Consider the following 70,402-nt stretch of genomic DNA (forward strand, 5'->3'; position numbering starts at 1 on the left):
CAAGACCGTTTGGGTACCTAAGAACAAGGCCTAAACTTGTTTTGTAGGTTTATGCATCCGGGGGCTCAAGCTGGATAATTGATAACGGGTGCACAAACCACATGACAGGGGAGAAAAGAATGTTCTCCTCCTACGAGAAAAACGAAGATCCCCAAAGAGCTATCACATTCGGGGATGGAAATTAAGGTTTGGTCAAAGGACTTGGTAAAATTGCTATATCACCTGACCATTCTATTTCCAATGTTTTTCTTGTAGATTCTTTAGATTACAATTTGCTTTCTGTTTCTCAATTATGCAAAATGGGCTACAATTGTCTTTTTACGGATATAGGTGTTACTGACTTTAGAAAAAGTGATGATTCAATAGCATTTAAGGGAGTATTAGAGGGTTAGCTATACTTAGTTGATTTTAATAGAGTTGAACTCGATACTTGCTTAATTGCTAAGACTAATATGGGTTGGCTGTGGCATCGCCGACTAGCCCATGTTGGTATGAAGAATCTTCACAAGCTTCTAAAGGGAGAACACATTTTGGGACTAACCAATGTTCATTTTGAGAAAGACAGGGTTTGTAGCTCATGTCAAGCAGGAAAGCAAGTTGGTGCACACCATCCACACAAGAACATCATGACGACCGATAGGCCGCTTGAGCTACTCCATATGGATTTATTCGTCTCGATCGCTTACATAAGCATCAACGGGAGTAAGTATTGTCTTATAATTGTGGATGATTATTCTCACTTCAGTTGTGTATTCTTTTTACAGGAAAAATCTCAAACCCAAGAGACCTTAAAGGGATTCTTGAGACGAGCTCAAAATGAGTTCGGATAAAGGATCAAGAAAATAAGAAGCGACAACGGGACGGAGTTCAAGAACTCTCAAATAGAAGGATTTCTTGAGGATGAGGGCATCAAGCATGAGTTCTCTTCTCCCTACACACCTCAACAAAATGGTGTAGTGGAGAGGAAGAATAGAACTCTACTGGACATGGCAAGGACCATGCTCGATGAGTACAAGACTCCGAACCGGTTTTGGGCTGAGGCGATTAACACCGCTTGCTACTCCATCAACCGGCTCTATCTTCACCGAATCCTCAAGAAGACATCATATGAACTCCTCACAGGTAAAAAGCCCAATGTTTCATATTTTAGAGTCTTTGGTAGCAAATGCTTTATTCTTGTTAAAAGAGGTAGAAAATCTAAATTTGCCAGCGGAGCAACGGCTACAGCGCAACGGTCGACTCCAACGGAAACCTGAAAAGCGCTACAGTGCGCGGATAGTTCGCGCAGAGTCAGAGTAGGCGCCAGAAGGCGCACCGGACAGTGAACAGTGACTGTTCGGTGCACCACCGTACTGTCCGATGGCCCAGGTCTCTTGGATACTGTAGCCCAACCCCAACGGTTGGTTTGGTGGTTGGGGCTATAAATACCCCCAACCACCAGCACTTCAATGTATCCAAGTTTTCAGCCATTGCATTCAATACAAGAGCTGTAGACTTCACTCCAAGACACAAACAAGAGATCAAATCCTCTCCCAAGTCCGGAATCACTCCAAACTCTTAGTGACTAGTGAGAGAGAGATATTTGTGTTTATTTGAGTTCTTGTCGCTTGGATCGCTTTTCTTCTTCCCCATTCTTGTTCTCAACACCTTTGTAATCAAAGCAAGAGACACCAAGTTGTGGTGGTCCTTGTGGGGTCTAAGTGACCCAATTGATTGAGGAGAAAAGCTCACTCGGTCTAGGTGATCGTTTGAGAGAGGGAAATGGTTGAAAGAGACCTGGTCTTTGTGACCATCTCAACGGGGAGTAGGTTTGCAAGAAACGAACCTCGGTAAAACAAATCACCGTGTCATCCGCTCTATTTTTTGGTTGATTTGTTTCCACCGTCTCTTTTGGACTCGATTATATTTCTAACGCTAACCCAGATTGTAGTTGTGTTTAAAGTTTATAAATTTCAGATTTGCCTATTCACCCCCCCTCTAGGCGACTTTCAGGAGCACGGCCCCAGAAACCCGAAGGTGACGAGTTTGGACTTGTATGGTCCTGGTGCACCGGACAGTCCGGTGCGCCAGACTAGGGCACCCTTCGGTTTCTTGTGCTCCTTTCTTTTTGAACCCTAACTTGATCTTTTTATTGGTTTGTGTTGAACCTTTAGCACCTGTAGAATATATATTCTAGAGCAAACTAGTTAGTCCAATTATTTGTGTTGGGCATTCAACCACCAAAATTATTTATAGGAAAAGGTTAAACCATATTTCCCTTTCAGGACCCTTTCCACGAATGGTAGATTCTCGGTTAAATCGCACTACGCTGCTTTGATGCTCAGAAATATCCCTAATGTTAATAAAGAGCTTTGGAAGCTAAAGGCCCCCTGAAATTTAAAATCTTCCTATGGTATTTGCGTAAGGGTGTAATCCTCACAAAAGACAATTTGGCTAAACGAAACTGGCATGGTAGTTTGTCATGCGCCTCTTATCACAAGGAAGAGACCATTCAACACCTCTTCTTCGATTGCCGGCTAGCCCGATCAGTCTGGAGTGTGTTTCTGATGGCCACCGGAATCAACCAACCACAAAATGTAGACCATATGTTTGGGGATTGGCTTCAATGTTTTAATAGGGTGCTGAAACCATTGCTTCTACTTGGAGCGGCGGTGTTGTGCTGGGCGCTCTGGATCTGTAGAAATGACTTAGTTTTTGAGAAAAAAATCTTGTGTTGTCCTTTGTGGGTTATCCATTTGGCGTCACATAAGCTCTCAAGTTGGGCCATCCTTCAGCGAGAGGAGCTGTGACCGTTGGTTGTGGAGGGTTCGTGACTCTTGGTGCGAACGGCCACGATCTTTTTTCCCCGGGTGCATGGGTGGCGATCTAGCCTTCGGATTGACTGTCGCTAGCTTGGGGAAGCTCCTGCATTTATGTTTGTTTTTTTAGGTTGCCTATGTGCATTGGACAGAGACCGGAAGTTTGTGTACCAAGACTATGTATTCTCTTAATGTATCGCTCTGGGTAACTTTTAATATAAAGCTTTCTTTATCGAAAAAATATAATTATAGCGTGTATTCTAGTTTTTTAGAAAGACGAAGGGGCAAAGGCCCAGGTATTGGTGCATTGGGCCCTTCTTGGTTCGCGCATGGGCCGTAGTTACGTCGCTAGACGAAGAGGCTCATGCACCGACAGAGGTCCACTAGCAGTGGCACGTAGAGCTTGGAGCAGCGCTCCTTCCAGAAACAACATGCCGTGACCGAGCATGCTGCGAACATGGACGTGTCAAGGGTATTCGGCCACCCGGAGCCGACAAAAGTCCAAATCCAAAAAAAAGCGGACAAAGACACGATCATTCAACACAAAAAGGGCAACTATCGTTCTCGCCATCATCACTAGCACCACAGAATACCAGATACTAACCGAGAGCGAAAGCATCGTGTAATCCACGAGAACAATTAATGGTCGCAGGAAAACATCGCCCGCGGAAAAAGACGCTACATGCTCCAGTCCCACAACCTGTTCCAATCAACGCACACGATCGCCGACCACAGCATCACTCGCAACTAAAAAAACGATCTGATCCGGCGGCAAAAAAAAAAAACTATTCCCACGCCGAGCACATGTCTTGATCATGTGATCCGGAATCGCAGCAACACCACCAGAGTGAGTCCAGAGGCCCAGCACGTTGGACACAGCTCAGCGCGACTCGCGAACGACGCCAGTACTCTGTCCTATGTGCCGGCAAGTACGCGGGCGTGGGTCCACCCCGGCCGTCCAAACACGCCACGTCAGAACCCCAATCGACGGCAGCCGTCCGATGCGATCACCGCATCCCGTTCGCATAGGATTTTCCATCCCAGGCATGGGCGTTGGGCGAGCAGTCCCCCCCTTCCACCCGCGTTCGCTTCTTCCCCAGCATCCAGCAAGGAAGGAGGAAGAAGAAGAGGGAGGAGAGGGGACGGTCCGCGAATCCTGCCTAGCCTTCGCCGCCTTCCTCCGCTCGAGCGGCTCGCCGAGGTGAGCGCCGGGAGCTCGCCCTCAGCTCTCGCTCTATGCTGCTCTAACTTACTGGAGAGGGGGACTAGAAGTTCGAGCGCCTTTTTTTGTACTTGTACGGAAGATTGCTTGCTTGCTTGCTTGTTGTTGTTGCTCCTAGCGATTTGGTGACTGCGCGAGGGACCCCCGATCACGCGGTACGTAGAGGAGGTTTTGCTCCGCGTGATCGTTAGTTTGGAGCCTGGAGGAGCCAATCTCAGACTACGGGTCTCGCGGCTTGCTCTGTGTCCGTTGGAGTAGGTGGGATATCGGTTGCGTCTTGTGGTGGCATGCGGATTTCGTGGAGCTGGATTGCTTAGTTCAGGCAGCAGAGCAGAGCACCGTGACCGTAGCAGTGACGCAGAGGTGTTCCGTGCTTGACCTGGGATTTTGCTATTCTGGGCTCTGCTCGTTTACTCAAATGGAATTGGAAGGTACATGGTTCCCACTTCCCAGCGAATCTGGTGGTTTCTGATGGTTAGGGATGTGGACTCGTGCGATTATCTGAAGTTTTGTTTACCGGTTTGGCTGTTTCTTGGTTGCCCATTTCATTAGCTGGTTATGCAAAGCTGGGACTCTCGGGGTCGATATCCTGCCCTGTCCATTAAGGTGCGTTTGGTTGCAATGACAGGACGGGACGGGATGGGATGAGACGATCCATCAAATAAGATTGTTTGGTTCAGGGTCAAAGATTGGGACAAGACTATCCCAATATTGTCCCCAATTATCCCTCCGAATTGGAGGGACAAGAGAGGACGCCAGGGACGTCCCTGTCCATTGCTGTCCCGCAACCAAACACTCCCTAAGATTGCCATAGTTGTTAACGTTTTATTGTGCTACTGCTAGCAGTACTAGCTTTCACGTAGAAGACAGAAAAGGCGCTCTCTGTTGGTCTACTTATACACAGAATTTGGTTCTTTATACATGGGAGTAGGTATGTTTAAGCATACAAACATGATAATTCTCCATTATCCATATAGGTTTGTTCGCACACACTTTTTTTTAGCATGTCAACTATGAGTTTTTCTTTGTCTGTGCAATGCAAAAACTAGTACATCTAGCATGGGCTCTGTGAAGTTATTTTAGTTTGCCTCTAAATATGTTCTGGTACTGCATGTGTTCTGTGAGTTTTTTTTTAGTTTGCTTCTGAACATGATATGATACCTTTACTATCTATACACTCTGTATTTGCTTAACTGTGCTTGATTCCATGAGCTCAGTGTGGAGTTCACCAGATGCTAGCATGATTGTACAATCCTAAATTGTGAATAATTTTACCATCAGCACTTATTGCATGTCTTCTGGAATTCTGTTTTTACTTTGCCTGTCCTGCTGTCTTTTCTCCCTCGTAGCATGATGGAGTATATTGTTATTCTCCTTTATGTAACTTAGACTGAAGTTCTTACAAGGCCATTTAAATTTATTCTGGTAGGAAATAGCGAAAGGGCGCTATGAGTTCAGCGAATGGTACAACCAATGTCCATGGGAAAGAAGCAGCACCGTATGAGGAGCAGCTGTTCAAGGTGATTTAATGTCACCAGGATTCGGTATTTTCTTTGTTTGGCACTAAATGGTAGCGCTCTAGCTATAAAATGCAACTTAAACTTGTTTATCTCCGTTCCTTTATCTTTTCCAGTTAGGCACCCAAATGCCAATTGTTACCATTACCTTATATATAACTCATACAGTGTGCATACTTATTTTTCTTTTTCTTTTGTGTCAGATTGGTAAAGTTAGAACTGACCTAGGACAACTATCTGGAAAATCAGCTCTATATTGCTCAGATGCTTCAATTGCAAGGTACCTGATAGCAAGGAACTGGGACATAAGGAAGGCTACTAAAATGCTGAAGAAAACCTTAAAATGGCGTTCAGAATATAAGCCAGATGAAATCCGTTGGGTGAGATGCAACCTCTCTGTATTTGCGGGAAGAAGGTTTGCCTTGGTTTATTACTTTCCTAGATCCTACCCATGTGGGAACCTCCAGCACTTGGTTTATTACTTGCTTTGAAGGATGTGACAATGTTTTGATGAAGGATGTGACAAAGTTTTGATGAAGGATATGACAATGTGTGATTAGGTTTATGTCAGCACAAAGCTTTTCAGCATGCTTTGTGAAACATCTGGTGCATTATGACATCTGATTTGACGGGTTATAATCTGGTAGAAAATCTTATTTTGCATTTCTTCATGTAGGATGACATATCTGATGAAGCGGTAACTGGAAAAACTTACCGAACTGATTACTTTGACAAGATCGGGCGGAGTATCCTTGTCATGAGACCTGGATGCCAGGTTTGATAATGCTCTTCTGTCCCCTTTTTTCAGTGTTGAATGCACAAATTTATATCCATATAAATTCATGTCTAGTTCAATCATTCTGAGTTGCTATTTTTTTCAGAATACCAAGAATGCCAATGGGCAAGTCAAGTACTTGGTGTACTGTATGGAGAATGCAATTCTAAATCTGCCACATGGTCAGGATCAGATGGTTTGGCTCATTGATTTTGCTGGTTTCAATTTAGGCAACTTGTCAATTCAGGTGACAAAGATGACGGCAGATGTCCTACAAGGCCATTATCCTGAAAGGTTGGGTGTGGCAATTCTTTTTAACGCTCCAAAGTTTTTTGAGCCTTTCTGGAAGGTATGTCTTTACAATCTTTGAGCTTCTTATTTATTTCATCAGATATGTTCCATGAATACATCATGTCCTGACCAATGTCATTCACCTTCCTACATGTAGACTCCAATAAAAGATTCATGTAACATTTTGAATTTCCATCTCGATATTGGAGTAAAACATTTGACTGAGCTTGTTACTGCAGCTAGGATGCAAGCGGGATAGCCCACGAACCCGCATATAGGCTTACTTTTGTGGGTTGCTCATGGTATGCTTGCATCCAGCCAGCCATAATTAAACACTAGAGAGTAACTGAGCAGCCAGCCAGATGTTGCCTTGTAGTTTTGCTGTACATAAGTATCAGTTTCATATGTATCAGGGAAATTAAACACCTGATGTTATTTTCAGTTAATAATGAATTCATGATACATTTAAAGAACTTAAATCTAGATCTGAATGTAGATGGCAAGCCCCCTTCTTGAGAAGAAGACCAGAAACAAGGTCAAATTTGTATACTCAGATAGACCTGACACCATGAAGATCATGGAAGACCTTTTCAACATGGATGAGTTAGAATGTGCGTTTGGTGGCAAGAACCCAGCTACTTTCAATATAAATGATTATGCTGCGAGGATGAGAGAAGATGACAAGAAGATGCCATCATTTTGGAGCCCTGAGAATTCAGCTCTTGCTTCTGAGCCATATCAGATGAGCAGCCAAAAAGCCCTAGGAAGCGTTTCAGGTGCGAAGACTGAAGATGCTGGATCTGGAAAGATGGACGACATGGAGACTGCTCCTGAAAAGAGTGAAGAATCGGGTACTGAATCTGGAGAGGAGGTACAAACACGGACTGAATCAAGCACAGTTGAGCAGAAAAACTTGCCTGGAGAAGATAATGCCCCAGCAGATAAAAGTGGCCTTTAATCTGATCTCCGGGTATCACCATGAAACATAAATGTGAAACATTGATAGGAGCTCTACCACATTTCACTAAGGTTTGAACATGAAAGGCGACGAGAAACTCTTTTAACACGGCAAATCGGCATGCCTGACTTGTTTTGTAGTCGGCACCTATTTCTCTGTCCTCAAGATCTTATTTGGGGAACCTTTTCATGACAGAATGAGATCTACCAGATGGTAAAGAACTAATACCATACTGTTACCCTCAGTTTTCATGACAGAATATGGTCTGGTGTTCAGTTTCTGATATGCCCTTGTATTTTCGCTGGAAAAGAAAAATACTATTGTATCTGGAGCTGTTGGGTTAATAATATATCATTGTTCAGTTTGTATTCTGTTCAGTAACCACCATTGACTTTCAGTTAGTATAGCCCCACTTGGTACAAAGACAAGTGTTAGGCTTCAAAAACTTGGGCCTTTTCGCTACAAACGTTTATGATCTTTGTAACCTACTCTATCATCACGAGTCAAAACTTCAGAAGTCGTCATAGAAGCTGTGTCTCTTGGGTATCGCGGGGGAGTCGCAGTGGATCCTAGCGTCCAGAGTCGAGTAGCCCTTTCTGATCTTGCTCCCGTTATCCACATCGGCTTCGATCACGAACACGCTGCAGACGGGCCTGTGGTCGGAAAGCCTGAACTCGCCCCTGATGTACTGCAGCTGCTCGATGCCCTGGCCGTGCCACAGTATCCGGTCACACCTGCACCAACACGGAACATTCAGAAACATCAGTCTGCCTCAGGAAGCGTCAAAGCTTTTTGTCTGTACCATGCCGGCGTTCGTCGCTTCTTCTTCGATTTGGCGGTCTCCCACACGTATGAGTCGGAGTTCTGCCTGTACTTGTATGTAGGGGCGAAGTAGATCTTGCCCTCCTTCCACCCTTTGAACACTCTCCCGGCTTGTCTCTCCATTGCGAGCTGTTAAGGCACGATACTGTCAGCATCAGGTTCCTCGATCTGCAGTAGCACTGTAGCATGCCTGAAAACTCTTGTTTCATACTAGCACTCTAGCAGTTGGTACCTGATCTTTCTCCAACAAGACGTCCCATTTGTTCTCCTCCAGCAGCGCCTTAGTTTCCTCGTAGCTCAACGAGACTCGGTAGTTCAAATCCCCAAGCCAGATGATCCGGCTGCATTGGACGCATGGGCATTGATTCAGAGGCGTAATAAAAAGTAAGCGGCAGAGGTGTAGAAGAATGATCTGCCCTGCCAATTGCCACGTTCTATTTCCAGTGGACGCTTAGCCTGCTTACTCGTGGTCGATGATCTTCTCGGGAACGCGCTGGCCGGGCACCTTGCAGATGCGCGCGAACTGCGCGTTCTTGAGGATCTCGGCGACGTCGGAGTTCCTCCGCACCTCGTCGCCCTCCTTCTCGCCGGACGCCAGGTGGCAGCACACGAAGCAGATGCTGGTGTGGTGCAGCGTCATGCTCATGGCGATGCATCCCTGGTGATTTCAGGGTCCGTCAGACGCTCGCTCGCTCGATCGTAAGGTTCGGCATGCACGAAGCACGAGAGAAGAAACGCGCGCTCGGAGACCTTGTTCCCGAGGCGGCCCATGATGCCCCGGCCGACGCAGTCGACCCGGAGGTGGCCGACGTACTGCACGAGCTCCCGCCGCACCCACACCGACAGGAAGATCCCGACCATCTGCTTCCTCGCGATGAGGCAGTAGTTCATGCCGCCGCCTTCGATGGAGGCCAGCGTTTCTTCGTCGGCGCCGCGGCCCGGCGAGGCGGCGGCGGCCTCGACGCGGTAGAGGAACTCGCGCATCTCCCGCGCCCGGCGCTGCATGCCGGGCGGGTCGGACATGCAGGTGCACGTCTTGGCCAGCGCGTTGTCGACGCGGTAGCTCTTGTTGACCATCCTGAGGGGCGGGGGCGGGGGCCTCTGCGCGAAGAGCACGCCGCCGCTGGAGGACTTGGGGATGGCGGCGTTGTTGCTGGGGTCGCGGCCGACTTGCCGGCCCTGGGACGGCTGGGGGTAGCGGGAGGAGGAGGTGGACGCCGGCGGCGAGAGCTCGTCGCCCGAGGACTCCCCGTCCTGGTGGGCCGGCGGCCTGTTCAGGGCCTGGTAGATGAGCTCCATCCACTTGCCCGCCGGCTCGTTGTCCTCCACGACCAGCACGTTGCCCGCGTTCAGAGGCACGATCTCCTGAAACCTTTGCGAACGTCCAAATGCATTAGAGTTGTATATGCAATATGCATACCAAGTTGGCAACGAACGAAATTTGAGAAAATCTGTACCCCAAGACGTATATATCGGGCAATCCTTCAATCTGCAGAAACTCTTCGAGGTTAACGCTGCTGTCAGGAGGCTTCCCTCCCACATTCCATGTGCCTACAAACACCCTGCAAGATCATCAGACGCGGTCCAACTTCATGTGCACCAGATATGCTCAAAAAAAAAACCATCAGCATTGTACTAGCTGAGATAGGAGGATGGAGGAAACAGTCATCAAGCAATGAGCTTGAGCTTGTCAGAACCAGGATGGGAGAAATTAGCATCGAACTAACTCCCGTCCAAACCAAACGGCAAGCTACTGTTACCGGTATTCCCGGGTATCGACGTTGGGTCTCCCGGGAGAATCCAGGCAGCTGAGGGTCAGGTTCTCGATCCGCGCCGTGCAGTGCCGATCTGAAAAACGAAGGCCAGAGTCATCAACATCATCAGGCGCTCTCTCTCTCTCTCTCTCTCTCAGCTCGGCAGCTGATCATAGCCAGCGTGGCGCATTGTCACTGTGTATCCTCTCGCGTGATCGGGTGGCTGGCGTTACCTGAGAAGCTCTTGCGGACAGCGGCGGACGTCTCCAGGAGGTCCATCCTGTCGCCGCCTTTACCCTCCAAATCTGCAGAAAACGACGTGAAAGTGAAACCACGCATAATCCAAACCGGCGGCCGGCGCGGCGAGCGCTGGGACCTGCCGCGCGCGAGAATCCGCCGGCACGCACGCACTCACCGAAGATGATGTCGCGCCGCGAGAGCAGCTTCCTGTCCACGCCCCTCCCTTTCTTGCGGAACAGGCCCGACATGAAGGACTGGGAGGAGAGCGAGCGAGCGAGCGAACCCAAGGCAGGCGAGGCAAGACCGTCAGCCACGTTGCACGCGCGAGGGGGGAAAAAATGGCCGGAACGCATGGATGGACGGCGGGGGGCTACCTTCTTCTTCTTGCCATTCCTGGCGAGGAACTCGTCGACGGACGCCGGCTTGGGGATGTCACAGGGCGTGTTGTGGTTTGAGTTTGACATCCAGCTGACGGTAAAAGGCGCGGCAGGACCCTCATCCGGGAGGCCGTCGTGGTCTGGTCGTAAGGGGGTGGTAGGGGCGGGGGTCGCGCGCGCCGCGGTTGTTTTCTTTTTCCCCCGGCCGGCAAGGCGAGAGCGAAACGTGGAGTGGTGGTGGTGGGGGGTCAAAACGGGTGGCGGCGAGGGAATTGTGTTGTGTCGCCTTCAAATGGAAATGGGCTTGCTTGCCTGTTGCCTCCAGGCTCCAGCTCCGATCCAGGGGGTGCTTGCTTGCTCATGCTGCTGCTTCCTCCTGGAGCCGTCCCTTTGATGCTTGCTGTCATTGATGTCTACGAGAACACTTGTTTCCGCTGTTCGGATTTAGCAAACTGGCTGTACGTGTCACGACGCTGGGTCATTCTTTCACAGCGTCTGCCTGCCGTCTAGGATGCCCTCTCACTCGCTCTGCCACTGTCTGGAATAAGATGCATTACATGGAGTGATGGAAGAAGATGCATGCTGTGATATGACACTTGGCAGTCACTGAATGATAAATGGCTCTGCTTTCAAGTCAAACTAACAGGCTTGTATGATCTCCAGCTGCAGGAATCCAGTTTGGCAGGGTTCAACGGTAGACAGTAACCACGGGGTTGGTTACTTGAGCTGCACGATTTGTGCACGGCTGAATCTGGAATTCTGGATCTTTCTTTCGTGCCTGTCGACACACCCCATGGACAATGCCACAGCCCTCAGGGCCACAGAGCAGCTACAACAGGATGCTCGCTGAGTCGCTGGCCATGACAAAGTGCTTGTTTGGTTCAGCTTTTTTCTGACCAGCTTTTCTGAAAATCTAGCTGTGCGAGAATCTGAGTATCATTACGATTACGTGTAGAGGAAGATAAAGTTGTCCATAGGGCTCAGGATCTAGAAAGTGACGGATTCTTACTATTACAACGACTCAACCGATTATGTGTTTATGTTGATTTTGGATGATTTTTGCCCCAACAAATTTTATAGAAGTTGTCTGAAAAGCTGAGCGTTTGACAGTCCGCAGCAGCTTTTGGTGGTCAGAAGCTGCCAGAAGCCGAAACAAACAGGGCCAAAAGGATCCGAAAAGGAATGTCTGCCAAGCTAGGGCATAACATTCCGATCACACACCGGGGCACACAAAGAATTGATGAGACGGGGAACAAGCATTCGATAACAGCGTCTCGTTCCATGCAGTTCGCTACAAGTGTTTATTACTGCACCATTACAAACATCTGAGATCTAAGTGACTGGGGAAAGCGGAAAGATAACACAACTGCCATCCAGTATATCTCCATTTGTATCTACAGCTCACCACCTAAAATTGGCATCTACTCCGTATATTTTACTACCACGTGGTGGGAGGTTTCTGAAGAGATAAATGAGCCGCTACAAACTTGTGACAGGAATGGACTACTTGGCAGTTGAATGTCGATGAGATGGTAGGAGCTTGGCCCCTTGTTTTCCGGGACCAAATGCATGTTCGACGGATGAGTAGCAAAGGAAAAGCCTACAGACCCCCAAGAGCAAATGATTAGTTTTACTAATGTATCCCTTTGGAGAAATCGGTTTCTCACATGGAAATGACAGAGATTTACCTGCAGATGGCTACTGAACTATGCCATCAAGCTTCTGTCTGTACTGAGCCAAATTCTGCACCAAAAAAAAAGTTGGGGATATAAACTTTCAAGACATTTAATAAGTTTGCACCACAAACCATTCGCAATAAGACAATAGAACACTACTGCTGCTTTGTAATTATGATTAAAATCAAACGGATTGAGTTGTCCGAACTTTAAAACTACTGATGCTCCTAGACATATCGATTTGTTTGGAAGAATACAAATCAAATCAGAATGTTGTTTCTCCACAACTGGAAAGCAGGAAGATCCTTACCTTGGTATAAGCATAGACACCTGCTTCAGAAGGTCCAGCGGGGCTTCCTCGCCTGATGAATTTCCCTTCCTTAAATATATACAGCATAGGAATGCCAGTAGACAACTCAAGGCTGATAACCTGGGAAATCAATGGCCTGTCAACAATCTCGACCCCAAGAACAGATACTGTGAAAATTAACTGGAGTACGAAACACACACAAAATACCTCTTGAGAAGTCAGCTTGTCCAAATGCATTATGATTGAACGAAGTGAATTCCCATGGGCAGCGATCATTACATGCTTTCCATCCACAAGTTTAGGTATAATCTAAGATAGTAGAGACAAGAAACATACCAAGGTTATACTACAAAGTTCAGAGCAAAAAAATACTGAGGTGCAATGCATGGTTGTGTTTGATATTGTACTTGGGCGATATCGATAGAAACAGATTTTGAATTAGTTGGTAGAGATAATTGCCGACTACCATAGTTTCGAGACCAGATCTTGCAACATCTGACTTTTGTATGATGCAAAGAAACGTGTAAAAATGATAATTCAGCTAAAACAACAGTGTCTGATAGTATCCTTACTTGGTCTTTGAAATAAGCAACTGCTCTCTCTGCACACATCTCAAGGCTCTCGCCATTTGGGGGAGGAATATCATAACTGCGACGCCATTCATGAACTTGTTCTTTACCAAATCGATCGGCAGTTTCTTGTTTGTTAAGGCCTTGAAGCTCACCATACCTTAGAGGTAAAATTACATGTTAGGTTCAACAAGAAATACTACGATGCACCAGATAACTATTCTAGAGTGAAGGAAACTCTTACATCCGTTCATTCAATTGCCAAGCTGTTATGACAGGAATGGACTGCTTCTTTGTCTCTTCACTGTATATCTGACTCCACATGTGAGCTTGTTCACTCTCGTTGTGCAAAATGATTGGAACCTAAAATGGTCAGTGGCAGATGCCACAACCTCTCAAGTTTATTAATTGCCAACATGAATACAACTCAATGTGAATACTGGAAATATATAAAAGGGAAAGATTTAAAAACCTTCTTTCGGCGATGCTGCATCATGGCAAGCATAGCGGTCATCTGAGCCCGAATCAGCGACGAAGTGTATATTACATCGACTGGGATATTGCATATCCTTTTCCCCGCCTCAATTGCCTCGTCAACGCCCTTAGGGGTCAGGGGAACATCGACACATCCAGTGAACAGGTTCTTCTCGTTCCACAACGATTCTCCATGCCGTATCAGAATGAGTGCACTTTCACCTACAGGCGCGTGAATAACAATCTTATGACGCTGGTGATTCAGTGTTTTTTGTACAACAATTTTGTGACTACTGTACCATTCAGTGGAGCTGAACTTAAGAACGCACCTGATTTCTTTGGAGCTACGCCACTTTTAGGGCTCCTCGGTAGCTGGACCGGCTCAATCACTGAAGATTGAGAGTTTGAAGCACAAAGTAGACCCAAATTGCGGGCACTGGGGCAGCGACGCCCTACTGAAACAGAAAGCACGCGGCAATTTCTCTTATCGGGATGCAAGCAGCCTGTGGACAGCAATTTGATGGATGAAAGCGCATGCTGAGATGTGGAAGTGGCCATCTGTTCCAATACACACAACAAAATTAGCTGAATTCTTATATAGGCAGCTAAGGGCTTAAAGCCCCAATTGAATGCGGTGATTTTGCAAGAGAGAGTGTAATCATTAAAACTTTCTTATCCTAACATTGAGCAGCCTAGAGATAAAACCAAATGGGAAAAAAAGATCATTAGGACGACCACCTCATGCTAGCAGCACCGGAATCTAGTTAACCCATCAACAATTAGCACTAACACCCCAGAACCTAAGCAAAGCACGAAGATCACATACGTGGGCAACAAAGGATGCCGAATCCTGGCAGAACAGCGCCTCGGGAACTCCACAGCCACAGGTAGCGCAGGCCCTCGTTTTACAGGTCCAGTTGATCTGGCGGCGGCACCGATACCTGTCTTCTCGGCGAGATCTGCGGCGGCGGCACCGGGTCGCTGTCGCGGAGATCGCCGGGTAGCGGCGACGAAACCGAGGGGCAACGGGCAAGAGGCGAAAAGGGACTCGTTGTTGTTTGCTGGCTCCAGTGGGTCGTGCTCCCGACTTCTGGTGCGGCGCTGCTCGGTCGGGTTTTTTTTTTATAAACGGTGGCTGCGACCGGGAGAGCGACCGGAGTTGTTGGTTTGGTTGGTGCATTGCGCTTGCGCATGGGTTGGTGCCGCTGTGGGAACAGGGAGGGTGTCTGCCGCCGTTTCATGAAACCGGGCTATCCCTCTGAAATTTTCAGGAAAATTAGAGGCGACAAAGGGTTTCCTGCTGTTGCTTCAAGTATAGTTTTGCCAATCTCAACAAAATTTATAAAAAAAAATAAACACCCACAGTGAAAAAGGTAAATGTGCTATACATATTTTAAGGTAATTCGAGTGAAACTAATTCAATGTTAACAATTGGCAGGTTGTTCAAACCATGCGCAGGTGCAGCCTGCAGCTGGCTTCTCTGCAGCTAGCAATAGACGCACCTTCTGTTATTGTTCAACCTCTCTGCCCTTCCCATTGTCGCCAAAGCGATTTCTTAGCTGGACGAAACAGCTCTTGGCGCTCCCAAGAACCGCCAATGACACATAGCCTGTCTCTATCACCCTACTAATCACTCCGAAAGAAGAGGTGAGGTCAAATCACTCTGAATTTTTTTAGTACAATGCGGCTTGATCCGACTAGACGCTTTCGCTTCTGCGGATTTACGTCTTCACCGCACGAGTTCCGCATGACGGCATGAGTTGTTGAAGAATGAAAAACTGACGAGATGCTTATCAGATTGACAACCATGGAAATGGTGGCCAGTGGTTAGCTTTGCTTCACCAACCTCACCAATTCAGGCAAGCAGAGCAGAGGTGGGCACCGTCTGAACCGGTCGTGCCCACGCGTTGACGCCCCTCAACTGTCACAGATGGGGGGATATTCTCTTGACATCATCTTTATTCCATTTCGATGCCCTAGGCTAGCTCTAACAGGAGCCAGGCAAATACGACAGCCGTTTGACCATTTAGCTGTCTTTTTTGTTTTGGCTGTCAAGCTATGTCATCCAGGTATCCAACAGAAAAGATATTTTCCCTTATACTGTCGTCGTGAATAGTTATAGAGTTGAACTGGTTGATTGTGGGGGACATACTTATCAGAGACAGAGCAGCGTGATAGCTGCCTACCACAGTACCAGCGAAATTGGCTGGCTCTCTCTCCTACCGTCATTTTAGTTGGCTCAAATGGCTGCTCTATTGGAGGCTAGTTTCTCATGCTACAGTACCGCGTTGACAGGCAAAATGATTTTAGCTATCTATTTGACTGGTATGTTGGAGTAAGTCTTAAACAGTGGCACATGAGAATTTGCTCCAAACTGGTGCATTTCTCAATGAGCATACATGGAGAATTTCTAGGTCAGGCAGGCACGAGGTCACGAGGACGAGATCTCTCTGCACTATTCTTAAACGTGAGTGTCTCACCAACCACGTCAAACCATACACGGCTACGCGGCATGGTTGGATGCTGTGAAGGGTTTTATGCCATTTGCCAGTCATGGCTGGTCGCTGACTGACACAGACAGTTTGCAGTTCCATATCGGTTGTCCACTTCGTCGGCCCTGCATTGGGCCTGGCCCGGCCCGCTCGTGCAAACCTAACCCGGATAGTCGTGCCAGGTCTGTGCACAGCTCGGTCCGTATAGGCGTGCTGGTTTTGACGACTGTGGCTGGTCGTGCCCTAATCGAATTGTGCTTTGCCGGGTCCGGGCGGGACCTGCCAGGTAACCCGTTTGCACATCTATATATCCAACCTGTGGCTGCATGGCGGTGCATAGGCTTGGGTAGTCGGGTCGTTAGCGACGCACTAGAAATTCGGTGCGCGGAGGCAACATAGGCTGTGGGAGTCTGGGTGTTGAGATTTTGCCGGGCCGAACCATAAGTTTTGGGACAGACCACACAGGGCATACGACACACGCTCCGAACGCCCTGGACGATGGCGCATGCCATGCGATTATACCTGTTCAAACGTCGAGTCGGGTCGTATGCCATTTAGCATGGCCTATACCCGACCCGTGGCTAGTGTCGAGTCGGGTCGGGTTGGCTCGTGCCTCCCTGTTGACGTGTAAGGTCAGGGTTTTTTTTGGTTGGGTCGGATTGTTTTACTTTGGGTCGGATTTTTAGGTCAAAATTACATCCATACCCACCTGTTGTATTGGTCGAGTCAGATTAGACAAGTTTTTTTGGAACGAATCGTGTCGGTTTAGTCGGCCTAGATCTACATGCGAATATGCGATGCGACACATGCAGTCCCTCTGGAACCCAACGTTTGCCACGACCTGGTGGGGTGCGTGTGGACTGTAGACAGTGGCGGAGGACCCGGTATGGCTAGGTATAGCCCACGTCATACCTTAGGCCAGCCTAGAACTAGAAGAGTACCGCACCGCTTTGCCTTCGCTGCCTTCCACCTGGTCACCTGGACGTCTGTTCGCTTCCCCGCCGCTGCTTGTATGCTCTGCTTCACGTGACCACGCCTACAACCTTTCTCCGCTCTGGCTAGGCGCCATTACCGTTGAGCCATTGGCTTGTCCCATCAACTATCGTTCATCGAGCGCTGCAGTATCCTGCACACAAGCACCATCCTACTGTCGGGCTACACGCACGCTGGGCGAGTGCTTGATGCTCGAAGGGTGTTTGATGAAATGGCGCATGGAACACTGGCGTCGAATGCATGGTTACCTTTTACCTGCTTATGTCCAGTCTCCAGAGCGGGGACATCACCCTAGCTCGTGAGCTACTTGATGCAATGTGACCAGGAATTCATGTCATGGAACACAGTGCGATGTGGATGCAATGGATGTGTTTCAACGAACGCTAGAATACAGCCTAGTTCTTGGACAGACTTCACGCCTAAGAGAATGCAGCAATGATGAATTCATCTTCCTAATTTTATTAAAGTATCCCTCAATGTCTTTATTTATATCTGTTTGCTACAAAATTCTTTGAATTGTTGCTTTATTTTAAATTATTTATTGTAAACTAGAAAGTATATATACATATACGGATTTATATATGTAATCTTACAGAATCCGCTACACCTCAAATTTCGTGCGTCCTCCGCCACTGACTGTGGATGCTGTTATAACTCAATGGCTAACCCAGTGGAGAGAGACAGAGAGAAACGACAAATGACCGGACTGTCCTTTATTGTAGCAGGGGTTATGTTTATATAAATATGAAGGGTTGAGTTCCCAAGGGGTGTGTCCCTTGGGAATTATCTGTCGCACCCTTTGGATTGATCACAAATACAATAATTTGTAACACTCCCCCTTGATCAATCCAATTCCATTTGATTATCTGCAAGTTGTCTTCCAATATATCATCTCCTCAAAAACCCTGTGGGAAAAATAAGGAGTACACAGTGTCTTTTGGATTATGAGTAAAACTCATATTGAACTCCAAAAGAATATGCGTGTAATCATCATGCATAAAAACCCCTGTGGGGAAAAGTCAATGATGAAGCATATAGCTTAGTTGATATTACCTCGTTAAAAACTTTGGATGAGAAAACCTCAACAAGGCAAAACTCATACAAAGAAAAGAGTATAATATGATGGTATAAAAACAGGTCAAATATCATGGAGAATTACTCCCCCTGATCCTTGCAAGCACTTAAGTCTTCTCATACCAATCACCTCAACACATTTATGAAAACGTTGAGTATGGTAGAGATTTTGTGAATAGATCAGTAATATTATCACAAGACTTTGTTTGCAAGATGTTAATATTTCCATTTTTCTGTTTCCATCTGAACAACATAAGCTCAATTATCCTTATGGATAATGGTCGATGATTCAGTTGAATCATGGTACGATATTGTTCTCCTCTCCAATGGACCTCTAGCCCAAAGAACAATAATATGTCTATAGCCATCATCTCAAAAACCCCCGTAGGGAAAATAAATGATGAGACATATAACTCAGGCTAATATTTCCCCAAGATAATCTAGTCAGAAAATCTGAGAAATTAACATATCAGCCGAGTCTCCTTAAAAACCCAACGGGAAAAATAAGGAGAGTAGTCATACTCTATTGTTGATCCATTTGAACCCTAGGGAGATAAACTCATATCCTAGTTCAAATACAACAATAACTATGTCATAATGTATCATCCTTGAAAACCTCTACGGGAAAAATAGATGATACGACATAGACCTTGTGTTGATGTTGCCTCATTAAAAACTTTGAATGAGAAACCCAAACAGGGAAAAACTCATGCAAAGAAAAGAGTACAACATGATGTAGAAACAAGTTCTTCCGATCAAGAGAAAACCCCCCTGATCTCTACAAAACACTAAGTTACCCATACATACTCACAAACACATTTAAAATGTGGAGTAAGGTGGAGACTTAGTTGGTAACTTGTTTTTCATCTAAACAACACAAAGTAATATTATCTCCATAGATAATAAGGTCAATGATATAAAATCATGACCACTACATACCCTCAGTATGTAGTATATCATTCTGTACAATCCCACGAAGTGTACTATAGAATGATTAGTGTAAGTGACCATTAATCTCTGTTGATCAACATTTATCAAACAGTAGGTCCAACTTACCAGAAGTATGTCATTGATCTTGTACCTGGGGATCTTCTATAGATATCCAAGATCAGTATATCCAAACATAAGGAGAGCATGAGTACATCTAGAGATCATAACTCGATCTCATGTGCTGTTAGCTAGCAAATCATTGCAAAGCGATATCCGGCCGGATGCTCTTGCAAGATACAATAGCACATCTCATGATCTGAAAGAATCAAATGACTATGATTCCATTATATTGAATTTCTTCAATATACGTTGGATATAGACAACTTTGTATCCAAGATACTCAAGATAGTTTACTTTGAATTGGAAATCTCTTTCAATACATATCCTCTATCTTGAACTCCGTCGATAAGTAATGTATGTTTAAAATATGCTGCACATATTTACACTGAACATACCATACTTTGTGTATCCTTTCAGAAAGAAGGATTCACTAGGTCGAATGTACCATATTTGACCAGGATGCTCTAAGTCACAAAGACTTTCCAAGCATTGCAAATTTGTGATTGGTGATTATGTATTTTGAATCCTTCAAGACTCCACAAATACCATAATCTAGTGACCACATATGCACATATTGTCACTATATCTATCAACTGCACAGATAGATGATTTACTGCCCATATTATTGTATCGGAATTTAACTACTCACAGTAGAGGAGAATTTATAGCATTAAAATAATGCTTGGGTTTGCGTATAAACCCAGTTGCTACTAGTCATGCTTTCTCACCACCTCATTGTTTCCAAGTCCATGAAAACAAACTTGTATCCACAGTAAGATACCTTGAAGTGAAAATAAGTTAACACTTCTTTCCGGTGAGCAAGGCTATCTCTGCAACATTGTAACACTCAATAAGATCCAGTTTGAGCATACTCGTGCTCTGCTATGGCCATAGTCTTTTGGATCACTTGGAGTGCATATACAATTGCTGAGATGTATGTGTCGACACTTGTAGCTTTCAAATAACACAATTCTCCAATTGACATAAAGTCATTTTTATGTACCCTTATGATTCTTCGTGAAATCCCAAAACGAGAATCAAGGGCTTCCGATAACCTAGCTTCATCAGTGCGCACTGAGCTAGGTTGTGAATATCTTCCATTCACAGGATAATCAATATCCTTTAGGTGTCCACCAACAGTAGGTTGGTTACCAACGAATAGATGGTCTGCATTTACTATCTCAGAAGGTCTTGCCTTCAGCTGCTTGCAAGCATCTTAATCCCAGTTTGTGTCCATACTTCTCCCCCTCTTATTTACAACGTTGTTGCAATAGGGAGTTAAGTGGTTTTTGATAGTCGCCTAGAGGGGGGTGAATAGGGCGAAACTGAAATTTACAAATATAAACACAACTACAAGCCGGGTTAGCGTTATAAATATAAACGAGTCCACGAGAGAGGGTGAAAAACAAATCGCAACCAAATGGAGAGTGTGACACGGGATTTGTTTTACCGAGGTTCGGTTCTCGCAAACCTACTCCCCGTTGAGGAGGCCACAAAGGCCGGGTCTCTTTCAACCCTTCCCTCTCTCAAACGATCCCACGGATCGAGTGAGCTTTCTCTTCTTAATCACTTGGAACACAAAGTTCCCACAAGGACCACCACAAGTTTGGTGTCTCTTGCCTCAATTACAAGTGAGTTTGATCGCAATGAAAGAATCAAGAAGGAAGAAAGCAATCCAAGCGCAAGAGCTCGAAAGAAACACAAGCAAATCACTCTCTCTAATCACTAGGGCGTTGTGTGGATTTTGGAGAGGATTTGATCTCTTTTGGTGTGTTTAGAATTGAATGCTAGAGCTCTTGTAAGTAGTTGGGAAGTGGAAAGCTTGGATGCTATGAATGGTGGGGTGGTTGGGGTATTTATAGCCCCAACCACCAAACTTGACCGTTGGTGGAGGCTGTCTGTTCGATGGCGCACTGGACAGTCCGGTGCACACCGGACATGTCCGGTGCCCCAGCCACGTCACCAGTGCCGTTGGAATCTGACCGTTGGAGTTTTGACTTCTGGGCCCGCCTCGATGTCCGGTGGCGCACCGGACATGAACTGTTCAGTGTCCGGTGCACCGGTATGGGCGCGCCTGCCTTCTGCGCGCGCATTTAATGCGTGGCAGGTAGCCGTTGGCGCGAAGTAGTCGTTGCTCCGAGGATGCACCGGACAGTCCGGTGCACACCGGACATGTCCGGTGAATTATAGCGGAGCAGCCTTCGTGAAATCCCGAGGCTGGCGAGTTCCGGAGCAGCGTCTTCGTTGGAGCACCGGACACTGTCCGGTGTACACCGGACAGTCCGGTGAATTATAGCGCGCCGGTTCTGGATTTTCCCGAAGGTGACGAGTTGGAGTTGGAGTCCTCTGGTGCACCGGACAGTCCGGTGCGCCAGACCAGAGGAGCCTTCGGTTGCTCCTTTGCTCTTTTTGTTGAACTCAATACTTGGTCTTTTTATTGGCTAAGTGTGAACCTTTTGCACCTGTATAACTTATACACTAGAATAAACTAGTTAGTCCAAAGATTTGTGTTGGGCAATTCAACCACCAAAATTATATAGGAACTAGGTGTAAGCCTAATTCCCTTTCAATCTCCCCCTTTTTGGTGATTGATGCCAACACAAACCAAAGCTAATATAGAAGTGCATAATTGAACTAGTTTGCATAATATAAGTGCAAAGGTTGCTTGGAATTGAGCCAATATAAATACTTACAAGATATGCATAGATTGTTTCTTCATTTTTAACATTTTGGACCACGCTTGCACCACAAGTTTTGTTTTTGCAAATTCTTTTGTAAATTCTTTTCAAGGTCCTTTTGCAAGATAGTCAAAGGTAAATGAATAAGATTTTGAGAAGCATTTTCAAGATTTGAAATTCTCTCCCCTTGTTCCAAATGCTTTTCCTTTGACTAAACAAAACTCCCCCTAAATGAGATCCTCCTCTTAGTGTTCAAGAGGTTTTTGATTTATCATTTTTGAAATACTACTTTCTCCCCCTTTAGAACATAATAAGATACCAATTTGAAATTGACCAATTGAAAATCTCCAAAAATTTTAAAATTAGGTGGTGGTGCGGTCCTTTTGCTTTGGGTTCATATTTTCTCCCCCTTTGGCATGAATCGCCAAAAACGGAATCATTAGAGCCCAACGAAGTACTTTCTCCTCCTTTGGTCATAAAATAAATGAGTGAAGATTATACCAAAGTTGGAGAGATGCTTGGAGTGACGGCGAAGTATGAGTAGTAGAGTGGAGTGGAAGCCTTTGTCTTCGCCGAAGACTCCAATTTCCTTTCAATATACCTATGACTTGGTTTGAAATACACTTGAAAACACATTAGTCATAGCATATATAAAAGAGATATGATCAAAGGTATACTTGTGTGCTATGTGTGCAAATTAGCAAAAGAAATTCCTAGAATCAAGAATATTGAGCTCATGCCTAAGTCTGGTAAAAGATTGTTCATCAAGTGGCTTGGTAAAGATATCGGCTAATTGATCTTTAGTGTTAATGTATGAAATCTCGATATCCCCCTTTTGTTGATGATCCCTAAGAAAATGATACCGAATGGCTATGTGTTTAGTGCGGCTATGCTCAACGGGATTATCCGCCATGCGGATTGCATTCTCATTATCACATAGAAGAGGAACTTTGGTTAATTTGTAACCATAGTCCCGCAGGGTTTGCCTCATCCAAATCAATTGCGCGCAACAATGGCCTGCGGCAATATACTCGGTTTCGGCGGTAGAAAGAGCGACCGAATTTTGCTTCTTTGAAGCCCAAGACACCAAGGATCTTCCCAAGAACTGGCAAGTCCCCGATGTGCTCTTCCTATTAATCTTACACCCTGCCCAATCGGCATCCGAATAACCAATTAAATCAAATGTGGATCCCCGAGGGTACCAAAGCCCAAACTTAGGAGTATAAGCCAAATATCTCAAGATTCGTTTTACGGACGTAAGATGTGATTCCTTAGGGTCGGCTTGGAATCTTGCACACATGCAAACGGAAAGCATAATGTCCGGTCGAGATGCACATAAATAAAGCAATGAACCAATCATCGACCGGTATACCTTTTGATCCACGGACTTACCTCCCGTGTCGAGGTCGAGATGCCCATTTGTTCCCATGGGTGTCTTGATGGGCTTGGCATCCTTCATTCCAAACTTGGTTAGAATGTCTTGAGTGTACTTCGTTTGGCTAATGAAGGTGCCCTCTTGGAGTTGCTTGACTTGGAATCCTAGAAAATACTTCAACTCCCCCATCATCGACATCTCGAATTTCTTTGTCATGATCCTACTAAATTCTTCACATGTAGATTCGTTAGTAGACCCAAATATGATATCATCAACATAAATTTGGCATACAAACAAATCATTGTCAAGAGTTTTAGTGAATAAAGTAGGATCGGCTTTGCCGACTTTGAAGCCATTAGTAATAAGGAAATCTCTAAGGCATTCATACCATGCTCTTGGGGCTTGCTTGAGCCCATAAAGCGCCTTAGAGAGCCTATAGACATGGTTAGGGTACTCACTATCTTCAAAGCCGGGAGGTTGCTCAACGTAGACCTCTTCCTTGATTGGTCCATTGAGGAAGGCACTCTTCACGTCCATTTGGTAAAGCTTGAAGCCATGGTAAGTAGCATAGGCTAATAATATACGAATTGACTCGAGCCTAGCTACGGGTGCATAGGTTTCACCAAAATCCAAACCTTCGACTTGTGAATACCCCTTGGCCACGAGTTGAGCTTTGTTCCTTGTCACCACACCATGCTCATCTTGTTTGTTGCGGAAGACCCACTTGGTTCCTACAACATTTTGGTTAGGGCGTGGAACTAAATGCCATACCTCATTCCTTGTGAAGTTGTTGAGCTCCTCTTGCATCGCCATCACCCAATCCGAAACTTGGAGTGCTTCTTCTACCCTGTGTGGCTCAATAGAGGAAACAAAAGAGTAATGCTCACAAAAATGTGCAACCCGAGATCGAGTGGTTACCCCCTTATGAATGTCGCCGAGGATGGTGTTGACGGGGTGATCTCGTTGGATTGCTTGGTGGACTCTTGGGTGTGGCGGCTTTGGTTCTTCATCCTCCTTGTCCTCAACATTTGTATCTCCCCCTTGATCATTGCCATCATCTTGAGGTAGCTCATCTCTTTGATCTTCTTCTTCATCAACTTGAGCCTCGTCCTCATTTTGAGTTGGTGGTGATGCTTGCATGGAGGAGGATGGTTGATCTTGTGCATGTGGAGGCTCTTCGGATTCCTTAGGACACACATCCCCAATGGACATGTTCCTTAGCGCGATGCACGGAGCCTGTTCTTCACCTATCTCATCAAGATCAACTTGCTCTACTTGATAGCCGTTAGTTTCATCAAACACAATGTCACAAGAAACTTCAACTAGTCCTGAGGACTTGTTAAAGACTCTATATGCCCTTGTGTTTGAGTCATATCCCAATAAAAAACCTTCTACAGTTTTAGGAGCAAATTTAGATTTTCTACCTCTCTTAACAAGAATAAAGCATTTGCTACCAAAAACTCTAAAATATGAAATATTGGGCTTTTTATCAGTAAGGAGTTCATAGGATGTCTTCTTGAGGATTCGGTGTAGATATAACCGGTTGATGGCGTAGCAAGCGGTGTTGACCGCCTCGGTCCAAAACCGATCCGGTGTCTTGTACTCATCAAGCATGGTTCTTGCCATGTCCAATAGAGTTCGATTCTTCCTCTCCACTACACCATTTTGTTGTGGAGTGTAGGGAGAAGAGAACTCATGCTTGATGCCCTCCTCCTCAAGAAAGCCTTCTATTTGTGAGTTCTTGAACTCCGTCCCGTTGCCGCTTCTAATTTTCTTGATCCTTAAGCCGAACTCATTTTGAGCCCGTCTCAAGAATCCCTTTAAGGTCTCTTGGGTATGAGATTTTTCCTGCAAAAAGAATACCCAAGTGAAGCAAGAATAATCATCCACAATAACTAGACAGTACTTACTCCCGTCGATGCTTATGTAAGCGATCGGGCCGAATAAATCCATGTGTAGGAGCTCCAGTGGCCTGTCGCTTGTCATAATGTTCTTGTGTGGATGATGAGACCCAACTTGCTTTCCTGCTTGGCATGCGCTACAAATCCTGTCTTTCTCAAAATGAACATTTGTTAGTCCCAAAATGTGCTCTCCCTTTAGAAGCTTATGAAGATTCTTCATCCCAACATGGGCTAGTCGGTGGTGCCAGAGCCAACCCAAGTTAGTCTTAGCAATTAAGCAAGTGTCGAGTTTAGCTCTATCAAAATCTACCAAGTATAGCTGGCCTTCCAACACTCCCTTAAATGCTATTGAATCATCACTTCTTCTAAAGACAGTGACACCTACATCAGTGAATAGACAGTTGTAGCCCATTTGACATAATTGGGAAACAGAAAGCAAGTTGTAATCTAATGAATCAACAAGAAAAACATTGGAAATGGAATGGTCGGGTGAAATAGCAATTTTACCCAAACCTTTGACCAAACCTTGATTTCCATCCCCGAATGTGATAGCTCGTTGGGGATCTTTGTTTTTCTCATATGAGGAGAACATATTCTTCTCCCCTGTCATATGGTTTGTGCACCCGCTGTCGAGTATCCAACTTGAGCCCCCGGATGCATAAACCTACAAAACAAGTTTAGTTCTTGACTTTAGGTACCCAAACGGTTTTGGGTCCTTTGGCATTAGATACAAGAACTTTGGGTACCCAAACACAAGTCTTTGACCCCTTGTGTTTGCCCCCAACAAACTTGGCAACTACCTTGCCGGATTTGTTAGTTAAAACATATGATGCATCAAAAGTTTTAAAAGAAATGTCATGCTCATTTGATGCACTAGGAGTTTTCTTCTTAGGCAATTTAGCACGGGTTGGTTGCCTAGAGCTAGATGTCTCACCCTTATACATAAAAGCATGGTTAGGGCCAGAGTGAGACTTCCTAGAGTGAATTTTCCTAATTTTGCTCTCAGGATAACCGGCAGGGTATAAAATGTAACCCTCGTTATCCTGAGGCATGGGAGCCTTGCCCTTAACAAAATTTGACAATCTTTTAGGAGGGGCACTAAGTTTGACATTGTCTCCCCTTTGGTAGCCAATGCCATCCTTAATGCCAGGGTGTCTCCCATTATAGAGCATACTTCTAGCATATTTAAACTTTTCATTTTCTAAGTTATGCTCGGCAATTTTTGCATCTAATATTGCTATATGATCATTTTGTTGTTTAATCAAAGTCATGTGATCATGAATAGCATTAATATCAACATCTCTACATCTAGTACAAATGGAAACATGCTCAACACTAGATGTAGAGGGTTTGCATGAATTAAGTTCAACGATCTTAGCACGCAAGATATCATTATTATCTCTAAGATCAGAAATTGTAACATTGCAAACATCTAGTTCTTTAGCCTTAGCAATTAAATTTTCATTTTCTACTCTAAGGCTAGCAAGAGAAATGTTTAATTCTTCAATCTTAGCAAGCAAATCATCATTATCATTTCTAAGATTGGGAATTGAAACATTACAGACATGTGAGTCAACCTTAGCATTTAAACTAGCATTTTCATTTCTAAGGTTGGTAATAGTGTCATGGCAAGTATTTAGCTCACTAGATAATTTCTCACATTTTTCTACCTCTAGAGCATAAGCATTTTTAACCTTAACATGCTTTTTATTTTCCTTGATTAGGAAGTCCTCTTGGGAGTCCAAGAGGTCATCCTTTTCATGGATGGCACTAATTAGCTCATTTAGTTTTTCCTTTTGTTCCATGTTAAGGTTGGCAAAAAGAACGCGCAAGTTATCCTCCTCATTGCTAGCATCATCCTCATCACTAGAGGTTTCATATTTAGTGGAGGATCTTGATTTTACCTTCTTCCTTTTGCCGTCCTTTGCCATGAGGCACTTGTGGCCAACATTTGGGAAGAGGAGTCCCTTGGTGACGGCGATGTTGGCGGCGTCCTCGTCGGAGGAGGAGTCGGTGGAGCTCTCGTCGGAGTCCCACTCGCGGCACACGTGGGCATCGCCGCCCCTCTTCTTGTGGTACCTCTTCTTTTCTTTCTTCTTTCCCTTCTTGTCGTTATCCCTGTCACTGTCACTTGATAATGGACATTTAGCGATAAAGTGACCGGGCTTACCACACTTGTAGCAAACCTTCTTGGAACGGGATTTGTAATCCTTCCCCTTCCGTTGCTTGAGGATTTGGCGAAAGCTTTTGATGATTAAAGCCATCTCCTCATTGTCGAGCTTGGAGGCGTCAATTGGTTGTCTACTCGGTGTAGACTCCTCCTTCTTCTCCTCCGTCGCCTTCAATGCCACCGGTTGTGCTTCGGACGTGGAGGGTTCATCAAGCTCGTTGATCTTCTTGGAGCCCTTGATCATACATTCAAAGCTCACAAAATTCCCGATAACTTCCTCGGGGGTCATTTGAGTATATCTAGGATTACCACGAATTAATTGAACTTGAGTGGGGTTAAGGAAAATGAGTGATCTAAGAATAACCTTAACCACCTCGTGGTCATCCCACTTCTTGCTCCCGAGGTTGCGCACTTGGTTCACCAAGGTCTTGAGCCGGTTGTACATGTCTTGTGGCTCTTCCCCTTGGCGAAGTCGAAAGCGACCGAGCTCCCCCTCGATCGTTTCCCACTTGGTGATCTTTGTTAGTTCATCACCCTCGTGCGCGGTCTTGAGGAGGTCCCAAATTTCCTTTGCATTCTTCAACCCTTGCACCTTGTTGTATTCCTCTCTATTTAGAGAGGCCAAGAGTATGGTTGTGGCTTGGGAGTTGAAGTGCTCGATTTGGGCCACCTCGTCCTCATCATAATCCTCATCCCCTACGGATGGTACCTGTGCTCCAAACTCAACAACATTCCATATACTTTTGTGGAGTGAGGTTAGATGAAATTTCATTAAATCACTCCACCTAGCATAATCTTCACCGTCAAAGGTTGGCGGTTTGCCTAATGGAACGGAAAGTAATGGAGTATGTCTAGATGTATGAGGATAGTGTAAGGGGATCTTACTAAACTTCTTACGCTCTTGGCGTTTAGAAGTTACGGAGGGCGCATCGGAGCCGGAGGTCGATGTTGATGAAGTGTCGGTCTCGTAGTAGACCACTTTCCTCATCCTCTTGTGCTTGTCCCCACTCCGATGTGGCTTGTGAGAGGAAGATCTCTCCTTCTTCTCTTTGTGGTGAGAAGAAGATTTCTTCTCCTTCCCTTTGTTGGAGGAGCTCTTCTTCTTCTCCTTCCTCTTGGTGCGGGACTCTTCCGATGAAGTGCTCCCGTGGCTTGTAGTGGGCTTTTCGCCAGTCTCCATCTCCTTCTTGGCGTGATCTCCCGACATCACTTCGAGCGGTTAGGCTCTAATGAAGCACCGGGCTCTGATACCAATTGATAGTCGCCTAGAGGGGGTGAATATAGCGAAACTGAAATTTACAAATATAAACACAACTACAAGCCGGGTTAGCGTTAGAAATATAAACGAGTCCACGAGAGAGGGTGAAAAACAAATCGCAACCAAATGGAGAGTGTGACACGGGATTTGTTTTACCGAGGTTCGGTTCTCGCAAACCTACTCCCCGTTGAGGAGGCCACAAAGGCCGGGTCTCTTTCAACCCTTCCCTCTCTCAAACGATCTCACGGATCGAGTGAGCTTTCTCTTCTTAATCACTTGGAACACAAAGTTCCCACAAGGACTACCACAAGTTTGGTGTCTCTTGCCTCAATTACAAGTGAGTTTGATCGCAATGAAAGAATCAAGAAGGAAGAAAGCAATCCAAGCGCAAGAGCTCGAAAGAAACACAAGCAAATCACTCTCTCTAATCACTAGGGCGTTGTGTGGATTTTGGAGAGGATTTGATCTCTTTTGGTGTGTTTAGAATTGAATGCTAGAGCTCTTGTAAGTAGTTGGGAAGTGGAAAGCTTGGATGCTATGAATGGTGGGGTGGTTGGGGTATTTATAGCCCCAACCACCAAACTTGACCGTTGGTGGAGGCTGTCTGTTCGATGGCGCACCGGACAGTCCGGTGCACACCGGACATGTCCGGTGCCCCAGCCACGTCACCAGTGCCGTTGGAATCTGACCGTTGGAGTTCTGACTTCTGGGCCCGCCTCGATGTCCGGTGGCGCACCGGACATGAACTGTTCAGTGTCCGGTGCGCCGGTATGGGCGCGCCTGCCTTCTGCGCGCGCTGCGCTCGCATTTAATGCGTGGCAGGTAGCCGTTGGCGCGAAGTAGCCGTTGCTCCGAGGATGCACCGGACAGTCCGGTGCACACCGGACATGTCCGGTGAATTATAGCGGAGCAGCCTTCGTGAAATCCCGAGGCTGGCGAGTTCCGGAGCAGCGTCTTCATTGGAGCACCGGACACTGTCCGGTGTACACCGGACAGTCCGGTGAATTATAGCGCGCCGGTTCTGGATTTTCCCGAAGGTGACGAGTTAGAGTTGGAGTCCTCTGGTGCACCGGACACTGTCCGGTGGTGCACCGGACAGTCCGGTGCGCCAGACCAGAGGAGCCTTCGGTTGCTCCTTTGCTCTTTTTGTTGAACTCAATACTTGGTCTTTTTATTGGCTAAGTGTGAACCTTTTGCACCTGTATAACTTATACACTAGAATAAACTAGTTAGTCCAAAGATTTGTGTTGGGCAATTCAACCACCAAAATTATATAGGAACTAGGTGTAAGCCTAATTCCCTTTCAGTTTTCCATGTAACCACTCTTTCTGGCACTTCCACATAGGATTAATTTGAGTGACACCTCATAGTAAATGCACATGGCAGTCAATTTGCAACTTCTTGCAAATCATTCGAACTCAAAGGTTCAGTTTTAGTACGTGATCCTGAGCCTGAATGCTTACTGCATTCATTATAATTTCCTGGCATTCTTTTTGGTACTTGAAATCTCCCCCTAATGCCTAGAAAAGCTCATGATTCAAGCAAGCGTACGGGCTGTAAATAGATTCTCATGAAGAGATTCTAAAACTTAATGATCGACAGAGAAGGAATTCTCACATAGATCCCTAGCTTTCTGTGTGCCCATACATGTACGCTGCGGTGGTGAGATTGGGAACATACCCAATGTACGCATGGGAAATCTTTCATGGATTCCCACGTACTAAAAACATAGGGGAACTTATACATGTAGTACATGCAGTTAATCACAAGTCAGGAGCGTGCAAAACTTCCTGACTCCAACCATAACTAGTTGGAAATGACAATTCATTGCTGATGGTCATTAATGATCTAAAATTTTCGAATCTATCACAGATTCATCATATCCTTTATGGATATCATTCTGAATACCAAGACAAACAATCACCATTATAAGTACATTTGGTAAATTCAGTAGTGTGGAGGCTAATGTGCTCAAACTTGAGACATTATTGCTTAATGGTCATGTGTTGTCCGAAGGACACACTTGAGGTCATCATATAGATGCACCAAAAAACCATATAAAGCCTTCAATGTCCATACAATCTCTGTAATGAACCACACTCGTTCCTTTGAATCAATTCAAAGAATTTAACCAATTTAGATCAGATTTTAAGATAAGAGGGACTTAAAATCTCATTTCCGATGATACTCAAGTATCCATCTTATGGAAAAACATGACCAAGAGAATTGTCCATAACTTTTCATTTCTTCCCAATAATGAAATTACCAATTCAGTCTTACCCAGCATGGTAAGTATCATAACATGAAAAGTTATAACATATGCAACACTTTGTATGGGAGGATGTATGTATAATACAGTCCATAAGAAATGTTTATCCATCACTATCACCTTGTGTTTCCACATGATAGTCATTTTATGGATATCTCTATAATTTGGTAAGATAAATTAGGATATATCAACACATCCTTGATACTTCCAATACCAAAGGGGATATGATAATAATATATCATGATATCGCGCGAAGCGATTGTTAAAATATTCTTTCCTCTTTCCAAAGGAATATGAGAATATTTTGTTTCCCCACTTATAGAGTTTGTGGCTCAATTCTCCACATTGCATGTTTCTTCCTCAATTGGAAGAATCCCTGTACAAGTTTGCACAACTCAGATCAATGAGTCTTCAACTCCCTTTGATGAGTTGGTTCAATTCTAATCGATGAGTTTGTTCAACTCAAATCACATGAGTGATCAACTCCAATCGATGAGTTTGTTTAACTCAAATTCATATGAGTTTTTACACTCAAATCACATGAGTGTGTTCAACTCACATCGCATGAGTTGAACCTATCACAACATCAATTATGAGATTATACCAAATCTCATGCATCATTTAAATAGTACTCAAAAGCAAATCATCTAACAAAGTGGTCTTCTCTTAGAAAAAGAAGTGTTGTTACATGATTAGTCCAAATCATGATTTACACAACTATCCACAGTCATCATGTCAGATGGAAGATTGAAGTACACTTCATATCTTAGCTTTCATGAGTAGTATGCATCTATTGGGATTTCATATACAAGATTAGATGCATGGGCATACAACACTATATCACGTATAGTGTAATGACAAAAGAGTTTGTCATACTCATTGCCCTTTCCTTTTTAATGTGCTTGTATATTTGCTTTCAAGCAAAATATATGAATACAAAGTGTTAGTCTACAACATAATGTAGACACATACTCATAAGTCCACAAGTCTTATGATTTTCTTTGCTATTCATTTTGGGCTTGCACATCAGGCCACAAAAGCACATTAGTTCTTTTCATAAGAACCACAAGAGAAAGGGAGCATCTCACTTCCTCCAAAATAAAGAAGTGAATCCCCATATTATGCAAAGATGAAATGAACATATCCAATGAACATTAAGGATAATTAAGCCCATTAGGCGAGTTCATCAAACTCTATTAAATAATTATCCTCCAAATGGCTTAACCATTTTTGTTTGCTGTTGCAACTTTGCCGCAAAATATATCATATCTTTATATGTTGGAGAATTCTAGGTATCACATACAGTGTACCAAAATATTTCTGAAAATTGGTGGACACAATGTAGATAATCTCCATGAAACAATGGAGTAGATCTCCCAATAGTGGGCAAAACTTTTGCTGCCTGAAAGCATGGTCTCTGGGCTGATATATTCAAGAAACATACCGCAGCCAATGCTTAGGACTCCACTACCCTGTGCTTGACCAAACTTTCAAAAACAAAATGGTAATCACCATAAAGGTGAATAACCAACATCAAGTCTCCTACATATCTACTTGGGAGAACACATAGGTAATCATCATAACCATATGATGTAGACCTCTTATTGATGGACAAATAACATTTTGCTGTCTAAAAGCTTGGTCTCTAGGCAAATAAATTCCAAGAACTTATTGCAGCCAAAGCTTAGATCTCCATCATGTGTTTAAATATCCCAAGTTCAAGATATGTGTCATATTTTGCAAGAATTCATCGTTTAATTAAGTATAACTTAAATAAAAGAATTCTTTTAGCAGTCAGCATGACTGCAGCGTCCAGCCTGGCTCTATAGCCCGCGACGCCTGCATGGTCCGTGATCTTTTGGGTAGCACGTATAGGTAATCATCTCGAAAGATGTAGACCTCATAGTGATAGGCATTTCAAATGCAGCCTAAAGCACGGTCTCTGGGCTACTAAACTCTATAAAGAATTTAGCGCAGCCAGTGCTTAGGACTCCATCACCCTATGCTTTTCCAAAAATGCAATATCATTTTGCATGGGGACCATTAGTTTCGACTTAATTAATGTGCTATGTTTTCTATGCAAACATAAAAGAATGCGAAAACAAAAGCAAGTCGAAAATATGTGAACTATAAATGTAAATGAAAATAATTCACTAACAATAAAACAGATAAGTATATATCTTCAGCAATCTAAATATTCAAATTTAGATTTTAAATGCTGATGGAAATAGTAACTAAACAAACAGAGAGTTGAATACGTAAATATGTAGAAAATAAAATAAACAAAATGAGAAGGACGATCGTGGCCCAATTTGGTTGAGTCAGCCCATGTAGGCGAGATGCCCCAGCGCCAAACCATACGGCTTCCTTTCTGTCTAGCGCCGCCGCCACCAGAAAATTGCTCGCCCGCCGTGCACGTCTGTGCATGCCGCGTGACCGGCCTGCGTTGGGGCTGAGGCACTCACCAGCGTGGCCGGGGCCGGCGCGCCCGCGAGGCTGCGGCGGCGCCCTGCCTGCTCGCGCTCGTCCGCGTGGCTGCGGCGGCGCCCTGCCTGCTCCTTGTGCCGCGCCGGCAGGGAGCCAGGACGCGCAGCCGCGCCTGTGACCGGGTCGCGCTGCCGCGCCCGCGCCGAGGCCCAAACGTCGAGGACCAGCGCTAAGTGGCCCGCCCCTGCCGGGACCGAGGCCGAGGCCGGCCGCGCCCGCCGTTGCCGGATCCGCGCCGGCGGTCGGCGTGGCAGGGACGTGCCCGCTTGCGCAGAGGAGCAGAGCGCCCGTTCAGGCGTCCGCCCGTTGACGGCCGAGCGTCCGTGCCCACGCTGGCAACTGGTCGCGTCCGAGTCGAGGGACGACCGCAGCGTGCCCGCGCCGGGGCCGCGCCGTCTGCGCAGGGACTTGCGCTGGGGGGTGCGCCCGCGGCCGGCATGGCCGAGCCGCGCCAGCGCCGGGCTCCCGCGCTACGCGCCCGTCGTGGGCAGATCCGGCCGAGCCCGTGCCTGCACAGGAGACCGCGCCCGTGCAGAGGGCCATCCCGCCGCCTTGGGCCGCCTCGCTGCGCCCATGCACGAGCCGAAGACCGACGCCGCGGGCGGTGTCTGCGCCGCGTCTGGTGTCCGGGCGTTGTCCGACGTTCGTGCGCGCCCGAAACGCGCCCGCGCCGGGGCTGAGTCGCGCCGCCGCGCCTGCGCTGTGAGCCGGTCGTGCCGCGCCCACAGCCGGCGTGGCCAGATCCGTGCCCGAGACGACCGGTGCTCACCGTGGCCGCGATAGCCCTGATGACGTCCGGCTTTGATGGTGATGTGAGTGGTAGTTAATTCGAAATAGAACCATAGGCATCGTACCTTCTACTTCTTTCACCAACAGCGAGCACTTGTTCCCTCTAACAGGAAAAAAAAAATTCTCTGATTTCTTGAGACAGTGCTGATAACGTGTTATAACTCAGTGGCTAACCCAGTGGAGAGAGACAAAGAGAAACGACAAATGACCGGACTGTCCTTTATTGCAGGGGTTATGTTTATATAAATATGAAGGGTTGAGTTTCCAAGGGGTGTGTCGCTTGGGAATTATATGTCGTACCCTTTGGATTGATCACAAATACAATAATTTGTAACAGATGCATTCAGGAACTGAGGAGCGGACGTCGCAGCCAAGTGGGACGCCACGCCATATGCCCGTGCGGCCATGCCAACGTGCTGCGCGGTGCCCCGGCGGGCCGCGCCTCGGCACGCGTCCACTCCAGTGAGCACGGCAGACGCGACGCCTGGCAAGCAGAGGAAGCAGTAGACGGTAGACCACTACTCAACTAGTAGAGCTTCAAGACTTGCTCGTGCAACAGGTAATCCAAACGTTTGTTTGCATGCACACCGAGGCGCTAGATTCGGACCGACAACACGAGGCCGGGCCGATCCACATGACGAGGGTGTCGGCTTAGACACAGCTCATGTGGATGATTTTATTGACCCCATGAGACGGTAGGCAACTTAACATATCACAACTTGGATGGGAATTCAGTTCACTCTTCCATATGCGCCTGTTGTTCCAAAAACATCCAGGCAGAAGTTCTGGGAGCTATTTTATGGAGGATTTAGGAGAATAAGAATAATCATGTCTTTAGAGGAGAGGAGTCTGATGTTCATATAATTCTTGCAATGGTACTTAGTGATATAAACATACGGCGCCATCGTTTCCCCCGAATGCGCGAGGGGCTCTGTCCTAAGATGGTGTGAGCATGTAACTATCAACTGTCTGTTCTTAATTTGTTTCGCATTCCGGTCGAATGATTTCAATTGATCAATGAAAGGTGGACGTCGTCCTCCACTTTCTTAAAAAAGAAACATAGCACAGCTTATGCAACTAGTACTAATATATCTAACGGAGAATTCGAGACGCTTGATGCCTTGATCAATGTCTTGCTACGATAATGATACTGACAGTCGACAACTCAACATACTCAGTTAGATGCTACATCAAATGAGTTGCTGGTGTGTCATGCCGCCGGCGTACAAGAGCGGCGTTCCAAACTAGTGATGGCAGTGGGAAGATCCCTACGAACACTTGAGGAGGAGAATATTTGTTTCTCATCCTGGTACACCGGAGAGTACCTAATATATGGGGCAAACCTAACTAAACATCCTGTTACCCTATGAAATCTGATTACGTTACAGGTGAACCAAACGCCATCGAGGTTGGGTTCGCCGTTCTACTCGGTCATGTCCGGCGGCCACCGTCGTGTGCTAGTGTGTGTCAGCAGACCTGCCGCTGATGGCCTGTTGCGGCGGCCGTGCAGCGCAGCTGTGGTTGACTGGTTGTCCTGCTCCTGCTGGTGGGGCGACCGACCGATTGATTGCATCGAGACTGATAAGATCACGGGCGTCTCACCTGGTTCTAGACCACACCAGACCACACCGTCAGTCTAGAATGTGCAGCGCATGCGCCGCGCACGATAACATTAACACCACGCACTTGTCCTATTGTGTTGCGCGCCACACCAGAACACACCACACCGCTTTTCTTCTCTGTTCTGTAGAATGTGCTCCCCTCATCTGGGAAAGGAAAGGAAGGGAAGGGAGCAGATCGTCAAATTCTGCAGCACAACCACAGCCCTGTCCGCGTGACAGCACAATGCGAGCGAAACCAGGCAGATGCGACGCAAACAGAACCCGGGTCTCTCTTTTTCCTTTTTTTTCTTTTTCTTTTGTTTCGACATAGAATAGAACGCCATGTTTCCAGAGTTACATGCATCAATCACCTGATAATAAAATCACTGACGCATTCATCACTGCCGGAACCCAGAGCCAGAGCTGTACTATGCACAGACGCTCTGGCATGGCAGAAACTACCGGGCCGATCGATCCATCCGGCGTCGCTGCACTGCACCTCCAAGGCCACCCCGGCTAGGCGGCGGCCACGGTCTCCCCGCCGCTGCCGGACTGGTCGGAGCCGCTGGCGCCGGACACGGACGGGGCCTCCTTGATGGAGGTCAGTGAGCAGCAGGTCTTCTCCATGCGCTCGTCGTACTCGATCCGCTTCTCCCGGCACTCCTGGCTGCAGAACGCCACCTCGCCCCTGCACGACGCGGACAACAGGATCCAACTATCATGTCATTTGCACCATCTTTTTAACAAATCTTAACCTTCTACTCCATGATCCAAGGGGGGATTTTTTTAAAAAAAACCCTGCGGTAGATTTGGGATTGTGACAGCTGATTAAAGAACTGATGGGTTGGATTGGATGGTTCCAGGTGGCGATGCTTACATATCACAATCAACCAACAACTCATATGATTGGTCACCTAGTATAGTATGTCTACTTGGAGTAGAGTGATGTACTCGCTAGTGTAAAATATGCGCACCTACATGATGCATCGAACTAGTAGTTATTCGCGACAGAAGAATTGACAGGGCGGCGGAAGGAAGATTCGTATCAAATATTCCTCCCAGTAAAATAAATAAAACAGGGGGGGAATTAGATTCACACAATCCCCCGGTACGAAGTCACGAACTAGCTAGAACGAACGTGTCGAGTGGTGATGGAATGGATCGGATGGCAATTAATTAATTAATTCGCAAAAGGAATCGAAGGACTTGGACACGGAGCACAGTAATCCGATAGACCGGAAGAGATCGCAATAATCCCCCCCAACTCTAGAGTGGAAAAGTTGCAGTCCCACGTAAAAGCAGCGTGAAAAGACGGACGGACGGATTGGAGCAACCTGTAGATGAAGGTGTCGTGGCCGGGCCCGAGGCGGCGGCTGCATCGGCCGCACGCCTTCAAGAAGGCCGCCGTCTCCACCGCGGCGAATGAGCCGCCGTAGTAGTAACAGTAACCCACCGGCATGGCGCCAGCGGCTCCCGTCCCAGTGCCGGCAGCCGGCAGCGAGGCGGCGCGCCGCTCCTGGCGCCCCTGCTTCGCCGCCGACGGCACCGTCACCATGCTGGGCGTCCGCGGCAGCGCCCTGCTCCTCGGCCGCTTCCCCAGCGCCGTACCGGACTCGATTCGCTCGGCGGGCTCCATACCCCCCTCTTCTCCTGTACGCGGCCCTCCGCGCGCTGTGGTTCGAGATGGGCGAGATTTGGAGAGGTGGTGGCGGAGGGGCGAGGGAGACTGGTGGGTGCGGCCGTGCGGGGGAGGAGGGGTTTTGCGGAGGAGCGGCGCATAAAAAGGAGGCGGAGCGGAGCTGCGGAGCAGAGCAACGCATGGGATCTGGGATCTGGTCTGGACCGACCGATTTGTTGCCCCAGAAAGAATCTCTTGGATGCTTCCATCTGGCGCGCGAAATGGTCCGCCGTCTGTGACTTTTAACCCGCGGTTTACGGCTTCCGGCTGTAAATTCTGCTGTTTACACCTGTGCTGTGCTGTGTCGGGCGCCAGTTGTGGGCAATGTGCATCTGACAGTGGCAGCAGCTGCGCAAATACTTTTGTATCACTGCGCTGCGTATGTTGCAAGGCCTGCTTTTTTTATCATAAATAAACATATTGGACACGGGATAGGACAACAGGGGACTATCGATTGCTATGATACAGTTTGGGACCATCCAATCGAAGTAGGAAAGAATTCAGGTGCCGTTTGGTTCACATATTTGTAACGTAATGGGTAACGGATAACGTTAAATCATGTTTGTTTTAGTCCAACCGTAATCAGATACCACACTAAAATTTGATACCAGCCTATTCAAATTTGTTACCGCCAGTAATCGAGCCGAAACCATTACCATTACCATTTGCGTTACATTTTTTGAACCAAACAGCACCTCAGATAGGATTTTTATATAGGGTGTGCCACAACAAAATTAAAATGACGATCTCTATCTTCAATTTTCCTATTTGGGAATTTATGTGCAAATGGTTGAAATGGATCTCTAATAATAATAATATATGCTCTTCGAATTGCATCATGATCATTAGCATGGTAGTTTGCAATATGTTGCCTTCACTTGGATCATGTGGAAGACGGCTGGCATCATAAAGTGTTGGCGGTGGTGGTGCAGATACCATTGGATTCACAATAATTTCTTCATTTATTCTCTCTTCCTCTTGTTTTTTAGTGTCGACACAATAAACTTATGTTTCTTAGCAGCATGATTGAAAAAAAGGCAATATCTTCCTGCTTCTTCATATTTTAGTCACTAGTGAATCAGCCGAGAGGCGCGATGTACTTGCGCACACCTGTACGCGGGGAAGGGCACCTCCGCGCGAGCGTTAGTGAGCGCAGGCAGTAGGCGTTGCATGCAAGCCTTGCAGGATGCCGTTGCAAGATGTAGTTGCTTGAAGTCTTGAAGACCGAGCAAGATGCGTTGCAGACTTGCAACCTTTGCAGGACCGGAGGGGTGAAGGCTTTGGAGCCGACTGAGCAGGATGCTGGTGGCCATACGCCAGCCGCCAGGAACTGAGGAACAACCGCGCACAGTGCACTCGCCAGGAACTGGGAACAGGAAGCCCATTAGCCGAACGCTCGGGAGGGAACGTCGGGCGTCAGCTGAACAGGCGAACCAGGTGGCCGGGTGGGGTCCCTGGTGGGCCTGGCTTAGGGTGTGCCAGGGCCCACCCGGACCCCCCTGTAGGTCCGCCCCTGCAACAAATAAAGGCAGCATGCATGAACTCTCAGAGACCCTTGGCTGCAGTGCCAACCCACCCGGCACGCTGCGACGCACCAAGGGCAATGGAAGGAAAAGCCGGGTATTTCACCTCAGCATGCACCCTTCCGGTCTGCCATGGGTCTGCACACCTGATGCTGTCACCGTGCACCCAATGCAACTCCAGAGCTTTCTGTACGGGAGGAGATCATAGTTCGTTCAGATATCTTTTCCTACTTTCCCACGACGTTCAAAACGAGGACAGAGAGAGAGAGAGCGATTCAAGTGCTAGTGTGTGTCAGTGTGTGACCGTGAGAGAGACAGAGAGATATTGACCTTCAGAGCTGATCTCATGTCCCACTCACTAGACCAGTGCAACAATTTAGGCAGATTTCACCCCAGTACTCTTTTAAACTGTACTGTTTGTAAACTAAAGTTTGGATATAAGTATAAATAATCTAATGAAGATAGTCTTATCGATGGCAAGTCTGTTTTTTTGATGCGCGTGCAGCGCAATTGACCTAAGCATGCTTCCCTGATAATTCAAGCACATAGGAACCTCATTAGAATTACAGTGACGATGCTATGGCACCATATCCCAGCCTTACTCGTAGGCGTCACATGGCGGAGCAGGCAGGGGCGGATATGGTCCTAGGGCCACCTCAGCCGTGGCATGGGGCGCAGCACAAAAATCCTCTTATATATATGTCTTTTTTCAACCAAAAAATCTAGCTCAAAATACATTTCAGCCTAAAAATGTGGCCCAAAAGACGTCCTGCTTGCACGGATTGAGCCTAACGCTGGCGGTCTCTCTCAGTCGCTTAAGTCATGAGAACATAGACTCTTTCAATTATTTCGCAAACCTGCGCGGCTGCGTTTCCTATGTTGCCAGCGGCGCAGCCGCCTCCATTTAGTCTTCTATCGCTCTCCACACCTTCAGGCTCTACAAATTCGGCAAGGGCACAAGGCAGCAACCTCCGAGGTGGCCGGGCGGGTTCTGACTCAGGCATCCGCCACCGCCAGTCCAGCCTCCACCTCCACCTCCACCAGTTCGCCTCTAGCGTCCCTGTAGCAATGACGCGTGCGGCCTGCACTGGCGCTGCACCACTGCCCAAATCTACCCCTGCCATTACATCTGAGCGGCAAGCGCTGTGTGCTGAGTTATTGTTCCCAAACGTCTGATTCCTTTTCCCTATCTGCCACAGTTCCATTGGATTGTTTTAAATCTTACTATCTCTAAAGTGCAAAAAATTAAAAGACGAGTAGTACATCGTTATATTTGTAGAGTGGCCCGGGGCGTTATTGTTGAGAAACCCTAATGAAGGGTTATGTGGGCAAATACCGAATATGCCCCTAAGGGCGATCAAGTCTCTATATATAGAACATGTACCCCCTCATATGGAATAGAGAAGAAAAAGAGGCCAGAGGCCCAACCATATATTATGTGTCTCGTGTGTTCCTCTGTCGTCCTTCTGGGAAGGGAGATGAGTCCTCTACAACTTCTCGTGCCTCTACTGCTGACGGGAGGGAAGGGAGCGGATCTGGTGATCCGCGGTAATGTAGTTCTCAACACGTTATCAACACGCTTTACCTCAATGTTGCTGCGAAATCAGATCTGCATCGACTCTCCGTCAAGACGGCAGGTCTCTCGGCCTAGCCGAACTGTCATACGCGACAGACTTCGATTTTTCCTCTACGTAATCGAACAGTATGTTTATCTGCTAATGTGCATGAACTATGATCCGTGCCCGACGAATTTGCTATCGCTGTCGTGGTGTTGCGTCCGCTCCCGCGACAGCTAGCCCACGTTGGAAGGCGCGCCCGCACCTGGACCACGCTACAGCCGTGCCATGCGCCAGCAGCCGTGCCAGCGTTGGGGCCACGTCGCCGTCGGAGGAGTGCAGAGGGTTGCATGCGCTCATGCGTTGAGCAGCACTAAAAACGGATCCACTAGCAAAGGCTGAGAAACACATGGAGCGTTGAAAGAGTCAGGAGATACCACTAGCAAAGGCTGAGAAACGCATGGAGCGTTGAAAGAGTTAGGAGATACGGTCGCTCCTTGTCCTTGGTCCTTGGAGAGAGAACGGTTATATCTGCCATGACGCCCAACCGCCTTCACATGCGCCAGTCACGTTGACCGAGCCGAGGGGAACCACGGTTCCATGGCCACGTCACAGTGCCGGCCACATTGCTTACGGTATCAGCCTTGCAGCACTTGAATTTTATTAAAAAAGTTCATGAAATGTGTGGTCGTGCGTGAAGGACGGAATAAAGAAAGATGTGCAGTGAAATCTAATACTGCACGCATGCATGTGCACTTTTTGTCGCAAATAACAAATAAAATAAAGCATACATTATGTTACAATTTGTACTTTATTTAATTATTTTCTGTTATAAAAAAATTAGTAAAAATTGTATGCTTAAGTATAGAAAATTGCCTCCTTACATTTGATGTGCTATGTTGATGCATTAATTATGGTATTTATTTTCTATTTTTATTTCCCGCAGTAGATAATAGCAGAAATTATTAAAAATGCTTGTGAGAGCTATGTTGCACATCTTGTATCGCTCTAAATATTTATATTATGTTGAGCTTTTGGACTCATGTCGAGCGATTAAATTGTATAGTGGGTACTCGGACGCACCGATGAGGTTGCGTTATTAATCGGCCGGATTTTGGCGTTGGCTAAGCATTGACTGCGCTCTAGCAACAACACGCAGTATTTGTGTCGTACGAACTTGGTTGCGTCATGTGATTGCTATGTCGCACTCTCGTTTAATCGGACCGCTCCCGTTGAGTCAGACCGCCATCGCCGAGTCGCGTATTTTTCGCATGCCCAGTAGGCACTGTCCGTCTGCAGTGGTCATCGAGTCACAATTGCGCCTGTTGCACACGTTGCATGGACTTATCGTGTACCCCGATTACCGAGCCCTAATTGTGCATGTTGCGCTTATTACGAAGGCTTGCCATACTGTCGTAGCCCTGATGGCCGCACACGCGTTGACGCATGTCGGCGTTTCGAGACCGGGGGGTCCCTGGGCCGACGAGTGAAATGTCGCCGCGTGCCCCAGCCCAGATGGGTCGACGCGAGACGGAGCGCGAAGGGGGGAAAAGGCAGCCGGAGCGAGAGAGAGAGAGAGAGAGGTAGAAATCCCGCGGCCTTCATGTTTGTCCCGCGCCCAGGTCGGGTGCGCTTGCAGTAGGGGGTTACAAGCGTCCACGCGGGAGAGGGAGCGAGCGGCCTCACGCGAGCGCCTGTCCCGTCCTCTTCCCCGCGCGGCCAACCCTCTGTATGAGGGCCCTGGTCCTTCCTTTTATATGCGCAAGGAGAGGATCCAGGTGTACAATGGGGGTGTAGCAGAGTGCTAACGTGTCTAGCGGAGGAGAGCTAGCGCCCTAAGTACATGCCATCGTGGCAGCCGGAGAGGTTTTGGCACCCCGTTCGTGTGGTGTCGTGGCCGTCGGAGGAGCGCTGGAGCCTGGCGGAAGGACAGCTGTCGGGGCTGTTGAGTCCTTGCTGACGTCCTCTTGCTTCCGTAAGGGGGCTGAGAGCCGCCGTCGTCATAGAGCGTGCGGGGTGCCATCATTACTTTTCTGGTGGAGCGAGCCAGATGGGACGCCGGTCTTGTTCCCCGTAGCCTGAGTCAGCTTGGGGTAGGGTAATGATGGCGCCCCCTGTTGACGTGGTCGGTCCGCCCCCTAGGTTGGGCGATGTGGAGGCTCCTCCGAGGTCGAGGTCGAGTCTGTCTTCCGTGGCCGAGGTCGAGTCCGAGCCCCTGGGTCGGGCGAGGCGGAGACCGTCGGTGTGGGGGATAGATATCCCCTGGGTCCACTAAAGGAGCAAAAGACCTCACGAAAGGCCCAAGGGCCCATTAGATCGTAAGGTCATTCCTTCGTGGGCCTGAGGAGAAGCGACCAATAAAGCAAGGAAGACGTAAAGCTGGATTGATGCAAACTCGGACGACCCATAAAATCAAACGAGTAAACGGCAACGGAGATCCGACTTTCCCGCGCTGGAACCCCCCATGCAACGGAACCACGCGAGGATAAGTCGGCGAGAGTTACGTAGAGATAAACTCCAAAAGGTTCACTACTTTTCAGCTACTTGTTGTTATCATATCCACATGTATTGCCCCACGGTCGAGTATATAAGGCCTAGGGGGCACCCCTTCAGATCGATCGACCCTACCTCATCTTAGCCACCCACTTCAACTCTCGAAGCCCTCAACTCAGAGAGCTCTCTTGTAACTACACTCATACATTCACCAGGACGTAGGGTATTACGCATCTCCAAGCGGCCCGAACCTGCAAATCTTGTCCATTGTCCCTCGTGCGATCAACACGAACCATTTTGCTACAGTTGTCGACACCGTCCTACTCCTAAAAACACCTCGAGGGGCAACCCCGGGTGTGCGGTCGGACCCAAAACACCGATAGCTGGCGCGCCAGGTAGGGGGTGTGTCGACGATTGAAGCTAGCTCAATGGCCGTCACCTTCCACAGCAAGATCACCATGCGTCCCGGATCCATATTCCGCTTCGGGACGATCTCATCCGTGGCAGACGAAGAAGGAATTCTACACCGCCTCGCGGATCTGACGGAACAGAAGTCTCCTCCAACAAACTCCGAAAATGCTGGAAAGACGCTACCTCTGGCTCTTCGGAAAAAGATCGTCTCCAGGGAGGCTGGAGCTAGAAGCTCGCTGACCCGGAAGACCCCGCTGCCTACCTCCCCGACGAAAGAATGGACGCAGATCGCGAGGAAGAAGGAGACTAGGGAAAAGCAAGTCGTTCTTTCCGTTCCTCCAGCCTCAAAGGAGAACAGAAAGAAATTCGCCACGACAACAGCGCCATTCTACCCCGACGTCCTCTTCATCGGGAGAGTGGAATCGCCCGCCGTCTCTGACGACGAACCGACCGTACCTGGAGAAGAACCACCTCAGCGAGAATCCCGCCGACGGAGGAACCGGCGCAGGAACGTTCGACGACATCACGCAGCCGGTGAACGGGATCCGGAGCAACCTGTCTCGCGAGACGAGGTCTCGGAGATAGGAGAAACTCCGGAAGAACGCGTCTTCAGAGAACGAAGGAACTCCCGACGACGCGATCGCCGGCGAACTCAGGAGCAAGCCGAGCAGGACGCGAGGCAACGCCGGGAGAATCCACTCTTCGGGTGCAATCTGAACCCCGACTTCGCCCGAGCTATGAACACACCAAGCGAAGTCGGAGGCGTATTAGCTCGGATAGCTGACGGACTCCCTCGGACTCCCGATGCTGAGGGCTACCGACGGCTGTTCACTCAGGCAGCCAACCATCTTCTACCGCTCGCCCACCCGCCGAACGATCTACGACACGCCATCAACAGTCGCCGAGACGCGCGAAGCTCCATCAACGCTTCGCGCGAACGGCGGCATGAAAATGAAATTCGCCGACGGGAGGAGTACGACAGGGATCATGGCATCCCGACTCAGAGTCAGGCCACCAGGACCGAGTCGGCGACAGCTTCAACTGGCGGTACCACCCGGGGACGGTCGAGGAACCACAATCACAACTCCCCTCCCCGGGACAGACATCGTCTCCGACGACAGGAGGACACGTGTGGAGTGTCCGCCCTTACTCCACGCCTTAGGGCCATTCAATGGCCTCCCAACTTCAAGGTATCCAATGTTGACAAATATGAACCTAAGCAGGATCCAGGGGGTTGGCTGGCCGTCTACACCACCGCTGCTCGGGCTGCCGAGGCATCCGAGGACGTCATGACCGCGTATCTGCCTATTGTCCTTGGGCAAGATGCGCTACAGTGGCTACGACATCTACCCCGACATTGCATCGACGACTGGGGGGACTTCAGTCGACGCTTCACCGCCAACTTCCAGTCCCTCTCCGACAAGCCGGCACAGCCATGGGACCTCAAATCCATCAAGCGCCAAGGGGATGAGACTCTCCGGTCATACCTTAAAAGGTTCCAGACCATGAGAAACCGCATCCCCGAGGTCACAGAAGCGGCTGTGATCGAGGACTTCTACAGAGGATCCAACGACTCGGCTTTCGTCCGAGCCATACTACAGAAGGCGCCGACTACCTCCGAGGAGCTGTTCCGGGAAGCCGACCTCTACATCACCGCCGACGAGCGGGCCCAGGACCTCATCGGAGGAGCAAAACCTGCGCCAGCAGCTCCACGACGTGAAGCGAACCAGCAACCCGACAAACGATGGGAGAAGAGGCCTCGCGAGGAAGTACATGCCGCTGGACCACCTGCCTCTCGCGCCCGAGGAGGACCTCGTGGAGGCGAGCGCACGCTGGACGACATCCTCGACGCCCCGTGCCCGTAACACAAAGACATGCGCCACACTCTTCGGAACTGCCGGGACTTCAAGCACTCCGTCGGACACGGCCGACCCTTCCAACCTCTACCACCTCCTCCGCCGAGGGGAGGACCGGACGAACCGCGACAACCCCATCAGCAGGAGGAGGGAGAAGGAGGAGCCTTCCCACGCGTTGACAGGGAGGTCAACGTCATCTTCGGCGGACATGGGTCGCAGGAGAACAAAAGGCAACAAAAACTCAACGACCGCCAGATACTGGTGGCGACCACCGGTCCTCCCGCCCCATACCGGTGGTCGGAGCACCCCATCACTTTCACTCGGGAGGATCAATGGCTTAACTTCGACCATCCAGGCAAATATCCGCTTCTCGTCGATCCAGTGATCCGAGAGAGCCGGGTAAAGAAGGTGCTAGTGGACGGGGGAAGCAGCATCAACGTCACCTTCCCCCGGACACTCCAAGGCTTGGGAGTTCGCCTCAAAGAGCTCCACGAGTCGAACACTCCTTTCTTCGGCATCGTGCCGACGGAAGGGGAATACCCGCTGGGCCACATCTACATGCCAGTCACCTTCGGAACTCCGGAGAACTACAGAACCGAGTTCCTGAGGTTCGAAGTGGCGAACTTCGACTGCGGGTACAACGCCATTATCGGGAGGCCGGGGCTAGCCAAATTCATGGCTATCCCCCATTACACGTACATGATACTGAAGATGCCCGGGCCACGGGGAATCATGACTGTGCGCGCCGACTTCCAAGGCGCCGCAGAATGTTTCCGAACGGCCATCCAGGCAGCCCTCACCACCAAGCCGTCGACGGTTCCCTCAACACCGGCGAATTCTAAGCCTGAGGAAGACCTCGCCGTACCGGCAAACGAAGCTCAGGCCGTGACCTCTATGCGGCCGACTGAAGAAACCAAGCGAATCAACCTGGGGTTCGCTGATGAGCGCAAGACGGCCATCATCAGTTCCAGTTTGAATGACAAATAGGAAAGCGCGCTCGTCCAGTTCCTGCAAGATAACCGAGACGTATTCGCATGGCAACCTGCGGATATGCCGGGAGTCCCAAGAGAACTGGCCGAGCACAAATTGAAGGTCTATCCCCAGGCGAGGCCGATCCGGCAAAAGTTACGTCGTTTCACGCCCGACAAAAGAGAAGCCATTCGTGCCGAGTTAGCTCGCCTGGTCGCAGCTGGGTTTATTAGAGAAGTGTTGCACCCCGAGTGGTTAGCCAACCCTGTTCTTGTACTCAAAAAGAATAAAGTGGATTGGCGCATGTGCGTCGACTATACTGATCTCAACAAACACTGTCCGAAGGATCCCTTTGGGCTCCCAAGGATAGATCAGGTGGTGGACTCTACCGCTGGATGCTCTATACTGTCTTTTTTAGATTGCTATTCTGGATATCATCAGATTAGTTTAGCAAAGGAAGACGAAGAAAAAACGGCGTTCATCACTCCGTTCGGTGCTTTCTGTTATACCTCCATGCCGTTTGGCCTCAAAAACGCTGGAGCGACTTATCAGAGAGCTATTCAAACATGCTTAGCCGATCACTGGGGCAAGCGTGTGGAAGCTTACGTAGATGATGTGGTGATCAAAACAGAAAATTCGGAGAACTTCATCGAAGACTTACAGCTAGTTTTCAACAGCTTGAGAAGATATAGATGGAAGCTCAATCCTGAAAAATGTGTTTTCGGGGTACCAGCCGGAAAATTGCTCGGGTTCATCGTCAGCAACCGGGGAATTGAAGCTAATCCAGATAAGATTGAAGCTATCATGAAGATGGAGGCCCCTCGATCACAGAAGAAAGTTCAGCGACTCACTGGATGTATGGCCGCTCTAAGCAGATTCATATCCAGGCTGGGAGAAAAGGGTTTGCCATTATACAAGCTACTCAAGAAGGTGGACAAGTTCCAATGGACTTCAGAAGCACAAGAAGCTCTAGATGCACTAAAGAAATTCTTGACAACACCACCAGTATTGAAACCACCCCGGCGAGCTACGCCGACTCAACCGGCTGAAGATTTGCTGCTATATATCTCTTGCACGACTCATGTGGTAAGCACCGCATTGGTAGTCGAGCGAGTGGAAGAAGGGCACGCTTACCCAGTACAGCATCCTGTTTACTTCATCAGTGAAGTTCTAGGACCCTCGAAGAAGAAGTATCCTCAAGTTCAGAAACTATTATACGCAGTACTTCTAACTGCCCGCAAGCTACGCCACTACTTTGACGACCACAAAGTCATAGTAGTCACTGGTTTTCCAATAGGGGATATTCTTCACAACAAGGAAGCCGTTGGCCGAATAGCCAAGTGGGCTTGCGAGCTGGGATCCCATGATATCGAGTTCCGACCTCGCACTGCCATCAAAACTCAAGCACTGGTCGATTTCGTATCAGAATGGACGGAACAGCAAGTGCCAGATAATCCAGAAACCGCGGAAGTATGGCGAATGTATTTCGATGGTTCGCTGAAGCTGCAGGGAGCAGGAGCGGGGATTCTCTTCACCGCACCTGGAGGCGAACACCTCAAGTACGCTCTCCAGTTGCTATTTCCGGCCTCTAACAATGCAGCCGAGTATGAAGCTCTAATCCACGGATTAAACATTGCCATATCACTGGGCGTCAAGAGACTGATGGTATACGGAGATTCTCTGGTAGTCATCAGCCAAATAAACAAGGAGTGGGACTGTTCCAGCGATTCAATGGGAAAATATTGCGCTACCGTCCGAAAGCTGGAAGATAAGTTCGAAGGTCTGGAGTTTCATCATATAGAAAGGGATCGGAACACAGCGGCTGACGTACTGTCCAAGCTCGGATCCGGTCGAACTCAGGTCCCACCCGGAGTTTTCGTACAAGAAATCCTGCAGCCGAGTGTCTCGATGGATCAGGCAGAAGAATGCAACATCATAAATCAACTCGAGTCAGATTCTGATGACTGGAGAAAGCCGATCATTAAGTATATAAAGAATGAAGAAGAGCCGGACGACAAGAACTCAGCAGAACACATTGCTAGGCAGTCGGCCCACTATACACTCATCGGGGAAGAGCTGTATAGAAGGGGCGCGTCAGGCATCCTCATGAAGTGCATCCTCCCGTCCACCGGGAAACAACTTCTGAAGGAAGTCCATGCAGGGCAATGTGGGATACACGCAGCATCCAGAACATTGGTCGGAAAGGTTTTCAGGTCAGGATTCTATTGGCCGACGGCGAAGAACGATGCAGCCGAGTTAGTTCAGAGGTGTGAAGCTTGCCAATACTTGTCAAAGCAACAACACATGCCAGCACAGCAGCTACAGACCATACCAGTAACTTGGCCTTTCGCATGCTGGGGACTGGATATGATTGGGCCTTTCAAGAAAGCTCAAGGAGGATATACCCACGTGTTGGTGGCGATTGACAAATTCACTAAGTGGATAGAGTTCCAGCCCATTGCTTCATTAACTTCTGCTAAAGCCGTGGAATTCATACAGAGCATAATATTCAGATTTGGGACACCAAACAGTATCATCACTGACTTGGGATCCAACTTCACCAGTTCAGAATTCTTCGACTTCTGCGAGCAAAAGGGCATCCAGATCAAGTACGCGTCTGTAGCACATCCAAGAGCCAACGGGCAGGTCGAGCGAGCCAACGGGATGATATTAGAGGCACTCAGGAAAAGGGTCTTCGACAAGAACGAAAAATTCGCAGGGAAATGGATAAGAGAATTACCTTATGTTGTTTGGAGCCTGAGGACCCAACCTAGCCGAGCTCTGCATGGAAACACTCCTTTCTTCATGGTCTATAGGTCGGAGGCAGTGCTACCTGCTGATCTCAAGTTTGGGGCGCCAAGGTTGATCTTTGAAAGCATAGCAGAAGCTGAGGCCACCAGGCTAGAAGATATCGATGTACTCGAGGAAGAACGGCTAAATGCAGTGATCCAATCAGCACGGTACCAGCAGACTCTAAGGCGCTACCACGACAAGGCCGTGCGACAACGGTCCTTCGCAGTAGGAGACCTCGTCCTCCGCCGAATTCTAACGGGGGAGGGACGGCACAAGCTATCACCTTTATGGGAAGGGCCTTTCATAGTAGCAGAAGTCACTCGGCCTGGGTCATATCGCCTTACCCAGATGGATGGCACAGAAGTTGGGAACTCCTGGAACATAGAGCACCTCAGAAAATTTTACCCCTAGCTGTATTTCAAAACAGCTGGAGCGACCATGTATTCTGTAAAATGGAAATACGTCATCAATAAAGAGAGATTTCAAGACACTCAGCTCATTTACGATTGACTTGCATTCTTACTTAACTCGGGGTGACCACTATGCCCTACAAACGGAGCAATCGACTTAAGTCGGCAACGACTTAAGGCGGTGTAACATGCTCACGCTTACTTAACTCGGGGTGACCACTATGCCCTACAAACGGAGCAATCGACTTAAGTCGGCAACGACTTAAGGCGGTGTAACATGCTCACGCTTACTTAACTCGGGGTGACCACTATGCCCTACAAACGGAGCAATCGACTTAAGTCGGCAACGACTTAAGGCGGTGTAACATGCTCACGCTTACTTAACTCGGGGTGACCACTATGCCCTACAAACGGAGCAATCGACTTAAGTCGGCAACGACTTAAGGCGGTGTAACATGATCACGCTTACTTAACTCGGGGTGACCACTATGCCCTACAAACGGAGCAATCGACTTAAGTCGGCAACGACTTAAGGCGGTGTAACATGCTCACGCTTACTTAACTCGGGGTGACCACTATGCCCCACGAACGGAGCAATCGACTTAAGTCGACAACGATTTAAGGCGGTGCAACATGCTCACGCTTACTTAACTCGGGGTGACCACTATGCCCTACAAACGGGATTGCCGGCTAAGAGTCAGCGATGACTTAAGTCAGTGCAACATATTCACGCCTATGCAACTCAGGGGATGACTTCTATATCCCAAATGCACACGAATTTCATAATCGTCACGTAGCATTACCACAAACTTGCAACAAAATTCTGATACAATGATAGAGTCGTCATTCGAATACTCGATCATACTGACCGCGCGCTCATGGCACGCGCAATGTTTTTCTATTTTGTAATGTCTTTCTCAGGAGTGACTGACGAAGCAGGGCGACTCGAGGAGTCTGGGGCAGCATTCACGTCAGCCTTTATGTCCTCAGGAACAACCACGCCGGGTCTCCTCATCAAGATTCGCCCTGCCCGTATAGCCTTGTCCATAGCTTTGTCGCGTTGAGCTTTAAGAGTAACAGCGTTTTCTTCAGCAACCTTAGTGGCCAGTCGAGCAGTCTCCAACTCCTGGGCGATGGATTTCTTGGAGGCTCGGAGTTCTTTGATAGTGGCGTCCTTTGCTGATACCAACTGCTTGAGGCGAGTCACTTCGTCCATGGATTCCTGCAGCTTACGGCGCTGGTTGTCAAGCTCCTCCATCGTAAAACGATGGCTCCTCTCCAAGATGGTCAGCGAGTTACTGGAATCTCGGTACAATCTGTCCAAGTTGTCGCGAGAAGCAGCAAGGATGCGTTTTTCTTCCTACAAGCAAAAATCAACTCATTCAGAATCCAAGAGCATGATAAGGCGAAGCACGGGTTCGTAAGCTACCTTCTCAGAGTCAAGCTGAGCATGAAGAGAAGAACTCAGAGCGTTGGCATCGTCCAAAGCTGCAGAGACCTGACTCAACTCGATCTGACTTTGAGAATACTTCTCGAAGTCAGCGCATCGTCGAGCCGTTTCAGCTTGATCTTGGGAATGTTTTTCTTCAAGAACTGTGATCTGCCGAGTCATCCCTATCAAGAGGAATTCAAACGAAATGAGGACAGAAGGTAAAACAACCCATGGGCAAGAACAAAGAAGAAGAAGAAAGGACACTAACCAGCATTAGTGGCCTCCAACTCGGATACACGGCCTCGAAGCAACACCGGATTCCAACGCTCAAGAGATGAAGCCACCTCCGGGATGGAAGCACCCTGCAACTTCAGCTGGCCGACCATTCCATCGACCAAAGCCTGATAAGAAGAGCGGATGAACATAATGGCAACAATTCATGCAACATAAAGATCAAACTAAAGCACAGCACAGCACCTGGAGGTTGGAGAAAAGCGAAGGGATCCCCAAGTCGGGAGAAATCGGCTGAAGACCAGGTGCCAGACCACCACTCGAAGCAGCTTGCAGCAGACCAGCAGGAACGAGTTCGGTACATTCAGCAGAGCTTAACGCCAGGCCAGTGGGGATGCTGCCCTCTAAAGCGACCCCCTGATCCGGGGTTTGAGCCACCATCATGCCGCCAGAGTGTGGAGGTGAACCCACATGAACATCCATGGAAGTGTAGGAGGGAGACCTTGCTCGGACACCCTCGGGGGCTGGGTCAAGGTTGGCACTGCCCACTCGAGCCGGGTCACACCCGGCAACACCCTCGGGGGCTGGGTAGTGGCCTACACCCCTCACCTGAGCTGAGTCCTCCCCGGCGACACCCTCGGGGGCTGGGCACTGTAACACCCTGAATTTGGGGGTATAAAATTTCTTTGCTCATATTCACAAATTCAGGTGTTACTTCCTTTTCTCATCCTTCCTAATTCTTTTCTCTCTCATTTCTATAGGAGCTAAGTGCTTATTTTACTTGTAACTATAGTTTATTATGTTAAACCCTAAGGGAGTATGAATTGTTGCATCATGTTGAACCCTAGATTTCACTTTTGTTTGGTGCACAATTCTCAAAAGGTCTAATTTGAATTTGGGGCTCATTTGAATTTGAATCAAATAGAATAAGTAAAAAGAAAAGGGAAAAACAATTCAGAATAAAAGAAAAAGGCAAAGAAGCCCAGCCCCGCAGCCCCCTCGGCCTTTTGGCCCAATAGGCCCATTCCGCGCGCGCGCTCACCCCGCCCCCTCCTCTCTCTGCGCAGCGGGCCCGGCCTGTCGGCGCGGCCGCCTTCAGCGCACCCGCCGCTCCCTCTCACTGCTCGTCCGGTCCCACCTGTCGGCGCCGTCGCTTCCTCGCGCGCGCCCATTCCCTCGCTCTCTCTCTGCCCGTGGGCCCAACCCGTCAGCCCCGTTTCTCTCGCGCCCGCACCCGCTTTCTTCTCTCTCTCTGCGTTGCGGGCCCGGCTTGTCAGCCCCGTCGTCTTCGCGTAACCGCCGCCGAGCAGCTCGCGCCCACCTTCCTCGCGCCCACGTCGCGCGTAGGACTCGCCCCACCCCGCCCCTGGCCACTTGTGCCCCGAGCCCCACTCGCCCTCACCCTCTCCCCCATTTGCGCCCCAGTAGACCCCCTTTCCCCCCTCGCTGCGCGCACGCAGAGCGCCGCCGCCATAACCCCGCCGTCCCGAGCTCGGTTCCTCGTCGCCGTTGGAGCTCCGCCGCGCCCTTAGCCCCGGTGAGCTCCGCCCCGGCGTCCGCAACTCGGAACGCGCCCCAATTCCCTCTCCCCCTCCCTATTTCTCTCTGCCCGCGCTCACCCGTCGTCCGCCGTGCAGCCGCCACCGTCGACCCGGGTCCCCGTCGCGTCTCTGTCGCCGCCGAGGAGTCCCCGGAGCCCGCCTTCAGGTAACGGACCTCTCCCGCCCCTATCGCCCTTTGTCTTGCTCTCTGTTGCGTTCGATTGCTCGCCGGAGTAGAGTAACCCCGCCGCCGAGCCGCCCCGCCGTGAACCGCCCCCCTCCGGTGCCTCTGCCCCGACGCAGACCCCGCCAATGGAGTCCCCGTGCCCTCCCTAGCCTCCCCGACCACTCGGATTACCCCAGAGCCCCGCCAGTCGCCCGTGCCCCTCGTCTCCGGCGAACCCTCCGCCGCGGGAACGAGCGCCGCCGCCCCAGCTAGCCGTAGGGAAGACCCAGGCTGCCCATCCGATCTCCGTCGTTCAACCCAGATCGGGCGGCCCTGATTCAACTCGCCCGGACCTAATCCTGGCCGTCCGCCAGCGATCCAGCGGCCCCGGCCCACTGCCCCCTCACCCCGTCTCTCTGCCCGCCCGGCCCCGCTTGTCAGCCCGCGCCCGCGCGCGCTGACCGCCCGGCCCCGCCTGTCAGCCGTCTCGCCCACGCCCGCGCCCGCGCTTGCTCTGCCCGCTGGACCCCGCCTGTCAGTCGCCCGCGCCCGCGCTGCCCGCCTGGCCCCGCCTGTCAGCCGCCCAGACCGCCGCGCGCCCGCGCGCCCGCCCGCAGGATCTAATCCTGGCCGTTCGCTTTAGATCTGACGGCCGTAGGAGCCCGATACCCCTTCGCCCGCGCGTTTTCTTAAAGAGCCCCTCGGTTTTCTGGAAATTGCGCCCGCCGTCCCTGGTTTCTCGCAGTTAAGTCCCTGGCCCTTTTATTTAATTCAAAATAAGTCCCTAGGGTATAATTTTAACCCCCTAAACTTGTAAAATTCATAACTTTGTCATATGAACTCCAAATTAGGTGCTTCAAATTGCAAAATGTTCATAATATTATTATCTATCTGTTTATGCAATGTTTCCCTGCTGTTTCCATGTATTAATTAATAGCTAATCACTAGGATAGGATTAAGACTATGGAAACCTTATATGAGTTAATTAGAAATGAGTAGACTTTAATAAAAGTTGGATTACTCAAGTTCAGGAACTTAAACCAGATAATTATTTAATCCCACCACTAACCTAGACCTGAATAGTAGATAGTGAATCACTTTGCATAGCCTCTACCCCAGACCTAGGGAACACTAGAGTGCCTATCCCTTTTCTGTTATGAACTTGTGACCCCTTTCTGCTGCATATGTTTGGTATATTGTTTTTGTTTGTTATTTTCCCAAGTGCATAGTGTGAATGATTGCTTTACGTAGACAACGAGCAGTCTGTGTTTCCCGAGGCAGTTGCAGAGGAAGTCCCTGATCAGCAGTTTGGTGAAGGCAAGTGTCCTCTGTCCCATTATGTCCTATTCATTTATAACTTACTACCCCGCATTACTTACTTGAAACCTAAGGATTGACTAGCTTCAGACTTTACTTTATCCTTGATGACCTTATGGGCTTTATGGTTAGCACTCTGCTATTGCCTTAACTTAATCAATGAACATGATGTGACTATTTATGATACTGTTATCCTGATGATGTTGATGATCTTGTGATACTCTAGGGGGTTCAGGCTGTTTCCTGAGTACCTCTCCGTAAGGACTGGTTCGTTGAGAGACCACCCGGGATAACAGTGCAACCATGAGGGTGAAATGGGATGCCCTTAGCTGATTAATTAGATGAACTAGAGGTGTAGTTGCTTAGCCGTCGTGCCGTCAATGGGGTCCAGGCACAGTGCTTGCTCTGCCGAGGCTGAGTGCCGAGGTTCTTTCGTTTTGCTCTTTGTTAGTCACTCTCCTGCGGGGAGGGGTACTGTGTTTATCAAACTGGAGAAACCTAACGGGCAGCTATGATCTCTAGGGAATCTTTGTAAAAGCTATGTAGTGATGCCCTGCCGGACCACCTAGGTAGTGGTCAATGGGGGGTAGCTCTCCCCGGGTAGAAAGGGAATCATGACTCATGGGTAAAGTGTGCAACCTCTGCAGAGGGTAGTGAAACTGATATATCAGCCGTGCTCACGGTTAAGAGCAGCCTTGGGATCCTCTTTGATTAGAGATACAGATGGTTCGAGATACAAGGATTATGTTATGGTTTTGGTTCGACTATGATGATGATGTTCCTCGAGGAGGAAAATGGTTTACGGGTTGGATAATACTAAAATCTGGCTTCTACTAATGATAAATACTTGACCAACTAAAAGCAACTGCTTGAGCCTAACCCCACATAAAGCTAGTCCACTTCAGCCAAACGGGACATTTGCTGAGTACGTTGATGTGTACTCATCCTTGCTTTACCACAAAACACCAGGTTGTCCACATTGCAACCACTGCTCAGGAGGAGATGAAGTCGTGGAAGGAGACTTCCAGGAGTTTCAAGACTACGACGAATTCTAGGTGTGGGTTGGCGGCAACCCCCAGTCAGCTGCCTGTGGAGGCCTTTTCTTTACTGCGTTTCGCTAGTACTTTGATTACCTGTTAAGACGATGACTATGTTGATGTCTATGACTCTGAAATGTAATAAGTTAATACTCTTTTAAGTTATTATTCGAGCATTGTGCGATGATGTTCATTTATGTAATCGCTGTGTACGTGAGTTCTGATCCTGGCACGTACATAGTTCGCATACGGTTTGCCTTCTAAAACCGGGTGTGACATAAGTGGTATCAAAGCCGTGCTGACTGTAGGACCGCTGACCTAGAGTAGCACTGGTCGTACTAAGGACTATTGACCTTCCCTCTCACCTTGACCTCTGTTGTTACTTCAAAAGTTGGTCATCTCGACCAACCCTATGTTCTACTACATATATATACTATATTATACCTTGTCCAAAAATTTTTTTTTATCTTATTCTGTCTATGGTTTATTCACTTGTCATATTAGTTCTGCTCTTACTCTTGTGCTTACGGTGTCTTTTGTAGATGGCTCGTCTTAGACACACTGCACGTAAGTCGTCGATTCCTTTCCTGCCGTCTCGACTCGCGGAGCGTCCTCTGCACAGCACCGTGTCCGGACAGTCGAGTCACCTGGAGAGGCTGCACCACCGCCTGCGTGAGGAGCAGGAACGCCGGCGCCAGCACGGAGAGCAGCAGGGCTCTTCCTCCTCACCCCAGCAGGAGGTGGAGACCGTGAGGCCCCGTTCCTCTGTTGCCCAGCTAGAGGCGCCCCCTGCACCACCGCGGGACGCCCCGGCTGTTGAAGGAGCTACTGGAGGAGACCCCGACGACGACGACTCAGACCACAGCACGGAGTCTTCTGAGCCGCAGGAGGCGGAAGGATGGGTCGCCCGACCCATCACCCGTGACGCCGCTCGCGGTTGTCACTTCCACGACGCCCTCGACACCTTGCTGCGCCAGGCTTTCGACCAGCACACCTGGTCGATCGAGTATCGTTGTGTAGTCTACCAGCACAGTCGTGGGAGGTACCCGGACCGCTGGGAGGCTACCTGCCTAGTTCGCCGTCCGGAGGATGACCTCCGGGGTGCGGAGGCCGTCTCGGAGCACTACTCCATCTCCGAGAGGGACACTGCAGAGGCGGCTATGCAGGATGCAGCACGGCGTGCACTCTCCCAGTACTGTTCTTTGTTCGGTGGCGTGGCCGACGGTCTTAATCTTCGGTACTACCCCCGCCGACCTACTGGCAGCACGGAGAGTGTGGTTGTCTCGCCTGTTGGTGAGGCTAACCCTAGGTTGAGCAGCACAGTCAACCTAGTCGCAGTGCTTAACACGGAGCTGGATCACTCTCTGGACGAGCTAAGCAGGGCTCGAACGGAGATTGCAGAGTTGCGTGCTGAGCTGGCAGAGCGCCATCACCAGGAGGGTGGTTCTCCCGCACCTGTCGGGACTCAGCACCCATACCGCTCGCCGCCACGTGGTCACCACACTTATGGTTCCCCTGTCTGTAAGACCAGGATAGATCTGGATCCTTAGATCGTTAGCGTCGGAGTTTGTAATAATTCTTAAGTCAGATGTCTCAGTCTTAGGTAGTCAGTTTAGTTTGCTTATCAGTTGCTTTCATGCTTGTTATGATGAACTCGTACTGGATTTGAATCTTTGTAATGACTGTTGCCAACCTGCGGGTTTCCCCTGCAGTTTGGCTTAGCTAGTAATATTAATGAAGTCAGTTGTTTAGTTGGGAAGCCATTTACTCTTACTTTCCTTTCTCATCTGAGGAGCTGTGTTGAATCATAATGAGGATCAGTGAAGCTCTTTTGTTCACTCAGTGTCATGAAGAATTCTGTATTCTCTTTTCTTATGCTGAAAGATTGTAAGATCAATGCTGATGTATGAATGTCTTCCACAGATGTCTGACAACAGGCGCCGATGCAACAGGCGTGCTCAGCTGGAGCAGCATGACCAGCAGGAGGAAAATCAGAGGCAGCCTCCCCCGCCACCCCCGATGTCAGTGGAGCAGATGTTCTTGATGCAGACCCAGGCAGTGCAGGCCATTGGGCAGACTTTGGCAGCCATGCAGCAGGCTCAACAGCAACCCCAACCCCAATTGCAAGTGCAGATGCCCCAGATGCCACGAGATAAGCGTGGTGAGTTCATGAGAGGGCATCCTCCTACCTTCGCCCATTCTGCTGACCCCATGGATGCAGAAGACTGGTTGCGCGCAGTGGAAAGGGAGCTGCGCACCGCCCAATGCGACGACAGGGAGAAGGTTCTGTATGGTCCCCGCCAGCTGAGGGGAGCAGCCCAGTCCTGGTGGGAGTCCTACCTCGCCACCCACGCTGACCCTGAAGCTATCACTTGGGAGGAATTCAGCGAGAGTTTCCGTCGGTACCATGTGCCAGAGGGACTGATGATCGTGAAAAAGGAGGAGTTTCTGGCTCTGAAGCAGGGACCCATGTCTGTTAGTGAGTACAGAGACAAGTTTCTGCAGCTGTCTCGTTATGCACCCGAAGACGTCAACACTGATGCCAAGAGGCAGTACAGGTTCATGAGAGGTTTGGTGGATCCCCTGCATTACCAGCTGATGAATCATACCTTCCCCACCTTCCAGCACCTGATCGATAGGGCAGTCATGACTGAGAAGAAGCGTAAGGATATGGAAGATCGGAAGCGCAAGATGAGTGGACCCCAGTCCGGAGGCGTCAGCCGTCCACGTTTCTCAGGCAGTTCGTCTCAGCAAGGCAGACTTGGTCACCCACAGGGATATCAGAATCAGAATCAGCGTCCGCATCAGCAGCAGTTTCAGAGGCAGTACCCGCAGCAGCAGCAGCAGTATCGTCAGCACAGCCAGCAGGGAGGTAATCAATATCAGAAGCAGAACAACCAGGCACCTCGCCTTCCTGCCCCCGCAGCAAATCAGAGCAACCAAGCAGCCCCAGCACAAGGAGGAGGCAGAGGATGTTTCCACTGTGGAGAACAAGGCCACTGGGCGATGCAGTGCCCGAAGAAGTTGGCGCAGCAGCAGACCAACCCCAATGCTCCAACAAGGCAAGGTGTACTGCAGCCGGCAGCAGGCAATCGTAACCAAGCGTACAACCGTGGAAAGGTGAACCACTTGGAGGCCGAAGCAATCCAGGATGCACCAGATGTGGCAGTAGGTATGTTCTCAGTCGAATCTCATCCCGCAAAAGTGCTATTTGATACTGGTGCAACTCATTCTTTTGTCACTGCAACATGGGTAGAATTGCATAACATATCAGTAGAGGCAATGATGCCACCCATGAGGATTAATTCGGTTGGTGGCAAGGTGCAAACAGATAAAATATGTTCAAACATAATGGTGGAAATAAGGGGGATAGGATTCCCCAGTGACTTAATAGTAATAGGCACCCCTGGGATAGATGTCATTCTAGGGATGAACTGGTTAATGAAGTATGAAGCAAATGTTAGTTGTGACAAGAGGACCGTAACATTGAAGTCCCCGTCAGGAGAGGAGGTAGTGGCCGAGCTAAGGATGCCTAAGTCAGAAGAGGGAGTCTGTCACCAGATTTCAGTTGATAGTAAGGAACCCAACCCGCTCGAGGCTATCAAGGTTGTGTCAGACTTTCCGGATGTGTTTCCCGAGGAGCTAACGGGCATGCCACCCGAGAGAAAGGTTGAATTTGCCATAGAGCTTGTCCCTGGTACCGCCCCCATTTCCAAAAGAGCCTATCGAGTGTCTGGACCAGAATTGGTGGAACTCAAGAAGCAGATAGACGAGATGTTAGAGAAGGGTTACATCAGGCCAAGTACTTCGCCTTGGGCCGCACCAGTGTTGTTTGTAGAGAAGAAAGATGGTACCAAAAGGATGTGCATAGACTACAGAGCCTTGAATGAAGTCACTATCAAGAACAAGTACCCCCTGCCAAGGATAGAAGATTTGTTCGACCAGCTCAGAGGTGCCAGCGTATTCTCGAAGATAGATCTGAGGTCAGGTTACCATCAACTCAGAATCCGACCCTCAGATATACCGAAGACGGCATTCATCACCAAGTATGGGTTATATGAGTTCACAGTAATGTCCTTTGGTTTGACAAATGCACCAGCCTTCTTTATGTATCTGATGAACAGTGTGTTCATGGACTATCTAGACAAGTTTGTGGTAGTGTTCATCGACGACATTCTCATATACTCTCAAAGTGAGGAAGATCATGTAGAGCATTTGAAGATGGTACTGCAAAGGCTTCGAGAGCAACAGTTGTATGCCAAGCTAAGTAAATGCGAGTTCTGGATTCATGAAGTCTTATTTCTGGGTCACATCATAAATCAAGATGGGTTGGCAGTGGATCCAAAGAAAGTAGCAGATGTCCTGAACTGGAAAGCACCGAAGGATGTTCGTGGGATCAAGAGCTTTATTGGAATGGCTGGATATTACAGGCGTTTCATTGAAGGCTTTTCAAAGATTGCTAGACCAATGACAGCGCTACTAGCGAAGAAAGTTGAATTTAAGTGGACCCAAAAGTGTCAAGAAGCATTTGAAGAACTGAAGAATAGATTGACTACAGCCCCTGTGCTAGTGCTGCCTGATGTTCACAAGCCATTCTCGGTGTACTGCGACGCTTCTTACACCGGATTGGGATGTGTGCTGATGCAAGAAGGGAGAGTTGTAGCATACTCATCTCGACAGTTGAAGATCCATGAGAAAAATTATCCCACCCATGACCTGGAGTTGGCAGCAGTGGTTCATGCCTTAAAGACCTGGAGACATTACCTGTATGGGCAGAAGTGCGACATCTACACAGATCATAAAAGTCTGAAGTACATATTCACCCAGTCAGAGTTAAACATGAGGCAGCGAAGATGGTTGGAATTGATCAAAGACTATGAGTTGGAGATACATTACCATCCAGGCAAAGCCAATGTTGTTGCAGATGCTCTGAGCAGGAAGAGTCAAGTTAATATGTTGGCCTCATACCCGATGCCGTATGAGTTAGCCAAAGAGTTCGACAGACTGAGCCTCGGTTTCCTGAACAGTACACAAGGAGTAATAGTGGAATTAGAGCCTACCCTAGAGCGGGAGATCAAAGAAGGGCAGAAGGATGATGAAAACATCAACAAGATCCGGCAGCTGATCTTAGAAGGAAGAGGCAAAGACTTTCGAGAGGATGAAGAAGGGGTAATCTGGTTCAAGGACCGATTGTGTGTTCCCGACCTCAAACCTATTCGGGAATTGATCCTCAAGGAAGCTCATGAGACAGCCTACTCCATACACCCTGGAAGTGAGAAGATGTACCAGGATTTAAAAAGAAGGTTTTGGTGGTATGGCATGAAAAGAGAGATCGCGGAATATGTCGCCATCTGTGATAGCTGTCAGAGAACCAAAGCAGAGCATCAGAGGCCTGCCGGATTGTTGCAGCCATTGCAGATTCCTCAGTGGAAGTGGGATGAGATCGGGATGGATTTTATAGTTGGCCTACCTCGCACCCGGGCCGGTTATGATTCCATCTGGGTGGTTGTGGACTGCTTAACAAAGGTGGCCCATTTCATACCTGTGAAGACAACATACACCGGAGCAACGTTAGCTGAGTTATACATGTCACGGATAGTCTGCCTTCATGGTGTGCCGAAGAAGATAGTGTCAGATCGAGGAACGCAGTTCACATCTCATTTTTGGCAGCAGCTACAAGAAGCTTTGGGCACCCATTTGAACTTCAGCTCAGCTTATCACCCGCAGACAGACGGTCAGACTGAAAGAACTAATCAGATCCTAGAAGATATGCTGAGAGCCTGTGCGTTGCAAGACAAGTCAGGATGGGACAAAAGATTACCTTATGCAGAATTCTCCTACAACAATAGTTACCAGGCCAGCTTGAAGATGTCGCCGTTTCAGGCACTCTATGGACGGAGTTGTAGGACTCCGCTGCATTGGGACCAGCCTGGAGAGAGACAGGTGTTTGGCCCCGACATTTTGCTTGAAGCCGAAGAGAATATCAAAATGGTTCGGGAGAACCTGAAGATAGCACAGTCAAGACAGCGAAGCTATGCGGACCGCATGAGAAGAGAACTGAGTTTTGAAGTGGGAGACTACGTCTATCTGAAGGTGTCACCTATCAGGGGAGTCAGAAGGTTCGGAGTCAAAGGCAAGTTAGCACCCCGGTACGTTGGACCATATCAGATTCAAGCAAAGCGTGGAGAGGTGGCCTACCAGCTTGACCTACCAGAGAGTTTGTCAGCAGTGCACAATGTGTTCCACGTGTCGCAATTGAAGAAGTGTCTGCGAGTACCAGAAGAACAGTTGCCAGTGGAGGGTTTGGAAGTCCAGGAGGATCTGACCTACATAGAGAAGCCAACGCAGATTCTGGAGTTTGCAGACAGAGTCACCCGGAGAAACACCATCAGAATGTGCAAAGTCAGATGGGGTCACCACTCTGAGGAAGAAGCAACCTGGGAACGAGAAGATGATCTGAAAGCCAAATACCCTGAACTCTTTGCTGACCAACCTTGAATCTCGGGGGCGAGATTCTTTTAAGGGGGATAGGTTTGTAACACCCTGAATTTGGGGGTATAAAATTTCTTTGCTCATATTCACAAATTCAGGTGTTACTTCCTTTTCTCATCCTTCCTAATTCTTTTCTCTCTCATTTCTATAGGAGCTAAGTGCTTATTTTACTTGTAACTATAGTTTATTATGTTAAACCCTAAGGGAGTATGAATTGTTGCATCATGTTGAACCCTAGATTTCACTTTTGTTTGGTGCACAATTCTCAAAAGGTCTAATTTGAATTTGGGGCTCATTTGAATTTGAATCAAATAGAATAAGTAAAAAGAAAAGGGAAAAACAATTCAGAATAAAAGAAAAAGGCAAAGAAGCCCAGCCCCGCAGCCCCCTCGGCCTTTTGGCCCAATAGGCCCATTCCGCGCGCGCGCTCACCCCGCCCCCTCCTCTCTCTGCGCAGCGGGCCCGGCCTGTCGGCGCGGCCGCCTTCAGCGCACCCGCCGCTCCCTCTCACTGCTCGTCCGGTCCCACCTGTCGGCGCCGTCGCTTCCTCGCGCGCGCCCATTCCCTCGCTCTCTCTCTGCCCGTGGGCCCAACCCGTCAGCCCCGTTTCTCTCGCGCCCGCACCCGCTTTCTTCTCTCTCTCTGCGTTGCGGGCCCGGCTTGTCAGCCCCGTCGTCTTCGCGTAACCGCCGCCGAGCAGCTCGCGCCCACCTTCCTCGCGCCCACGTCGCGCGTAGGACTCGCCCCACCCCGCCCCTGGCCACTTGTGCCCCGAGCCCCACTCGCCCTCACCCTCTCCCCCATTTGCGCCCCAGTAGACCCCCTTTCCCCCCTCGCTGCGTGCACGCAGAGCGCCGCCGCCATAACCCCGCCGTCCCGAGCTCGGTTCCTCGTCGCCGTTGGAGCTCCGCCGCGCCCTTAGCCCCGGTGAGCTCCGCCCCGGCGTCCGCAACTCGGAACGCGCCCCAATTCCCTCTCCCCCTCCCTATTTCTCTCTGCCCGCGCTCACCCGTCGTCCGCCGTGCAGCCGCCACCGTCGACCCGGGTCCCCGTCGCGTCTCTGTCGCCGCCGAGGAGTCCCCGGAGCCCGCCTTCAGGTAACGGACCTCTCCCGCCCCTATCGCCCTTTGTCTTGCTCTCTGTTGCGTTCGATTGCTCGCCGGAGTAGAGTAACCCCGCCGCCGAGCCGCCCCGCCGTGAACCGCCCCCCTCCGGTGCCTCTGCCCCGACGCAGACCCCGCCAATGGAGTCCCCGTGCCCTCCCTAGCCTCCCCGACCACTCGGATTGCCCCAGAGCCCCGCCAGTCGCCCGTGCCCCTCGTCTCCGGCGAACCCTCCGCCGCGGGAACGAGCGCCGCCGCCCCAGCTAGCCGTAGGGAAGACCCAGGCCGCCCATCCGATCTCCGTCGTTCAACCCAGATCGGGCGGCCCTGATTCAACTCGCCCGGACCTAATCCTGGCCGTCCGCCAGCGATCCAGCGGCCCCGGCCCACTGCCCCCTCACCCCGTCTCTCTGCCCGCCCGGCCCCGCTTGTCAGCCCGCGCCCGCGCGCGCTGACCGCCCGGCCCCGCCTGTGAGCCGTCTCGCCCGCGCCCGCGCTTGCTCTGCCCGCTGGACCCCGCATGTCAGTCGCCCGCGCCCGCGCTGCCCGCCTGGCCCCGCCTGTCAGCCGCCCAGACCGCCGCGCGCCCGCGCGCCCGCCCGCAGGATCTAATCCTCGCCGTTCGCTTTAGATCTGACGGCCGTAGGAGCCCGATACCCCTTCGCCCGCGCGTTTTCTTAAAGAGCCCCTCGGTTTTCTGGAAATTGCGCCCGCCGTCCCTGGTTTCTCGCAGTTAAGTCCCTGGCCCTTTTATTTAATTCAAAATAAGTCCCTAGGGTATAATTTTAACCCCCTAAACTTGTAAAATTCATAACTTTGTCATATGAACTCCAAATTAGGTGCTTCAAATTGCAAAATGTTCATAATATTATTATCTATCTGTTTATGCAATGTTTCCCTGCTGTTTCCATGTATTAATTAATAGCTAATCACTAGGATAGGATTAAGACTATGGAAACCTTATATGAGTTAATTAGAAATGAGTAGACTTTAATAAAAGTTGGATTACTCAAGTTCAGGAACTTAAACCAGATAATTATTTAATCCCACCACTAACCTAGACCTGAATAGTAGATAGTGAATCACTTTGCATAGCCTCTACCCCAGACCTAGGGAACACTAGAGTGCCTATCCCTTTTCTGTTATGAACTTGTGACCCCTTTCTGCTGCATATGTTTGGTATATTGTTTTTGTTTGTTATTTTCCCAAGTGCATAGTGTGAATGATTGCTTTACGTAGACAACGAGCAGTCTGTGTTTCCCGAGGCAGTTGCAGAGGAAGTCCCTGATCAGCAGTTTGGTGAAGGCAAGTGTCCTCTGTCCCATTATGTCCTATTCATTTATAACTTACTACCCCGCATTACTTACTTGAAACCTAAGGATTGACTAGCTTCACACTTTACTTTATCCTTGATGACCTTATGGGCTTTATGGTTAGCACTCTGCTATTGCCTTAACTTAATCAATGAACATGATGTGACTATTTATGATACTGTTATCCTGATGATGTTGATGATCTTGTGATACTCTAGGGGGCTCAGGCTGTTTCCTGAGTACCTCTCCGTAAGGACTGGTTCGTTGAGAGACCACCCGGGATAACAGTGCAACCATGAGGGTGAAATGGGATGCCCTTAGCTGATTAATTAGATGAACTAGAGGTGTAGTTGCTTAGCCGTCGTGCCGTCAATGGGGTCCAGGCACAGTGCTTGCTCTGCCGAGGCTGAGTGCCGAGGTTCTTTCGTTTTGCTCTTTGTTAGTCACTCTCCTGCGGGGAGGGGTACTGTGTTTATCAAACTGGAGAAACCTAACGGGCAGCTATGATCTCTAGGGAATCTTTGTAAAAGCTACGTAGTGATGCCCTGCCGGACCACCTAGGTAGTGGTCAATGGGGGGTAGCTCTCCCCGGGTAGAAAGGGAATCATGACTCATGGGTAAAGTGTGCAACCTCTGCAGAGGGTAGTGAAACTGATATATCAGCCGTGCTCACGGTTAAGAGCAGCCTTGGGATCCTCTTTGATTAGAGATACAGATGGTTCGAGATACAAGGATTATGTTATGGTTTTGGTTCGACTATGATGATGATGTTCCTCGAGGAGGAAATGGTTTACGGGTTGGATAATACTAAAATCTGGCTTCTACTAATGATAAATACTTGACCAACTAAAAGCAACTGCTTGAGCCTAACCCCACATAAAGCTAGTCCACTTCAGCCAAACGGAACATTTGCTGAGTACGTTGATGTGTACTCATCCTTGCTTTACCACAAAACACCAGGTTGTCCACATTGCAACCACTGCTCAGGAGGAGATGAAGTCGTGGAAGGAGACTTCCAGGAGTTTCAAGACTACGACGAATTCTAGGTGTGGGTTGGCGGCAACCCCCAGTCAGCTGCCTGTGGAGGCCTTTTCTTTACTGCGTTTCGCTAGTACTTTGATTACATGTTAAGACGATGACTATGTTGATGTCTATGACTCTGAGATGTAATAAGTTAATACTCTTTTAAGTTATTATTCAAGCATTGTGCGATGATGTTCATTTATGTAATCGCTGTGTACGTGATTTCTGATCCTGGCACGTACATAGTTCGCATACGGTTTGCCTTCTAAAACCGGGTGTGACAGGCACATGTCAGCGCTATTCAAGGGATCCAAGCTCTCTGCCGTGACCACCTCAAAGGTTGACGGGCCTTCAGCTACTTCCATAGGATCAGGACGATCCAAGTCATCATCCCGACCCCCGAGATCGTGCTCTAAGGTCGACGAGGAACGGGACGACCTCAACCCAGCATCTGGCACGGTTGCACAAGTTTCTGTTGCATCAACGTCTGCAGGTTCCAACAACAAGTTCTCAGGGACCATATCCTCTAGAGCTTGATCAAAATTGGCCATGGACAGTTCTTGCAGACCAATAAGAGCAGATAAGGCAGGAGAAGGAACCCCGCTACTACCACCGCTAGCGACGAACTGCCGACTGCTTTTCCGAGTTAATGGAGTTTCATTCTCTTCCTCCTCATCTTCCACAGCAACAGCACAAATAGCATCCTCATTGGGGTCAGCAGCAGGCGGAGCACACCCATTGGGATCAATGTCAGCAAGGCCAGTTGCAGTCATTTCTTCGGCAGCAGGAGCTAAGGGGCTGGCATCCTCGTCAAAGCTGGACACTCGCCGGAGGCGTCTTCTTTTCTTCTTCTGCTCATCAGTAGAAGGCTCGGGCTGACTGGTTCGGCTAGGACGCCTCGGGCGAGTATTGACAGGTTTCGAGACATCCAAGGTCGCATCAACCTCTGGAAGGGGCACCACTGCCAATGTACCATCAGGAGCAGTATCAGATGAATCCTCAGCTAGCAGATCGAGCATGTCATTTATGTCTGCATCACTAGGGTTCAGGGGCACTTCAAAATAAATCTGCCGTTCATCATCAGGTATCTCCCCGAGCGAAGCAACTAAGGAACGGACCTCTTCAGCAGAGGGTCGCACTCTAAGACCCAAATTGCTATCTGTCACAGGCGGATTGGACACAAAAAGAGTGAAATCTTTGGGAGAAGGCAGGCTCCAAGCCGAATATGCCATTGGAGCACCAACATTTGAAACTTTACCCCTGAGGATCATTTCGAGTCGGCTCACCAAATCAGCAGAAGGAATCCTTCTATTGGTAACACGGGTTGGGTCGGCCAGCCCTCGGTAAAGATATGCCGGATAGGCTCTGTCTTTCAGCGGCTGAATATTTTTGAAAACAAAATCTGTGACCACAGCTTCGGCAGTCAAACCTCTCTCTTTCAGTAATCCAACTTCAGTAAGCAGCGCGCCTGCCTCGGCCACCTCTTGGTCCGTGGGAGACTCAGTCCAACTCGGAGTACGAACGTCCGGCTGTCTTCCTGAGCGGGAAGGGAGAGAATTTCCATAATTATCCATTATAAACCACTCCAGACGCCAACCTTTAATGCTGTCTTTGAGGGGTATCTCGAGATACTCGGCCTTCCGCCCGCGGCGCATCTCTAAACTTGCACCTCCGACCAATTGATGCTGCCCCCCGGCCATCCCAGGACGGCAGTGATACAGATATTTCCATAAGCCAAAATGCGGCAGCACGCCAAGATAAGCTTCGCAAAGGTGAACGAAAATAGAGATTTGGAGGATGGAATTAGGGTTCAAGTGAGTCAGGTTGATGTGATAAAAATCAAGGATGCCACGGAAAAAAGAAGATATGGGAAGGCCGAGGCCGCGAAGAAGGAAGGGAGTGTAAACCACCGACTCGTGGGTATCTTCGGTTGGGACAGTAGTCCCGTGGCAAGCCCGCCAAGAACAGAGTTCCCGTGGAGGGAGAACCCCGATGGAGACAAGGCGGAGAAGCTCAACTTCAGAAATTACAGACATATGGTTACCTGCGAAGGGTAACTGACTGTTGGGGTCGATAGCGGGGATCACTGCGGCAGACGAGTTCGTAGTCTTCCTCTTGGGCGCCATCTTGCTTCTCGCTGGCGAGACAGAGTAGGAGGCGAACGGCAGAGAAGACTCAGATGCGGAAATGCAAGAACTAGGGCACGGAAAGCAAAGGCGGCTAAAAGCGCGACTCTTAAGGAATATTCTTGAGCCAGATACTCTTTCAAAAAGTGCCCAGTCATCACACGGCGGTCATCTCCGAAATCCCAGCATGCCACGTGGATATCCAACAGTTATCTCCAAGAAAGCCGAGGTGCCACCTCATCACTCGGTCATTTTCCTCAAAATAATTTGAGAAGCTGGCTATCACTAGGTGTTGCCTCTAAAACGCCGACCACGTGCTCAATCGCTCGGTATTACTTCTAAAATACCGACGCCGACCTTCAAATCATTCGGTGTTGCCTCTAAAACGCCGACCACGTACTCAATCGTGCAGCATTACTTCTAAAATGCTGATGCCGACCTTCAATCACTCGGCGTGTCCTCTAAAAAACGCCGACCAAGTGCTCAATTGCGCAGCATTACTTCTAAAATGCTGATGCCGACCTTCAATCACTCGGCGTGTCCTCTAAAAAACGCCGACCAAGTGCTCAATTGCGCAGCATTACTTCTAAAATGCCGACGCCGACCTTCAATCACTCGGCGTGTCCTTTAACACGCCGATCACATGTTCAAACGCTCAGCATTACTTCTAAAATGCTGACGCCGACATTCAATCACTCGGCGTTATTTCTAAAATGCCGGTCCCGTATTTTGTCGCTGGGCATTACTTCTAAAATGCCGATGCCGACCTTCTATCATTCGGCATTGCCTCTAAAACGCTGATCTTGTGTTCGATTGCTCAGTGTTACTTCTAAAACGCTGATGTCAATCTTCACGTTGCTCGGCGTTGTTTCTACTATATCAAAAGAATCAGTTCAACATTCAGCAAAAGCAAGGACAAGTCATCAAAAAGAGAGGATAAACGACAGTCTTCATTAAAGGGAAGTTAACGGGTTTACAAACCAACTCTTCACGAGTTGATACTTCCCTAATCCTACTCTACATTACTACTACTACTAAACTACAATATACTATTCTACATTACTACTACTACTAAATTACATTAATTACTACTACATTATTCTAGCTATACTAAACTATACTAACATCTAAGAGGACCAGTGGCGTCTAGCCACTGGCCCTGCCCCTGCCGCCGCCGCCGCCCTTGGTGCCGCTCCTGCTGCTGCCCTTGGTGCTGTCCCTGCTGCCGTCGTCACCGCCCTTGCCACTGCCGCTGCCGTCGCCGTTGCCGTCGTCGTCGTCGTCGTCGTCTTCACCCTCGTCGCCGCCGTCCGAGTCCTCCTCATCCGAGGAGTACTCCGACTCATCCGAGCCTTCGAGCCCGGAGCGCTCGACGGCCCGGATATACGTCCAGACTTCCGCGGCTAACCCCCGGGAGTCGTCCGAGTCGTCGGACGACGCCGGGGGAGAGACGGGAGCCGGGGACCCCTCGGACTCGGAGGAGAACTCCTCCTCCGAGTACTCCGAGTCACCAAAATCCTCCGATGGAGGAGTCGGCTCGCGCTTACGCTTGTTGCTTTTGCCCATGGTGGAAGCAAGCGGGAGAAAAGAGAGAGAAGCAGTAAAGAACAGCGAAGATGTGTGAAGAAAACAGAGGGGCAACAGTGTTATTTATAGAGGAGAAAGGTAACCGTTCACCTCCAACCGCGGTCACCGAACAGTCGCAAAGCATTCAATAAGCACTCCAACCCGTCCGAAGACACGTCAGGCGGCTGACGCCGTTTCACGCAACACTACACCCATTGGGACTCCAGTCAACAGTGTGGAGGATATGATTACACTAGCCGTCCCATCACATTACTACTCAGAAGCAGCCGGTTAAAACACTCAGTGCACCAAGCCGTCCCTTGCCCACACCCATTGGGGGGGGACGCCCAGGAATTATCAGTATATTTTTCAAAACAGTCACATCCGCGCAGAGCAGGCAGTGAATACATCAAGACAAAAATGAGATACCAGTGAGGATTACAGGAAAGCCAAATATAGCCAGCAAAGTATAAGGCGTGGTTGACAGAAGCGACGCAATGACTAGACAGAGAACGTCCATCAAAACATCCAATCAGTCGCAGAAGTAAATAAATTGCACTACCCAGCAAGATACGGATGGATTGCAAACTCGGCTACCAAAGACAAGATATATGCAGACCTCAGCGGCAAAATATTGATGACATAGTGCTGACCTCCAAAGCGCAATGGAAATAGCCTCATACCAATTTTTACAAACGAAAAGAAGACCTTCGAATGGATTATCCTTTTCTAAAAAAATCCATTTGAAGGTCGGGGGCTACACCCATTGGGTGCACCTTCGGTGCACCCCATGGATTATCTTTTCAAGTCAAGGTAGTATCAACTTCTAAAGTGAAGGACAAGGTTAAGAGACCGACCCTCAACCAGGATGCAAGAACGAAAATGGAGATTATTTCCGAAAAAGACCTTCGAGTAGATTGTTTTCTAAAAATCTACTCAAAGATCGGGGGCTACACCCATTGGGTGCACCTCCGGTGCACCCAATGAACTCTGGAATCCTGCAAGTCGAAATGCCGACCTCTAAGGCACGAGCACGAAGTTAAGCTTTGGTCAAAATGAGTGATCGGGGCAAGAGAAGACAGCAAGAAGCCATTCCTTGGACCTGGGATCTTTGGGTTGATTATCTTTTAATTAACCCAAAGATCGGGGGCTTGTGGGGGATAGATATCCACTGGGTCCACTAAAGGAGCAAAAGACCTCACGAAAGGCCCAAGGGCCCATTAGATCGTAAGGTCATTCCTTCGTGGGCCTGAGGAGAAGCGACCAATAAAGCAAGGAAGACGTAAAGCTGGATTGATGCAAACTCGGACGACCCATAAAATCAAACGAGTAAACGGCAACGGAGATCCGACTTTCCCGCGCTGGAACCCCCATGCAACGGAACCACGCGAGGATAAGTCGGCGAGAGTTACGTAGAGATAAACTCCAAAAGGTTCACTACTTTTC

General features: G+C 48.9%; 4 protein-coding genes across 7 annotated transcripts; 1 reads left to right on the forward strand and 3 right to left on the reverse strand.

Annotated features, from left to right (window-relative positions):
- The first annotated feature begins 3,637 nt into the window (after positions 1 to 3,637).
- LOC100383282 (Sec14p-like phosphatidylinositol transfer family protein) lies at positions 3,638 to 7,932 on the forward strand. 4 transcript variants are annotated; one of them, XM_035967044.1, is made up of 6 exons: positions 3,638 to 3,999; positions 5,450 to 5,590; positions 5,741 to 5,917; positions 6,214 to 6,312; positions 6,419 to 6,661; positions 7,100 to 7,932. In XM_035967044.1, the coding sequence occupies exons 2-6, from the start codon at positions 5,588 to 5,590 to the stop codon at positions 7,559 to 7,561; spliced, it is 984 nt and encodes a 327-aa protein (XP_035822937.1). In that variant the 5' UTR covers positions 3,638 to 3,999; positions 5,450 to 5,587; the 3' UTR covers positions 7,562 to 7,932. The 4 variants fall into 4 exon arrangements, with proteins under 4 accessions (XP_035822937.1, XP_008677598.1, XP_008677597.1 ...); XM_008679376.3 differs by having other exon boundaries at positions 5,457 to 5,590; XM_008679375.4 differs by having other exon boundaries at positions 5,457 to 5,540.
- Positions 7,895 to 11,048, reverse strand: LOC103654251 (type I inositol polyphosphate 5-phosphatase 5). Its single transcript, XM_008681082.4, has 10 exons — positions 10,752 to 11,048; positions 10,553 to 10,631; positions 10,371 to 10,442; positions 10,144 to 10,231; positions 9,841 to 9,945; positions 9,134 to 9,755; positions 8,848 to 9,041; positions 8,616 to 8,724; positions 8,364 to 8,512; positions 7,895 to 8,295 (listed from the first exon to the last, which is right to left on the reverse strand). The coding sequence occupies exons 1-10, from the start codon at positions 10,839 to 10,841 to the stop codon at positions 8,073 to 8,075; spliced, it is 1,731 nt and encodes a 576-aa protein (XP_008679304.1). The 5' UTR covers positions 10,842 to 11,048; the 3' UTR covers positions 7,895 to 8,072.
- A 949-nt stretch (positions 11,049 to 11,997) lies between these two features.
- LOC100191671 (uncharacterized) lies at positions 11,998 to 14,869 on the reverse strand. Its single transcript, NM_001359670.1, has 9 exons — positions 14,610 to 14,869; positions 14,113 to 14,341; positions 13,782 to 14,005; positions 13,554 to 13,672; positions 13,313 to 13,469; positions 12,948 to 13,049; positions 12,741 to 12,860; positions 12,443 to 12,497; positions 11,998 to 12,354 (listed from the first exon to the last, which is right to left on the reverse strand). Exons 2-8 carry the CDS (start codon positions 14,339 to 14,341, stop codon positions 12,453 to 12,455), a joined length of 996 nt encoding a protein of 331 aa, NP_001346599.1. The 5' UTR covers positions 14,610 to 14,869; the 3' UTR covers positions 11,998 to 12,354; positions 12,443 to 12,452.
- Positions 14,870 to 36,234: 21,365 nt separating this feature from the next.
- Positions 36,235 to 37,733, reverse strand: LOC100274617 (uncharacterized). Its single transcript, NM_001148961.2, has 2 exons — positions 37,255 to 37,733; positions 36,235 to 36,608 (listed from the first exon to the last, which is right to left on the reverse strand). The coding sequence occupies exons 1-2, from the start codon at positions 37,554 to 37,556 to the stop codon at positions 36,437 to 36,439; spliced, it is 474 nt and encodes a 157-aa protein (NP_001142433.2). The 5' UTR covers positions 37,557 to 37,733; the 3' UTR covers positions 36,235 to 36,436.
- Positions 37,734 to 70,402: the final 32,669 nt, after the last annotated feature.

This window comes from Zea mays, chromosome 4 (assembly GCF_902167145.1).
Source record: "Zea mays cultivar B73 chromosome 4, Zm-B73-REFERENCE-NAM-5.0, whole genome shotgun sequence".
In the NCBI taxonomy this organism is placed as follows: Eukaryota; Viridiplantae; Streptophyta; class Magnoliopsida; order Poales; family Poaceae; genus Zea; species Zea mays.

Coding starts and splice junctions, on each gene's coding strand:
- LOC100383282 (XM_008679375.4), top strand. CDS start 5,469: ATGAGTTCAGCGAATGGTACAACCAATGTCCATGGGAAAGAAGCAGCA. Junction 5,918..6,213: donor AGCCAGATGAAATCCGTTGG/GTGAGATGCAAC, acceptor TTCTTCATGTAG/GATGACATATCTGATGAAGC. Junction 6,313..6,418: donor TCATGAGACCTGGATGCCAG/GTTTGATAATGC, acceptor TATTTTTTTCAG/AATACCAAGAATGCCAATGG.
- LOC103654251 (XM_008681082.4), bottom strand. CDS start 10,841: ATGTCAAACTCAAACCACAACACGCCCTGTGACATCCCCAAGCCGGCG. Junction 10,443..10,552: donor GCGGCGCGACATCATCTTCG/GTGAGTGCGTGC, acceptor CGTTTTCTGCAG/ATTTGGAGGGTAAAGGCGGC. Junction 8,296..8,363: donor AAGCGACGAACGCCGGCATG/GTACAGACAAAA, acceptor GTGTTGGTGCAG/GTGTGACCGGATACTGTGGC.
- LOC100191671 (NM_001359670.1), bottom strand. CDS start 14,341: ATGGCCACTTCCACATCTCAGCATGCGCTTTCATCCATCAAATTGCTG. Junction 14,006..14,112: donor CGTAGCTCCAAAGAAATCAG/GTGCGTTCTTAA, acceptor ACGCGCCTGTAG/GTGAAAGTGCACTCATTCTG. Junction 13,673..13,781: donor TGCAGCATCGCCGAAAGAAG/GTTTTTAAATCT, acceptor TGACCATTTTAG/GTTCCAATCATTTTGCACAA.
- LOC100274617 (NM_001148961.2), bottom strand. CDS start 37,556: ATGGAGCCCGCCGAGCGAATCGAGTCCGGTACGGCGCTGGGGAAGCGG. Junction 36,609..37,254: donor CACGACACCTTCATCTACAG/GTTGCTCCAATC, acceptor CGCGTCGTGCAG/GGGCGAGGTGGCGTTCTGCA.